At 31.7% G+C, this 72089-nt stretch overlaps 6 protein-coding genes across 8 annotated transcripts; 4 read left to right on the plus strand and 2 right to left on the minus strand.

Moving 5' to 3' along the window:
* Positions 1-4268: 4268 nt before the first annotated feature.
* Positions 4269-6459, minus strand: LOC109788729 (outer envelope pore protein 24, chloroplastic). The gene is made up of 3 exons (XM_083063739.1): positions 6201-6459; positions 5772-6131; positions 4269-4622 (listed from the first exon to the last, which is right to left on the minus strand). The coding sequence occupies exons 1-3, from the start codon at positions 6399-6401 to the stop codon at positions 4542-4544; spliced, it is 642 nt and encodes a 213-aa protein (XP_082919865.1). The 5' UTR covers positions 6402-6459; the 3' UTR covers positions 4269-4541.
* Positions 6460-25613: 19154 nt separating this feature from the next.
* Positions 25614-30818, plus strand: LOC109805997 (putative ribonuclease H protein At1g65750). Its single transcript, XM_020368323.2, has 2 exons — positions 25614-25967; positions 30753-30818. The coding sequence occupies exons 1-2, from the start codon at positions 25614-25616 to the stop codon at positions 30816-30818; spliced, it is 420 nt and encodes a 139-aa protein (XP_020223912.2).
* A 700-nt stretch (positions 30819-31518) lies between these two features.
* Positions 31519-33729, plus strand: LOC109795540 (uncharacterized). The gene is made up of 3 exons (XM_020355075.3): positions 31519-31988; positions 32079-32417; positions 32965-33729. The coding sequence occupies exons 1-3, from the start codon at positions 31698-31700 to the stop codon at positions 33466-33468; spliced, it is 1134 nt and encodes a 377-aa protein (XP_020210664.1). The 5' UTR covers positions 31519-31697; the 3' UTR covers positions 33469-33729.
* Positions 33730-36961: 3232 nt separating this feature from the next.
* Positions 36962-37888, plus strand: LOC145951976 (uncharacterized). The gene is made up of 4 exons (XM_083064185.1): positions 36962-37047; positions 37182-37234; positions 37344-37526; positions 37689-37888. Exons 1-4 carry the CDS (start codon positions 36962-36964, stop codon positions 37886-37888), a joined length of 522 nt encoding a protein of 173 aa, XP_082920311.1.
* A 12908-nt stretch (positions 37889-50796) lies between these two features.
* LOC109794701 (uncharacterized) lies at positions 50797-51781 on the plus strand. Of its 2 annotated transcripts, none has more exons than XM_020354145.2 (3): positions 50797-51032; positions 51131-51385; positions 51467-51781. In XM_020354145.2, exons 1-3 carry the CDS (start codon positions 50850-50852, stop codon positions 51500-51502), a joined length of 474 nt encoding a protein of 157 aa, XP_020209734.1. In that variant the 5' UTR covers positions 50797-50849; the 3' UTR covers positions 51503-51781. The 2 variants fall into 2 exon arrangements, with proteins under 2 accessions (XP_020209734.1, XP_020209741.1); XM_020354152.2 differs by having other exon boundaries at positions 50799-51032; positions 51131-51354.
* A 383-nt stretch (positions 51782-52164) lies between these two features.
* Positions 52165-60593, minus strand: LOC109795477 (GYF domain-containing protein). 2 transcript variants are annotated; one of them, XM_020354997.3, is made up of 9 exons: positions 60403-60593; positions 59465-59553; positions 58415-59317; positions 58198-58327; positions 57001-57792; positions 54086-56825; positions 53148-53341; positions 52973-53032; positions 52165-52759 (listed from the first exon to the last, which is right to left on the minus strand). In XM_020354997.3, exons 1-9 carry the CDS (start codon positions 60473-60475, stop codon positions 52386-52388), a joined length of 5355 nt encoding a protein of 1784 aa, XP_020210586.1. In that variant the 5' UTR covers positions 60476-60593; the 3' UTR covers positions 52165-52385. The 2 variants fall into 2 exon arrangements, with proteins under 2 accessions (XP_020210586.1, XP_020210585.1); XM_020354996.3 differs by having other exon boundaries at positions 53148-53344.
* Between the last annotated feature and the right edge of the window lie 11496 nt (positions 60594-72089).

Raw genomic sequence — 72089 nt, forward strand, 5'->3', positions numbered from 1 at the left:
ACGAAATTCTACTCCTCCTACCTACCTCCTTTTTCATTGTAAGTTTCTTACATCTTAGCCACCTTATGTCTCTATCTATTCTTTGATCCATGCCCCACCAAAATGAATTTAGCATCCATTCTAGCTCCTCCACCAATGTTTGAGGTAGCAAAAGCGCATTCATGCAGTACGAATAAATGGTTTTTCTTAGTTATATTGTTAACCAATCATAAGTCATTGTTTGTATTATTATATAACTTTTAAGATAATTATTATGAAAATCAATAAATTTATTGTATATGTAAATTGTGATTAAATGATAATGACATTTATATGGTTCTTGTTCTTTTGAAAGTGTTAAGAGTATTTTGATGTTGTTCAAATAATGTGAGACTTGTTCTTTTGAAATATCATGCATATAAAATTAAAGTTCATAATACTTAAAACAAAACATAAATAAAAAGTCAATGAGACGAAGTGTTTAAAGTTTTAAATCATCTAAAATTAAAGCTTAAAGTAATTAAAGTAGTAAGTAACTAAAAAACTAGACGTTGAAATTCAATCTTTATCCTGCTGACCACTTATGGTGTACTAGTACACAAAGTGATGGTTTTTTCTTTGTTCATCAACATTTAGTTGGGCCCGCTAACCATCAAAGAACAAAACCATACAAGTAAAAAAAATAACAGAATAACAAAAATTGTTGCCGCAAACAATAAAGAAGAGAGAGAGAGGAAAAGAAAGAAAAAAATAATAAAAGATGGGAACAGGAAAGAAAAAAGAAAAAAGAAACTCGTTAAGTGGTGGTATTTTAATTTTTTGTAAATCGCTCAGCGGTTTTGTGCCTGCTCTAGGTGAAACGCTACGCTGAGGTTACTGTAAACGACCGCTATTGACAACATAGAATGCTATTAGTTCACTTTTCACACGCTAGAATCCATTGTGCTCACCAAAAAATGCAATTGCATGATTTGTCATACTGGTGAACAATCCAACTCAGAATGATGGCCAATGATTCAAATTAATGTGATTATTGATGTCTTATTTGTCATTAAATTAAATTGGCTTGTTAAGTCTAACTTTCTTTTTTTTTTTTAATGTATTCCAGTAATTGGCCTTAGTTCATGAATCATAAATATTGGCACCTTCATGATTGGGTGGAGCAATTGTGATTATTTTTTCAAGTAATTTTTTTTAGTGCATGTCGTATTTCAAGAACAAAAATGAACGATTACTATTTTTCACCATTTTATTTACTTTTGCTGAAATCTTCTGCAAGTGTTCTGTTGCAAAAGAGAATTATAGATAGAATTAGAAAGTGATATTTAGACCCTTTATATAGGTGATTGAGTCTTATCGATGATTGGAGTATCTTCTTGGGTAGTTATCATTAAGCAAGAATATGTTATAACAGCTAGCTAGATAAGTAACAAAATATGATAAGGTAGTTATGTGATAACCGCTGTGTAGATAAGCAGTTGGTATAGTGTAAATCCGAGATATTAAGAAGAGGTTTTATAATATCGGGGGTGCTTGATAACTGCCCTATGAGCCTGAACCTGAGCCTGAGCCTGAGCCTGGCTGGTTCCGCCTAGGGTGGGCCAAAAGTTAGAGACCCGATCCATACCCATATTAATCGAATGGAAAAACAGACTATTGGGTGATTTCAGACGCTTGATTTGGATTGAATGAGTATAAGAAAAGTGGCTTATACAGTTATCACAAATGGTTGCAGTTTCAGATTTTATTTTCCACAGAATATCAAACCGAATCAAACCTTTGAAAATAATAAACTTGTTTACTACAAACCATAAAGAAACCATGTGAGTGTTGCTATAATTAAATGTTGAGTGTATTAGGTTTTGGACTCTCTTCCTATATGAAAAATAGGTTTAAATTGTATAAATTCAATATCTCTCTTAACTAAGTGAGGAGATGTCAGATTAGGATAGAGAGAGTAATTCAATTTAAAAGAAGAAAACAACAAAATACAAAGCGAAGAGAAGAGAGAAAGTTACAAGTCGCATATCCACCGGATAATGTTTGTTGAATTGTAACTAGAAATTCGTTCACTATTAGATCAAAATGATTTTTGGACAATAGGTTCTTACGATATGGAGTTTCATATTCAACGGTTGAATTATCGAAAGGAAAGTTAAAATGGGAGAAAAATGTCTTGTAATAACAACTCTGTTTTGGAGTTTTTTTTCGTCTTCTTATTTCTCAATTATAAGCGGTTGTACTTAGTTTTGCTTTGACTAATTGTAAGTACTCTTTAATGTGTTTTTTGAAAACTCTCTTGTACCTTTTGTTATACGTTTGAAATACCTATTCTTGTTCTATTTTATTAGTGTTAGATTCTTACAAGCAGGAAATTTAATTTCTGTTGCGTTATTATTCTTTTCAAAATTTTTGTTATTGTGTCGGATTTTCTCCCATCAGAGTGTTGTGTGAGATTGGTGTGCTATGTGTCATAGGCTCTTGTCACACCAATTTCACAATGATGCTGTATTATTTTTTAAAACAATAAAAAGCTTTTGGCATCCAACTGTCAAAATAAATCTAAGATTTTATATATTATAATATTAGTTACGATATACACTTACAAAAATGATGCATAGATGGACAAGTTATTCAATTGTTGCAAGTTACATATGTCGAAGAGATGCCACAACACAGGAGGAATGTTTTTTGTGAGCGATTCACAATTAGAGAAGGAGAAAGAACATGATTGAAAAAAGTAATCATAATGCACCTTATCCGCTACAACCCACCTAAGTATTCATCACACCCGTTATATTGGAACCTGACAAAGCTGAGAGTTTAAATGGTTGGAATCAATTCAACATATTTTTGTCACGGTTTATACCGGATTAAAAATTTTAAGACCGAATCCAACCATACACACTTGATGATCACCCCTAGACCGAATCCAAACATACCCACACAATGATCACCCCTACTTTCGCCCATTGACCCCCTGTGGGCTACTTAAACAACCAACTCGGCTGAATACTATTTGAAATTGGACCTACAAACGAAATATATCCAAAGACTAAGCATTACATAGTTAAATAATGAAGCTAATTAATTCAAGATATTCGGGATTTGGGGCATTTGATGATATTGGTATTTTATGTCATTATGTTGGCATAGAACGTGAGTTTATGAATTAAGCGGTTCAAACTTTTATCATACTCATTGAAACATGCTCTATTTACGTAAGTTCAAATGAAGACAATCATTCATATGTAGTATCTTTTAATGCAAGTCTTTTCTTCCTTCCAACTCTAGTATGATATAGGAGCAGTTTTATAGAACTTTAACTATATTGATTTTTCTGGTATGATTTGAAAAGTTTTTGACAAATTCAGTTAAAATTTTTAATTGGTTTCTTTCCATGCTGGTGTTAACGCAGAGACTTTTAGGGGTCATTCACGACTAGTGTAGCAACTTAGCTATTTAAGCTATTTAGTCTTCTACGAGTAGAAGACTAAGACGTTGGAATCTTAGATCTTCTCTATCAAAGAAGTGGTTAATGTTGGTTATTTTGGTCTATTTTTCACCTTATTCAGCCAGATAGATATGGAAACAACTTGTTGCCATTTCTTGGTTGATCTTTTGCTCCTCACCCACCCTGCCCTCAGGACGATAACACTACAGTGTCTCTCATGTCAAGCATAGACCACATGAGAACAAGCACCACCCTCGAACCTCTCTTGTCAAGCATAGACCACATGAGAACAAGCACCACCCTCGAACGCAGAGGCCATAGAGCAAGAGAAGCTTGTCAATTCATCCATGTGCAGGTGTAAATGAATAGTAGAACATGAATATACAGTGCTTGGAAGTGTAACAAGCCATAATATCAACAAAAATCTCCCCCACAGAACTCCAACCAGGCCCCATGCCCGTGACATGGCTTAAATAAATAAATAAAAAGTTTTAACTTATGGTTTGAATTCCAGAATCGTTTTAGACACAGCCCAGTTATGATTTTACCAAATATGTTTTCGGCAATAAACCTGCCAAACATGTTACCAGTGATGCAACTCACTCTGCAGTTTTGGGTGCACAAACTATAGCGCAATATGCTACTAAATTTATTTATATTTTGTTCCAAGAAAAGCCTTTGTCAAATGCTAGCATACAGTTTGAATATGCAAAATTATGTGATCCAAATATGCTGTCTATTGCTAACTTAAAATGAAACAATACAGCTCCAGATAGAACAAGATATCCTTCAACCATTCTCAGCCATGGAAAAAGGAGAGATCGAACAGAAAAGCTATATAAAATAACTTTTATGAGAATATAGGGGGCCATTCTATAGGCAAGCGCGATTACAGTTTTTTTTTAATGTGAGGTAAATTCAAGAATAGTTTAAAAATCAAATGGGATGTTGTTGGTGGACAACGAATGCCAGAGTTGCTCATAACATTATCCAAACACTTTCAAGTATATAATATTCAAAGGCAAAATATGCCCAATGGTGACAGAAAAAACCTTCAAAACTTGACAGTAAACCTATCAAGTAATTGAAACAATGTATTGGAATGAAGCTACATCTCAAAATTCCATGAGGTCTCAGCAACAACTTTGGGAGCTTTCAATTCTTCAGCCAAGTTAACAGATGCTACGATCTGAAAGACAAAGCTTAAAGTTAGACAATCTGAACAAAAAGATGTTACTCAGGAATAACTTAATATATTGGGGTGCGGGGAGTCAACCAATTTGATTAAATTAATGAAGGAAAAAACTATAGCAGAATCCTCAAAACTCAAAAGTAAAACCTCCATTGATTAAGTTTCTAATAGAAGAACAGACAAGGCATCTAGAAGTCATTATGCACAGTTCTAACTTCTGACATATATCCAAGTCTGTAAAATATATTTTGAAGATACAGAGAGAAAGAAATGCCACAGCACTGACCAGTAACCTGTAGTACGCCCAACATATAACTAATTTAAGTTAACGAATGTAAGAAATGAAGGTACAAAGGAAAAATCAAGACTACCGATGACAATTGACAACTTTGTGGTAAGGTCAAATGAGAATGAAGATAGATATCAGTACCCATTGCAACCCCTCTTTAACAAATTCTTATCCAATTATATTATATATCATATGAGCTTACATAAATAATCTAATACAGCCTTTACTTTGATATAATTATGATTATATCTTCAAGCAGCAATTTGCACAACACATATGCAAAATTTCCAGCTTATGCTGAAACAGATTATACATTACACAGCACATGCAAATTCATCATTCAAAATCAGTTCAAGCAACACACAAGAACATGAAGGGAAAAAAACTATTATGCATCACGCTCATCGCCTAATCCATATCTCGGACTCTTGTTTTTCCACGATGTCTCAACCATGCCGGAATCTCAAGGATTCAGGCCTCAACATCAATACACTTCAGGCGAGTGAGCAGTCAACCACTTGGGACATGACACCATTCCATTTCAAAATGAGAAATGTTAGCGACACTCATTCTAACACTCCATAATTGATTGAAAATCACAACTTGTAGTGGATCTTACCACTAAATCAGGAGAGACTCATTAAATAAGACATTTGTGATTTCTAAAGAGAGAGTGTCGCTAGCATTCCTCTATCAGAACTGGCATCCACATTCATTTTGGACAAATCAAAAACCAATCAATGAACTCTACCAGAGAGAGACAGGCTAAACTCAAAACATCAAAATTGTGAAACAAAAAACCACAAGTCAACCCAGCAACACAACATTGAAATCCATTGTGAATCAATTGATTTCACCTTGAAGCCAGCAGGGTGTTTGGACATCCGCGACCACTCAAGGCCCAAAACCCTGGTGGATGTCTGGTAAGTGGCCCTCAACGTGTCATCACCATAGACCCTCTGGGAAACCGCAAAGTCCCACGTGTTCTTAGCCACGTCATAGGTGGGTTCAAACGTGGTCAACCCCTTGTGAACATAAGTGTACTTCAACTTGCAGTTTCCCGAGTCAAGAGCATAATTGGCCGAAAACTTGTTCGCAGGATCGTACACAAAGGTTCCATCCAAAACGGTGCGGTTGTCACTGAAGTTGTGGGCGTAAGTCAAATTCAACGGCCTCTCCCTAACCCTAACCGTGTTCATGAACTGAAAACGAAAGTCCTGCAAAAAAAAAAAAAGATTTTTAGGATTAATCTGAGTAAGTAACCAAGTGGGTATTTGGGAAGGTACCTTTTTGGGGACGTTGTAGTCGACGATGAAGGAACCGGGCTTCTCGACGGCGAGAGACAAACCGGTGAGGCTGGGGCCGTTAATGAAGGTGGCTTCCGTTACGGAGGCTCTGAACTTGACGTCGCCGGCGTTGACGGCGGCGGTGGCAAGTGCACCGCCGTTTTTGTCGAGGTCGTACTTGCCCTTGAGAGTAGCCTTCATTGCAATTGCCGAAAGACAAAACAAGTTACAAGTGTAGAGTGGTGCCAAAGGTCTTTAAAATGAGGAATATTAATATATCATCAAATAAATCCTCACGCTATTGCACCAAGCCACCAACCAAACCAACACCCACACATTTTTTTTTTTTATTCTTATATGGGCCCTTCTGCTATTAACAATTGGCCCGTTTTCAGTTTTCTATTTTTTCTACGTTAATACATCTTTAATATATTCTTTTTATAAATATTTTTATATTTTTTAATTTCTTGACTTTGCCAACTTTTTTTTCCAAGCCCTCATATCCCTTTCACATCCACCTCCTTACTACATTTTTTAATATTTCAAAACTACCAAAATTTTATAATTGTAATTTTTTTCTAAAGTTTGGAATTTTATGATTTTCAAGCATCTAATTTTTGTAATATTTATTTTAGTGTTCTGAGAAATTTTTTTGAAAGAATATTTTCATGATTATAGAAAAATGGTTTTTGAAACACTAAAAAAACGTACTTTTTAAATTTTTTTTCGGAAGTATGAGAAAAAAAAATCTAAGATCAATGAAATAACTTAAAAATATAGTATTAATTGTATACTTTATAAGCATACGTATTCACAAAAAATTTACTGTAATATTTCCTTTTTAAGTGTCAAATTATCTGTTATGTATAAGTCATGTTAAATAAATTAAAAATATATAATAAAACAAAATAGTGAACAATTAAGATAAAGTGAAAAAATTAGGATTCAAATAATGATTAACCTGAAAGTGGAAAAATAAAATTTAAAAAATACAAAGATGATTTATATAAAAAAAGTGCAAAATGAGGTATTTGTCTTGATTGATTTTCTTTTTAAAGATAAAAAAGATTACAAAGATAATTGCAATGAGAAAATTAATAAAAAAAATATTTTAATTATTTTTTTTAAAACAAGTATAAAAAATAAAACAAAGGAAAGGGTATTTATATAAAAGAGGTGATATAAGAGCTTTTTTAATTTGTATTTCCATCTAGATTTTTGTATTCTTTTTTATAAAATTTATAAAATTACTCCTTTTGAAAATTTGTGAATCATTATGAAGATTAGTTTTGTTTTAAAAAAAACTGTTTGGTATAGAATATCCACCAAATTTGTGGATGACTAATATTTGTCAAAAAAAAAAAACTTAGTTAATCAATCACGTTTATTTTATCTATAATTTTTGAAGTTTATACTTTATTTAAGTAGATCAAGTATGATATTATTTAAAATAATGACTTATTGGTATAAAATTTAGTTTATGTTAAAAAAAATTATTTTTCTATGTTAAAATTGTGTTATTCACATTAATTTTATTTATTATTCTCTCAAAGTCCTTATTATAGGATTCAAATAAATTGTAACGACCCGGCTGGTCACTACACACGGCACAGCACACTAGAAATATCGCACAGAAAAGAACAAGTGTATATATATAGAGTCTAAAATATACATATACATGATCCAATCTGAACAGAGTTAAAGTGTACAAAAATACAACCAAGTGCTACTACCCCAAGTAGCTCAACAACAAAATAATCACAAAAGAGATCAGCTCCACCAGTCCGGTGAAGACTCACCACTAGTCACCCACCTATCCCTGCTCTGCTCCCATACATAGTATGATCATTGCAGTCCAAACATTATGAAAACAATAAAGGGTAAGCTAGTGTAAATAAAATCAACATACATATATGCTTAATATGATGATAGAAAACAACTACGGCTATCAGCATACCAGCACTGCTTATACCACTCACAGCATACAACATTCTCAGCACCGCATTGCGGCAATATCAGCACTGCTTAACAACAATAACAGCACCACAATAGTGGCTATAACGGCACCTCTTAGCGGCAACAACAGTACCGACTTAGCGGTTATAACAGCACCACATATGTGGCTAATAACAGCACCAACTTAGCGGCTATAACATCATACAGTTCAGCTCAGCACAGCACAGCACAGTACATCACAGCACAACACAGCAATTCAACACACTTATTACTCACAACTCAGCCTAACATTCCATAGTACCACAAGACTATAACTCAACTTTTTAATTCATCGATCATAGCCCAACTCAGCACAACATTATACCTCTAATACAGCTAAACATTATTTTCTCAGCCTTATCACCTAGTCAGCACAGCATATTCATCAAGTTCGGCCTAGTTCAGCATATAACAACATTGATTATCAACCTCAGCAAAATTCAACAGCTAACAACATGTATAACCATATCTCCTTGCGCGCCCGGCGCACTCGAGGTCACGCCCAGCGCGGCTCAACCCGAGAGCACCAGGGGCCAGCGCGCCTAGCGTAAGAATACTCGCGCCCAGCGAGACTCAACCCGAGAGTCCAAGACTCTCACGCGCCTGGCGCAATTCCAATTGCGCCCAGCGCCTGCCAGGCAGAGACTCTAAGGAGTCTCATGCACTCAGCGTGGCCTAACCCGCGCCTAGCGTGGGGAAGGCAGAGACCTACCAAGGTCTCGCGCCCGGCGCAAATTGCATTGCACCCAGCGCTCTCTTGGCAGAGACTCCCAAGGAGCCTCCGCGCCCAGCGAGCCCAAACGCGCGCCTAGTGCGACACCAGAGTACCCAAAACATGTCACCCTTGATATCGCGCCCAGCGCAGCTCAAGTCACGCTCGGCGTGGGCCAACCAGAGACTCCAATTTGCAAGCTCGCCCGACGCACACAGCTTTGCGCCCAGCGGACTTGCCTAAACAGAGTCCCCTGGTGGTCACGCGCCCGGCGCGAAGAACAGCGCCCAGCGCGAATTCAGCAGCAACTCTTCCCAAGTTCAAAATTTGTCCAAATCCTGCAAAACTTAACAGCAAATCCACATGCAATCCAGCCAAAAGTTCTCATTCTCATCAAATGTCAATAAAAACGCCTCATTTTCAACATGCAAACACAATTCATTAAAAACCCCAAAATTTCTTCAAACCCCGAAATCCCCTAAAAACCCCATTTTCACCAAATCAGCCAAGAACCATCACTCATCCGCAATCACAATGAGTTCCTAGACTCATTTCAGCCAAAAACGCAACAAAACTAACTTCCCTTACCTCAGTTCGAAGATCCGAGTTTCCGGGAAGGAGACAAGCTAGAACGAGGAAGAACGGAGAAGAGCTTGAACACATGGCGAAAGCTTGAGTTGACACGGAGGAGAAGAAGAAGTCTGAACCCCTACTCAGCAGCAGCACCTATGGTTTCCAAGGGCAAGAGTGAGGAGAGTGAGGAAGGAAAATGAGAGAGTAGAAGGTGGTTCAGCCAAGTGAGTGAGAGTAAAAATGGTTAAGGGTAAAATGGGAATGCAAAATGGGTAGGGTCTCACATAAATAATTATCTAAAATTAACAAAAACTATTTTTTTAGTTAACATTAATAAATATATCTTATGTTTCTTTTCTTTTTTGTTCAACACTATTCTTAAATTAATAAATTAATGGATCATTAGAGTTAGTCTAGTGGTTGAGAGGAATGCATTACTTAGAAACAAAAGGTAAGTTTGGTTCTCGTCGCATCTTTCTAATCTTTCTTATAAATAAAAAATAATAAATTAATGAGAAATTTAATATATATATTTCTAAAGATTTTTTCTTTCAACAACAAAAATGAGATAATTTGTATTTTAAAAGAAATAAATTAAATAAATCTCACTTACTTTTTGAACGCAATAATACACTTAATAAGAGTATTTTATAGAAATAATAATAATTTTTTATACTAATAAATTGGATCTTATAAAAATATTAAACTAATTTAAAATTTTGGTCCTAAAATGAAAGACCGAAGGGAGTACATAATTTTAATAATTATTTTTTAAATTTTAATTTTAAGCAGTAATAATTAATATTTCTGTCCAAAAAAAAACTTAACAAATAATATTATATTATGATTTATGTTCAAATTTATTTTTTTTAAGAATTAATTACTATAAAAATCAATTTCATAAACAGTAATAATTAAAAATAATGCTTTTAAAAGTATATAATTAAATTTAAAATAATTAATAATGCTTTATTTAATTATAATTGAAAGTAAAAATAGAAGATACAAAGTTGCTTGTTGGATTCAATGAAATTTGATGAGCCTTAATTTCTTGACATTAATGGTATTTATTACCCTCTCTGCTTTTTATTATAAAAACAAAAAACAAAAAAACACACACATTATTTATTCTCAAATTTAAATTACTTTTTTCTAAAATATTTTTTTTTTAATATATGACCTTTTGATTGCATTACTTTTTTTTTTACATTTATAACAAAAATAAATTATAAAGAATATCAGAGAAGTAATAAAAGTTAATGCAAATAATTAAATTTTTAATACACATAAAATTAATTATTTTTGTTTATAGTAAAAAAATAGATGGGGCATTATATAATTTTGATAATTAATTTTTGTATCAATAGAAAAATAAAAAAAGAAAAAAGCATAATTACATCCTTAAAAAGAAAACATTATAGGCATCATTTGGTAGGAGATGTCTCATCTAAAGTGGCTAAAAGTGTATAATCACTTGGAGTTAACAAAAGTTGCTCCTTCCTAAACTAACCCGTCGCTCATTGTTCTAAACACATGAACAAAAGAAATGTTCTAAGTTAAGATTTGAAAACATTGAATCTTTCATCACTATTCCAAGAGAATGTAAATAAATATCATCCGAAGATAAAAGATGAAGAGATGTTTAAAATTTGTTTCACAAAAAATACGAATGAAATTGCTCATTAAACTAATCAATTAATGTTCACCCCTGATAATTAATGAAAACTTAAATTACTCATATTAATATTATTTATTATATAATTTTGATAATAAAATTATCATATTAATAATTTCAATATTATATTGTACACTATCAATAAATATTGTTACTTTATACCCAAAATGAATTTTGTACTCACTCTAAAGTATTCTAAAATGAATGATATTCTTAGATACTAGTATTAATTATTTTTTTCCTACTTTATCTTTTTTCTAAATTATTCAACAACTACGATTAAAAATAATTTCCTAAGTAAACGCATAAAATTGACCTAATAATATTTAATAAAAAATTAAATTACCTATATTACTACTTATGCTGATTTTTTTAAATGAGTTACTTTAAAATATATTTTATAAACTAATAATTAAAATTAGTGATATTATGTATGTGAAGTTAAATTTAAAACGATTCATAATATTTTAATTTTAACTAATAATATAAGAATTAGGACGGGTATAGGAAATACATTAGTATTGATCCAAAATTAAACTCTACATTAGTAATTGTTTCAACCTAATCAAATTTGATTGACTTAATCATATTTGATGAAAAATTAAACGCTACTATGCAAGTTTGAGAATTAAATATTAATGTATGTGCCCAATTAACAATGTCACATGATTTAATTTAATATCTTTAGAATAATTAACAACTATTTCTGTCCAATACATTTCACATTATTTATACTTACATTTTTCCGGTTTTTTCTTAAAAAAAATATCTACATATTCTTTAAGACACTATCTTCAATTTCAATGTGATTATACATGTGCTCTCAAATTTAATTTTTATTTATATTAAAATAATACTTGATCAGCGAAAATCAAACAGATTGATTTTTAATTATTAATTTTAAAACATTACGTGCAAAGTCAGTCCCAAAAGTAATTTAGAAGTGCAACTGCCTAGGGTCTTGCATATGAAGGGATCCTTTTTTTTATTTCTCATATTTCAAGCAAAAATTTGAAAATATTTCTTATTTTATTTTTGTATACACCTTTAAAAATTAGGATTGCACGATCATACTTTAACAATCATTTTATTTATTTATTTATTTTTATTTATGAGAAAGAATTTTCATTCAATTTTGTATTAAATAATAACACCGAAAAATATTTTAAAAAATTGAAATAAAAAAATTGCACTCAATAAGATATTAGATTCGGTCTCTAAATTTGATGTATCAAAAAATATGAAAATTGCACTTAATAAAATATGTACTTGAGTTTATACTTAAGAAACTATTTTAAAAATAAAAAAATTGTACTATATAATAGAGGTGCTAGACAGGCTGGGCTAGCTTAACCTACACCAGTCAAATATTATTTTAAATTAGGTTAACCTGACCTATATTCTTTTTAGGTTGCCATTTCTTGGCTCAACTTGACCCATGTAGGTCATCGGGTAAAATTGGCTTAATTAAAAAAATTACATTTAAAAATAAAATATTTTTACAATGAAAAATATTATAACATAATTAATTGATATTATATATTATCATAAAACACCAAGTTATTTTTGTGCAGTCATAAAACATCCTATCACTACAACCTTTTCATATAATTTCATACCTTTTCATAATAATTGCATACCTTAAAGGTATTAGGCTTAATTTTCTTAAACTATTCAGTATGCTCATCTTGATCATTAATAACCTTACTCATGCTATTATTACCAAATAATAGTAATAGAAAGATTAGTAGCAACAATAGACTCTTTCTTTATGTGTTACATGGAGTTTCCAAGGTATCTAAAACATCCTCCATGCTATCAAAAATGTCATCAACATTCATGACCTCAATATTTAAAATAAACAAGTTTACTCATTCAATTTATAGTTTCCAGTTCCCAAATGGAATATAAAGCAACAATAAGCAAACTTAATTCTTAGTTCAAATCACAAGTAACAACAATAATCAATAAAACAGTAACAAGCTAAAATTCAGTTCACAATTTTTAGTTCGCACAACACAGGTCTTAAAAAATAAAATAACATACTTTTTATTTGGTAAGAGTTGTATACTGCCCAACTTGATCAAGTCAAGTTGACCTTCACTTGCTTGCCCACACTAGGCCTAGAAAGTAGTGTCACCCAACGAGGAGCTTTAGAAAGCTTAGCTCACCTAACTAAAGCCTTGCTTCATAACTTCTTATGATTTATGCTTTTACACAATATGTTATGATGGTAAATTGATATATTATGAAGTTGTGTTGTATTAGGTTTATATGATTAATGAATCGGATTGTAGAAAATTGAAATGAAGTATGTTAAGCTGTTTTAAGTTGAATTGGATAATTTTTCCATGTGTTGTATAAACTGTGTTGAATAAGTAAAGATGATGTGTTGAGTTGAGTTGTGTTGAGATGTTGTATGATGCATGTTATTAAGTTGTGTTGTTAGACTTAGGACTAGAGGAGAAGGTATTATTTTTGAAAGTTGAAATATCTTGTTGTGTGGATATATGTTGTGATCCTTTGAGAGTCGAATGTTGAAAAATCTTGATTGAGTAAGTTGTATGACACCCTCTACCCCAACATACATACACAGTAATTATAAAAAAATATAAAAAAATTTCATCAATAAAAATCAAATTTCCAACCACGTAAGGGTAAAGAGTTCACATTCATAAACTTAATCCAAATAACATGCCAGTAAAATTACAAAGAAATAAAACTGAATTTTCCAAAATAATTTAATAAGAACATTTTAAACTAATCCTATCTATGTCCCGATGTCACATGTCCTATCAGAGCAAAACCCAACATAGAAGCCTAAGCTTCATCACCAACATCCTCAGCCTCACGCTGATGATCACTTGTATATCAAACAAGAGAAACAACACAAAAGAAGGGAGTGAGAAACATCTCACTCTGGCTCACGGTGTAGGAACGCACACCGGATAGCCAAACACAAACAATACAGTTACCTCATAGATCAATTAACAACAATAGTTTATTCAATCATCCAAGTCATACAAATAGTAATTTATCATCATTTAATAATAAGGATGCACATGCATGGACACGAACTTCACATTATCATGCATGTGGCGCCAGTAAAACATCACATGGCATATTGCCGCTAGCAATACACGAAGAGTAGTCTAGGAGTACATGCCGGGTCACACCCTCTGCGCACTCTCACTAGAAGGATATACTACCAGAGTCTCGTCAGGATAGCTAAGCTGCACAAGATACATCCCATGCACACAATGGGCGAGACTGGGACTTCCAAACCGAGCTATCCCCAAGGACTAATCCCCAAAGCTTTTACACTAGGGGGCCTTCTCTGGCGGTGTATTCCATATCGTACCCTTAAAACACTTATGCAAATGATGCATGTCAATCAAGACTCTATGCATTCTCATATCACATTATCATTTCCTATGGTCATATCACATCATCGCATTTCATCATCATATTTCATTATCACATTTCATATCCCATGTCTCAATCACATTTCACTTTACATCATCATATTCACAAAGCCTCCACAGAGCACTTTAATTTATATCAAAACTCGTTTATTTATAAAATTAAATACATATTTTTACATCTCATCAAACAAGGAATATAACAGAAAAATCAGAAATCAAAACAGAAAATATTTCATATTTTGCCTATTTCTCATAGGGTTTCCCGCAGGAACCCATAGAGCACTCTAGATCATATTAAAACATATTTATTTTCAAAATTAACCACATACTTATGCATCACATCCAACAAGGAACACAACAAAGTAATCAGAAGGCAAAATAGAAAACATTCATATTTTGCTCGTTTTCTCATAGGGTTTTCCATAGGAACCCATAGAGATCTCAAGTCATACAATTAATTGCATATAAGAAAAATGATAAGCAAAACAGATACAATTGGGAGAAACCCCTCATACATGAGCATACATAAAAATACAGCAAACACAGGATTGGGGGCCAATCCCACTACCCAGCATACAATCCCACACCCAGAGCGAGGTTCCTCACTCCCCCCTTACCTGGATGAGCAGAAGACAAAGGTGTGATCTAAGGTCGTTCCTGAGTACTCTTCCTTAGAGCTCTTTGTTTCTCCTTTTTTTTTCCTAACCCTTCAGAACGCAAATGAGGTAGATAGGGTTAACGCTATCTGACTCCTTAAAATTAATCCATTGGGCTAGGTCAACCCAACCCATTTTCCTTCTCTTCTAACCCACTTCTCTTTTTCCTCAAAATAATTAAATAAAATAAATACATGTATATTATAAAATATTTTTCCTCTATAATAATAATATATTTCTGACCCAAAATATAATAATATAATTTCAATAACAAAATATCATATAAAATCAACCTTCTCTTAAAACATATAAATATTATTTAAATATGCTAATAAAAAATACTTATTTAATACGTACAAAATAATTGTCCAAAACAATAATTATTTAAAACGTACAAAATAATATTCTTCTATAATTATTAAAATAATTATGATCAAATACCATATAATAATTATTATTATTATAATAATAATAATAACTTTATTGAAAACTGGGGTGTTACAATTCTCCCCTCCTTTTAAAAATTTCGTCCTCGAAATTACCTGAAGTAAATAAAAATGGATATGTCTCCTGCATTAGACTTTCTAATGTTCCACCTTAGGCTTTTGGAATACTACACACGAGGCCACAACTTCCTCTACTCCTCTCTTCACCTTAGACCACCACGCTTCCGCTACATCACTCTCATACATCCTCCTAAGGTCCTAATCCATCTAATAGCTCCTAAGTGAATACTAAGAGTACTCTTATTGCCTTTTTCTAAGATCATCTTCCTTAATTCGGGATTATTAGACACATAGATTCTATCCTGAAACCACAAAACACCATCAACTTCCACTCGAAAAGGGCTATCTATACCCTTACCAATCCTCTCCACTTGGTTCACTAAGAAAGAATCTAACTCTTAGGCTCCTCTAATCTCATCCATTAATTCACTAGCCACCTTCGACATACTCAATTCAATGCTTCTAAGGGTAAGCTCACAAATCAAGCTTAAATCTCTAAACTCTTCAATCAAATTTAACCTTTAAATCATCAAAATGATAGATGAAAGATCATCCTACTCAAGACATCTGTCACCACATTGCCTTTACCTAGATAGCAACTGAGATTAAAATCCTAGTCCTTAAGAAATTCCAACTATCTCTTTTGGTCAAAAGATATTTAAGACTCTAACAATCACTAAATACCTCAAGCTTAGAATCATATAGGTAGTGTCTCCAAATCTTAATGTAATATCATAACCACTAACTCATAGATAAGGTAGTTCCTCTCATGAATTTTCAATTGCCTAGAAACATAAGCTACTACCTTTCCTTCTTGCATCAACAATGCATCCAAATTCATCTTATAAGTACTACTATATACCACAAAAGGCTTACTAAAATCCAATAATATTAACACTAGTCAATCTTGCCTTAAGAGTTGGAACTACTCTCATACTTACTATCCCACATAAAGAGAATATTCCTCCTAGTGAATGTAGTTAAGGGCAATGCTATCTTAGAAATTCCTTCAATAAATCTCCGATAATAATAAGCTAACCTCATAAAACTCTTATCTTCACTAACTGGCTTAGATATCTCCCCACTTAAACACAACTTCTACCTGAGACAAATCCATGTTTACCTCAACTGGAATTTACAGGAACTAGAAAACTTATCTCATACAATAAAAAAATAATAATAAAATAAAATAAAATAAGATAAAATAAAATAGTAATACTTAGATAACTTAACATACAACCGTCTTGAATATATCTCCACCCTCAACTACAATATGATCATATCACACCCTAAGATCAATCTCACTAACCACACGACATTCACCAATTGATCCCTAAGATCATCTATCCACATATCAACATACATGCATATTAAATCATATTAGAATACATACTTTAAACCTTCAAATATACCATCCATAAGCATGTACATGAACAACCCTTACCACATAGCATCATACAATCTTAAACAACCTCTCAATCCACATGAAAATACCTCAAAACATCTTAAAAAAATCAATTCTTATCCTTGCATTGCCTACTAACCCAAAAACATTATTACAGCCTACTTCTCCTTTCAACAACTATCAAAGAAAATAACACACAGAGAGTTCTACTCATCCAAATGATCTCAAACCTATCTCAAAACAAAGCTAAGAGAATAAGCTACAACTCCTATGAAGACATAAGATTCTAAAAAGATCATCTTCTTAGCTAAAAATCTCAAAAACCGCAGCAGATATACTCAGCGCTTACAGCTAGACCTTTGATCACCAAAGTAGCTATAACTAGAGTTCTAGACCTCCGTTTTACCTGATTTCAGTTCCATTGGAAAGATAACGTCCAAGGATACAACCTTTCTGAAGACCATAAAATCTAAATCTGTCAATATGGTACTCATACTGGAACAACAAGACTGCAGCGAAAATATCCTCTACACCAAACAGCAATAGTATATCAATATATCTAAGCCCACAAAAATATCTCAACCCTTCCAAACTCACACCTCAACTTCATATTCAAGCTTTCCACTACAATCCTAAACCAAAACAACTCACATATTCAGTATAAAAGGCTTAGAAAATAAAATTCACATGCTACCTAAACCATAAAAGGTCAACATGCAACCATCAAACTCTAGAAATCATCAACATTTTAATCACTCCTTAAGAATACCAAAACTCCAATTCTCAACATACATCATCCTTAGATTCAATCGCTACAACTATAGCTTTAAAAAATTCCACCAATCGTAAACTCTTAATACACTAAAAATAATCAATGTCTTACCCAAGTCTAAGGCCTCAATAGTTCCTATAATATTAGCACAATATCTCGTCTACCACTACTCGCACATATGCTTGCAACACAAGCGATATCACTCAACCACTACTTCTTCTGTAAGCAAGAAGTATCAAACAAATAAGCAATCATAAGAATGAAGAAGAGCGGTCATAATGGTATTAGCTAACACTATCATGACTATCATTCCTCTAATTACAAAATAACTTAACAAGAAGAACATCATCATCATCAAAGTACACAACAAATAAGACATAATCAGAGTACACAACAGAATCACGATAAGTACATAACTCACGGCCGATTGGATCGACCTACTCTGATACCACTTAATGTGACACCCTCTATCCCAACATACATATACAGTAATTATAAAAAATATAAAAAAATTTCATCAATAAAAATCAAATTTCCAACCACGTAAGGGTAAAGAGTTCACATTCATAAACTTAATCCAAATAACATGCCAGTAAAATTACAAAGAAATAAAACTGAATTTTCCAAAATAATTTAATAAGAACATTTTAAACTAATCCTATCTATGTCCCGATGTCACATGTCCTATCAGACCAAAACCCAACATAGAAGCCTAAGCTTCATCACCAACATCCTCAGCCTCACGCTGATGATCACTTGTATATCAAACAAGAGAAACAACACAAAAGAAGGGAGTGAGAAACATCTCACTCTGGCTCACGGTGTAGGAACGCACACCGGATAGCCAAACAAAAACAATACAGTTACCTCATAGATCAATTAACAACAATAGTTTATTCAATCATCCAAGTCATACAAATAGTAATTTATCATCATTTAATAATAAGGATGCACATGCATGGACACGAACTTCACATTATCATGCATATGTGGCGCCAATAAAACATCACATGGCATATTGCCGCTAGCAATACACGAAGAGTAGTCTAGGAGTACATGCCGGGTCACACCCTCTGCGCACTCTCACTAGAAGGATATACTATCAGAGTCTCGTCAGGATAGCTAAGCTGCACAAGATACATCCCATGCACACAATGGGCGAGACTGGGACTTCCAAACCGAGCTATCCCCAAGGACTAATCCCCAAAGCTTTTACACTAGGGGGCCTTCTCTGGCGGTGTATTCCATATCGTACCCTTAAAACACTTATGCAAATGATGCATGTCAATCAAGACTCTATGCATTCTCATATCACATTATCATTTCCTATGGTCATATCACATCATCGCATTTCATCATCATATTTCATTATCACATTTCATATCACATGTCTCAATCACATTTCACTTTACATCATCATATTCACAAAGCCTCCACAGAGCACTTTAATTTATATCAAAACTCGTTTATTTATAAAATTAAATACATATTTTTACATCTCATCAAACAAGGAATATAACAGAAAAATCAGAAATCAAAACAGAAAATATTTCATATTTTGCCTATTTCTCATAGGGTTTCCCGCAGGAACCCATAGAGCACTCTAGATCATATTAAAACATATTTATTTTCAAAATTAACCACATACTTATGCATCACATCCAACAAGGAACACAACAAAGTATTCAGAAGGCAAAATAGAAAACATTCATATTTTGCCCGTTTTCTCATAGGGTTTCCCATAGGAACCCATAGAGATCTCAAGTCATACAATTAATTGCATATAAGAAAAATAATAAGCAAAACAGATACAATTGGGAGAAACCCCTCATACATGAGCATACATAAAAATACAGCAAACACAGGATTGGGGGCCAATCCCACTACCCAGCATACAATCCCACACCCAGAGCGAGGTTCCTCACTCCCTCCTTACCTGGATGAGCAGAAGACAAAGTTGTGATCTAAGGTCGTTCCTGAGTACTCTTCCTTAGAGCTCTTTGTTTCTCCTTTTTTTTCCTAACCCTTCAGAACGCAAATGAGGTAGATAGGGTTAACGCTACCTGACTCCTTAAAATTAATTCATTGGGCTGGGTCAACCCAACCCATTTTCCTTCTCTTCTAACCCACTTCTCTTTTTCCTCAAAATAATTAAATAAAATAAATACATGTATATTATAAAATATTTTTCCTCTATAATAATAATATATTTCTGACCAAATACCATATAATAATTATTATTATTATAATAATAATAATAACTTTATTGAAAACTGGGGTGTTACAAGTTGTCTCTTAATGTGAAGTGTTGATTCTCCTTTAGGTCCTTAGTTTATACAATATGGGGGCAAGGTTGAGTCATATTGTTTATGAAGTGACTAATTGAGTAAAGTATGAAATCAAAGGTAAAATCCCTAACTAATTGCTAGAAAGGTGCTCAATATTTGGAAGGTAGTTGATGAGTTAATTCTATATAGGTTTAATTGATGCATAATAATGTCATCATAGACTCATACCCAAGTTGTTCTATTCTTGACAGTAGTATCAAACTTTCATAGTTTAAGTGACGAAATCAGAGAAATCATTGTTGCATTGACAATGGAATAATATCCAAATTGTGTTGTATGACATAAAAATGAAAGGTTTTTTTGTATTATTGATTCAGTATGGTCAAATTACTTAGACTACTCACTTGTGTTGTAAGAGCTCTCTTAGTTGAAATGTGTGACGATGCATTAAGATGTTGTGTTGTTAAGATATTGTGTTGTTAAGTTGTATGTAGAGTTGTAAAATTGTTAATTCATATTAATGATTACTTGTGTTGTTCTATGTTGTTAAGAAGAGCATATTGTTATTGTTGTGTTGATTGTTGTGAAGATGTTATATAGTTAGATGATGGCTTCTATATTTTTTTTTTCTTTGTATGCAAGATTACCTTTGCTTTTCCATGTTCTTGGACTCTAATGATCATATTATTATGTGAGCAAGTCAAGATTAGGTTGTAGAGCGAGCATGATGTTGGGCCATGTAGGAGATGATGTGTTTTGATACAAATAGTTATTGTGTTGTAATTCCACTAAGGGATTTTATGTTTTAAGATGTTATAAGAAGAGACTATTTTAAGTTTTTTTACTTTTATAGATAAATTATTGCATGAATAGCCAGGTATTTCTTGCATGAGAATCTTAGGTTAAATGATGTTTATGTTTTTCATTCCTTGATAGCTATGTTATAATAAATGTAATGACCTGTCCGGTTGTTATAGAGTCATCATGGTGACTCCATGAGCACAGACACGAGCGTGACTGGTCTCCATCTTCTTCAACAAACAAAACACAAATGACAAGTCATGAGGTCAAGCTATCAAGAGCGCAACAAGAACAACGAAACTTTCACAATGACTATCCCTAACTCTAACCTTGTAACCACAATTCTTTAAGTAAATACAAAAGAGTGAAAGATTATTGCTATTATTATAATTTATTTTATTATTTTATAATACATTACAAAATTATAGGTTGACAATAGTTTAGATTATTTCACCTATTAGTTTAATGGGTATGGCTGACATATGCTCATTTGACCTATTGAGCTTAACAGGCCAAACCAAAATGACCGAATTCTATTAGGCTATCCTTTTTAAGTTCCAACTTGACCTTATTTGTGAGTTGGACTCAAATTAACAACTCTACTACATACTATTACTATATTCCCTTCCTTCTCTAAAGTTATATTATGCACTTAATATAATAAGATGTATAATCTTTTTTAATAAAATTATGTGTCTATTTTTTTTAGAAAATATATTTTTATATTTTAATACTTATATTTGAGAGGTTCTAATTCATTGTTTTGTCTAAAGCCCATTAAATATTAAGACCGATCTTCATACGTGAACTATGTTCATAAAAATAAAAATAAAAAAATTATAAGTGATATACAATTAAATATTTTTATAAATCTTACTTTTAATTACGGACATACATTATAAAATATGCAATTTTTTTATCAATATAAATAATACAAATTTTAAAAAATATATAATGTAAACAAACCCATAGATGGTATTGTATAACATCTATATTAGTATATTATAATCTTTATTTATAAAATTCTTTTAACTAAATTACACCGTTTTAAAAAATTAGTTAATTTTGTTTTTATTTGATGTCTTTTAGTTAATTTAGTTAAGAGCATTAAATTTGTCACTAATTTAAATTAGGTTAAAATAATTTTTTAGTTTGTATAGTTTTATTTACTTTAACTTTTAGTACTTATAGTTAAAAATAAATATTTTTAGTCTTTATATTTATCTTTTTCAATCATTTTTAGTTTCTATAGTTTTAAGATAGAGTTTTTTAGTTCTTATACTTGAAGTTTTTAATCCTTTTAATCCTTATTGTTAATTTTTTTTTGTGTGTGTGATGTTGTCTGCTTTGTATTGACGTAGAGATCTTTAATTTTGTGAGGGTAAGAATAGGTGTCTCAATAATGGATGTTGCAAATGAGGATAAAAAAGAGATACGAAACGTCGACAGATACCATATACACATAGTTAAATTAAAACATATGTCACAACAACATGAACAAGACGTTACCAAAAAAAAATAACAATAGAAACTAAAAGGATTAAAAAATTGTAAGTATACAGACTAAAGATCTATCTTAAACAAATAAAAGACATCTTGAAACTATAAAAATTAAAAAAAATTTTAAAAAAAAAAGATAAATATAAAGACTAAAAGATAAAATAAGCAACTGTGGAAAAGAAAAAGAAAAAGAAAAAAAAATATATATATATATATATATATATATATATATATATTTATTTATTTAACCTTTAAACCACCTTTCCAAAAAAACTATTCTTAATATCTCTTAAATTAACCTTTTCTCTTTTCACATAACTATTTTTTATCTAATTAATTAATATTTGAAAAGAAAATCATGTCAAACTAGATGAAATAGATATTTATGTATATTTATTTTTTATAATCTTAATGAGAGAGAGCAAAATTTATCCTACTAATTTAAAAAAAATATTATTTTTACCTATAAGAATCGTTAATAAAATAAAAATATTTTTAAAAAATATAATTAATACAACTAATAATTAGAATATGATTTTATAAAATGGGAAAAATAGTAAAAAAAAGTTTATATATAAAAACGGATCAGTAATTTTTTTTTCACAAGAAGTCTACATTAATTTTATGATATATATTGTTAAATTATAAGATTATATATAAAAAAATAATTAATATTAAAATTTATTAAGCAAAATGAATCACTTCATGTCTTCATATATTATTTTTAAAGTATATATAGAAATAATATGAGTTATATGGGTGGTCTGTAATTGAAAAATGAGTGATTTGGAATAGTTCACTACACTAAAATTAGTTTTTGTGACAATTAATTTATTATTTAGTAGTCATATAAATGACCATTATTTTTTTTATCAGTATTTAAATAATGACTAATGTATCTAGGGTTGTTAATACTATTACCGGCATTTATATAAAATGCCGGTAAAGGCCTACTAAATTTTTGAGAAAACTTATTTTTTTTAGTGACAATTCTAGTAACCATTTTAAAGGCTATTAAAAGTTATTTTTTTCAATTGTCTCCTTTCCATCCATTTAGTGACTTTTATCTCTTGCTAGTAAAACTTTAAATAATTTATTCCTATAATTTTCTTTTCTAAATTTATAACTTATATACTTTTTTATCTATAGTCGATGTGAGATTTGTAAGATGAGGTTGTCTTCTATTTATATATTTTTTAATTGTCTTATCTCTTAAGATATATAAGATTTATAAGGTGAAAGTTGTTCTCTAATTGTATAGCACTATTGAACTTGGTAATAGTGAGTGATTTGATAGCAATTTAGAATAGTGAATTAGGAGTCTAACTCAATCCTATAAAATCAACTTATAAGGTGATAATTATTACTCACTTATATGCTATTTAGTTATCTTATCTCTAATTGATGTGGAACTTAAATTTTTTCTATAAATAATTGTCACTAATAGTAATCTTTAATGTAATATAAATAATTTTTAGTGACTATTATATATTAGCCATTAATATTTTTATTATATAATTAAATAACGACAATTAAATTATTATCATTAAATAATTATCGTTAATAACAAATTTTGTTGTAGTGATTAAAAAAATATGTATATGAAAATAAGGTGTAAGAAAATAGTGTATCGTCTTTCTCTGCTACATATAAATGAGTTTTTTTTTGTGTGTGCACAATTTTTTTTTATACTATTTTACCCCAAAACTAATGAACCCGTATTTTATTTCCATGGTAACAACGTATGCTTGCCGTATATATAAAACTTTGAAAGCTATTCGCATTTCACAATTCGCATGTAACTTGTTGGACCAACATAGAATTATTGACTTTTAATAATCAAAGAAGAGTGAAATACACAAACTAACAAAGCCAATGAAATTAATAAGTTCCCACGCATCTTGTTAGTTCATTTTACTATATTATTTGCATTGAATGAATTAATAATTGTTCAGAATCAAATATAATTTATGTGCCAGTCCAAATAATGGGAAGTCATAAACCAAAAATAAAAAAGCGTCGTGAGCTAGGCCCACACCATAACCGTGACTGGTCAAAGAGAAAATAAACAAAGAAGGGCTGTTTGGTATAAGAAAATATTTGTCATTTTTACTTTTTAAAATATCTTTTATTTTCAAATTTTAGTAGATTTTAAAATATGTTTATTAAGAAAAACTTAAGTTGTATCTATCATAAATCATTATTTTATCTGTGTATCAAACTTAATAATACTGCATGTAAGAGGGTGTCTTGAAAAAAAATATTCAAGTTTCATATTAATTAGAGATAAAATAAATAAAATATTTATAATTGGGGAACACTCTTCATCTTACAAACCAAATTTGTAGGATTGTGTTAAATCCAATCCTATATTTTAAGAATGTTTGTTTTGAGAATTTATTTGTTGTTTCAAAAAACTAAAAATTAATTTCTTTTTGCTTCCTCCAATCTCTATTATCGTCATTGACATGTAAAGGCAACAACATAGGTAACTACATATTAATTTTTTTTTATAAATAGCAAATAAAATAACAAAAGAAAAATGAAAAAATAACTAACAAAAATACAAGTATTGAAAGAAAAATACCATAGCATCAACAAGAGCAAATACCAAATGATATTGGTTTGGAAGTGATGGTAGTGAACTGGGTGTCATCCGAGAACGTCAGGGATGTTTGGACTTGGGAGACAGAATTGGCAGGTTTGTATTCAGTCAAAAGTACATATACATCGCTATTTCAACGACAAACTGTTCAACTTGATGAAACAGATTGGGTTTGGATTTGGCAGACATGTTTGCCAACTTCAATTCAATTCTTTTTATGGCAAATTTGCTATGAAGCGCTGCCAACTAAGGAGGCTTTGGTTCATCGAAGTATCATCGACAACAATAATTGTCTAGTGTGTAATGTTCACCATGAAACTCTTATGCATTGTTTGTTGGATTGCCCATGAGCTGGTGCGCTTCGGAGTACTCTTGGTTTGCGTAAACCCCACCTACCTGCAGGTTCAGAAACGCTTAAGGATTGGCTGAAGCATTTGGTGGAGGAGCAAGGAAATATCATTCTGGTGTTACTCTGGGTTATCTAGCAATCAAGAAATAATATGGTCTTTAATGGAAAGTTGGATAAGGTGGCTGATTTAACGGTTTGGGTTATCTCATGGTGCTCAGCTTTTATGAGAGCTTATGCAGGTGAACCTACCTCAGGGAGTCTATGGCAGAGGAGTATTCGTTTGGTGAGACGGACGGCGAAGGAAGGAGATTGGGTTACAATAAATGTTGATGGTAGTGCGTTAACAAACCCAGGGGCAGTAGGTGTGGGAGGCCTAGTCCGTCATAATACAAGTAGGTTCATGGTTGGATTCTTTGGTAGTATAGGAGTTAGTAATAATATCCATGCTGAACTTGTGGCCATGTGGAAAGGACTTGCACTCTGTTGGGAGCATGGTTATTCCCATGTATATTGTCAGTCCAATTGTTTATATGTGGTTTAGTTGCTTCAATAAGATAATTCACATTACCATAGGTATTCCGTTCTACTGGATAAGATTAAAGAGTTAATATCAAGATATCGGACCTATCAAGTCATACACACTACAAGAAAATGACGATTTTGCGACGGTTATATGGCCTACATTGCGACGGTTAAAACTGCCGCAAAGACAACATTACGACGGTTTGGGAACCGTCACAGAATTGTCCGTCACCAGGCAATTTTGCGACGGTTATCAGTACTGTTGCACAAACCATCGCAAAATTGGAGTTGCGACCCCTGAAACACCCGACGCACTAAATGCCTCTATATTAACATTGCGACCCTTTCATCAACTATCGCACCAACTGCCTCTAAATTAATATTACGACCCTTTTTTTACCCGTCGAAATTTTTTTTTTTTAATTTTAATAAATTTATTAATGTAACAATCCTCATATTTGGCCTCTCAAGGGTTCTATTTCACGATATTTCACTGTTTAGCGTGTTTTATCCTTACTTGTGCAATTTCTGGGAAACTTCCCAGAAGGTCACTCATCCCTGTACTACTCCAGGTCAAGCACGCTTAACTGTGAAGTTCTGATGAGTAAGCTACCGAAATGTATATATATGTTGTCAATATAACTTGTACAAATTAATTCATTTAAGTCATTCTCAAATATACAATCTCATATTTGTACTATAATAATAATATATAATAATTTTATATTACGAATAATAATAATAATAATATATTTAGTTATTCTTTATTTATATGTACTTACTTTTATAATTAACATCTACTTATTTCTATTTAAAATTATAATTTAAATTATTTAATTTTATAATTTATAATGATAATATAATTTATAAAATTATAAATATTTATTTATTACATACTTATAAATTAAATTTTAATATTTTAAATAAATTATTAATTAATTTAATATATTTATTTACCTTAAATCGAACATATAAAATTCAAAAAAATGTATTTATCCTTGTTTTATTTTCTAATTATCAACTATTAATAAAATATTAACTTAAAATCTTATCTAATTATATATAATATTCTCATATCAAATTTAAAACCAGATATTAGTTATACAAAAATATTAAGATCATATAATAAATTGTCAATAAGATTTTAGTTAAATAATTTAAAATAATTAATGTTTCAATTATATTGTTAATTAGCAAATAATTTATTCCAAAACTAATTAAATTTTTTATATTAATTATTAGTAAAATTTAATAACTTTTAAATTAACAATTAATTGGATCGATGAAATTCAACACACACCATGAGTTATTGAGCGGAATAACTTTATCAAGAGTTATTTGTAAGTTATCTTAAATCAAACATATAAAATTCAAAAAAATGTATTTATCCTTGTTTTATTTTTTAATTATCAACCATTAATAAAATACTAACTTAAAATCTTATCTAATTATATCATAATATTTTCATATCAAATTTAAAACCAGTTCTTACATTTTCGACAAATATAAATTTTTCTGAAATATTCCATCAATAATATAGCTTTTCCTACAAAAATTTTCTCATCGAAAATATAAATTTTTTGACAGATTTAATTTTGTTTTATAAGAAATCATCTTCGATTAATATAACATTTTGTGTATATGATTTAAGAGTAAAAGATTTTTAATTTAACGGTTGAATTTACAAAATTCACATTTAATATAAAGTTATTGAGCGGTGAGTATTACACCGCTCAATAACTTTATATTAAATGTGAATTTGGTAAATCCAACTGTTAGATTGAAAGTTCATATCTCTCATAGATTATATATACAAAACTTTATATTAATCCAAGATGATTTGATACTTCATTTTTATAAAACAAAATTGATGTAATATATTCATTTTAAAATACACTAAAATATAAACACTTTGATTACCTTCCGGTTGTTGTTCAATTTTAACAAAATTTGATATACACTTATAAAGTGATATGAACTTTCAATTTAACGGTTGGATTTACAAAATTCACATTTAATATAAAGTTATTGAGCGACATAATACTTAGTAAAAGTTACACCGGTATAATTATAACCCCCTATATTATATATATATATATATATATATATATATATATAGGAACGGATGCACGTTTGGAATAGTGGGGCACTTGCCCCCACTACTATTTGACATATACATAATTTTTTATCTACAAAAATAATATATTTTAAAAAATAAAAATTATATTCTAATAAAATAAAAATATAGATTCAGAAAAAAATGTTTATTTATTTGATATCTGTCAAATTTTTTAAAGAAATTAATTCTCATGTGATAAATTTTTTTTCTTAATAATGAATTAATTTTTTAAAAAAGTTTAACTATAATATATATATGTATATATATATATATGCTTAATATTCACATATATAATGTAATATATTAAAATAAATATTTTTTGATAAAATAAAATTTGTACCATGCATGTTTATCTTTTGTGTTTTTTATTTATTGTATACGTTGATTGAAAAAATCAAAATAGTAAAATTGTATATATTGATTAAAAAAATCAAAATAAGAAAAATCATAAGATTTATGCTCTATTTAGAATTGTTATTATAAGATATATTTTAAAATAAATTATCATCTAAAAATATATATTAGATATTAAAAACATATTTATATCATAAATAAATTAAATTAGATTTTTATAAAATTTAACATATTTTTTATTTTTATTTTTAATAGTGTTAAAAAGATGGACATTTAAAATAAAATTTATAAAATTTAACATTGTAAATTATTCAATAATATGTGATCCGATAACTCAAAAATTAAGTTATAAAATGATAATTATATTTATTTATATACTCTAACACATCTTACATACAAGATAAATTTATAAGTTTGTTGAAAGATAAATTTATATTCTAGTCACGATTTTGAAATTATATAAAGAAAAAAAATTGTGTACCTCATGTTAAAGGAAGTATATATATAAAATTGTTAATAAAATATAAGTTCATTAAGATAATATACATAATACTTCAAACCGTCGCAATGCTGAAAAGTTTGCGACGGTTTATAACTAACTGTCGCAATGTTAAAAAATTTTGCGACGATTTATGATTAACTGTCACAATGTTAAACAAATTTTGCGATGGTTTACGATAAACCGTCGCAATGTTGAACAATTTTGCGACGATTTTGAAAACTGTCGTATGAAGGGTCACAATATCAAAGCGACGATGGTTTCTAGATAACAGTCGCAATTTGTCCGTCGCGATTTATCATTTTCCTTGTAGTGACATATTCTACAAAAGGAAACTTTTGTGCAGATTTTTTTGGCTAAAAAAGATGCATTATCATCTGAAGATTTGGTGATCTTGGAAAAAGCCCCTTTGGACATGGAGGAATTACTCATGAAAGATGTTGCAGGAACATGTGTGCCTCGTAAATAGTTTGGCTAGAACTAACTAGTCATGATGATTATGTTTTTTGTTTACTAGTTTTTCTGATTTTGGTTTCTTTTTCCTTTAACTCTTATGAAATAAAAAAAAAAAAAAAAAAAAAAAAAAAAAAAACAAGAGCAAAACTTTGACAAAAGTTGCTTAAAAGTTAGAAAAATTCTTTGTTAACCACTATACATAACAAAAAAATTCTCACAAACATTTATTTATCTAATGGTGTAATTTTTTTATTGATTCAAACTATATTGATGATGATATCAAGGTTCAAACTTAAGACTTTGGATATACTATCAAAAAATTGTATTTATATATCTGATAGTGATAGTGTGATTTACAAAACTTTTCTTTGCCAACTACACCTTGACAAAAAATATTATTTATCTGATAGTGTGATTTAAAAAAATATTTTAAGATAATTATAATTATAAAATTTAAATTTTATTTTCTTCGAGGAATAGTCTCCACATACTATTAGTTTATAAAAAAATATATTTAAGTTTTAGTTTAAATTATTTGTGATCCCAAAAATGAAAGCACTTTGAATTAATCACTTCATAGGAATTAATTAGGAAAAATAATAATCAAGAAATACCCGCAAACAAGTACTACAATACCAGTAAAATGTACAAAATCAAGACGAGTCGAACATAGTAAAACAAACATATTAAAAAGAAACTTTTATCATACTCTAATTATCTTCCAATCGAGTTAATGTAGTCTAAGACAAAGTCTTACTATGTTGATGTTGATAGTATAGTCATACTTTACTTTTATTATCCATGGATGTTGAGAGCACAAACTTATTTGAACTTTTGAAGTGTGCAATGTACTATTCTAAAGGATTTATTCATAGACTCCCACACAAGTTCCCATGATACAACAAGAACTTTCTATTATTAGACTAATGATACAGAACTGGCAAGTTCTTGACCCTGAAAAGAGAGAATAAAGAAGAGAGCAGTATTCAGTACATTTGACTTTTACTGATTCGCAATATTTATAAAAGGAGATATTGACCACTGTGACTATAATTATTACGAGAATTAAAACTAATAAATTTTTAAAATATTTGATAATTAAAATTACAACAATCAGTTATTATATCTCACTAAAATCGATATTAATTAGATTTTGAAACCTATAATTAATAAAATAACTATTTTGAATTTAAAATTAAAATAATGTCATGAATTAATTAACTTTTTGAAATATTTCAAAATATACAACAAATTTTGTACTTGTTATTGTTTTTTGTAAGCTCGTTCTTGATTATTTCTATGTAGTTGAAATGAGATGATCATATTTGTTATGGGAGCAGAGTAGGATTAGGCGGGAGGATGAACCAGTTTTGGAAGTCATGCTAGAAGATGACAATGTTACTTGAACTATCCTGGTGTAACTATCTTTTTGTAATTGTTTGACCGACAACTTAAGATCATGTTTTTTTGTCGTCCAAGATTATTGTATGTACATATATGTTTAACTTATAGTTGTAGTTCCACTGAAAGGCTTACATTTATGTTTTTAGTTGATGAAGTTTATACATACATACAAACATACATGCACATACATATATTATTACATGTATATAGGGATTGTTTGCATGTAACCTTAGGTAATTATATTTATGTTTTCAAATGTTTTAGTTGTTGAGCTGTAAAGTATAAAAACTTATTAGATCATTAGAGGGTATGCATTGACTCAATCTAAATTTATATACATGTGGTACCATTTAAATCACAAGCATCACCCAAAGGCTCATGGAATAACTTAGAAATACATGTCGATGACAAACACAGAACCAAAGAAACCTAACACTCAACACTTTCACTAAGAAAAAGATACACATAATAATAACACTTTAATAAATATTATTTATACATATAATAATTATACATAAAATAATTAGAAACACATTTATTTTATTTTTACATTATTTATAAAATTATTAAAATTAGTCTAATTTTGAACAGTGATACTTGTCAAATCAATCTACAAATCAAAATTACAGGATTTGTAACATATCTATTATATATACTATTAAATACATGAATTTGGTGAATGAATATGCTCTAATGCAATGGAGAACATTTCGGGGAGAGGAGGTTATTAAAGGTTAAGCATGAAGTTGGTTTGGATGGAGTAAAATTGGTGGTTATATAAAAATAATAAGCGGTTGGGGTGAAAAAGGAAAAGGGATAAAGAGTTGTGTACATGTTTGACGTTTGCAATTGAGGTGCATGCATGGTTTGGCACGCCATTGATGAGGAAACTGTGTCCGAATTTCGAGAAGGTGGATGGGTTGGAGACGGTGCTGGAGGTGCCCATTCCGGAGGACATGTGGACGAGCATCGGCAGCAGCGGCTCCAACCGCTGGCAGAACCTCCGCGCCCTCATGAGAGCTCAGCACAAGTCCTTACCCTCTCAATCCCATCTCTCCGCTTCCACCAACAACGAATTCCTCGCTTTGCTCAAGCTCGTTGGCTGCCCCTTCATCCCTCTCCAGGTCCAATCCGATCACACCTTAACTCGCCCCTTCCAAGGTTCTTCCATCGTAAGTTTCCTCTTCTTTTTTCCTATATATATATATATATATACATCAATTCATCTACTTTTATTATATACATATTGGATCCATGTGCAGGAAGCTTCCAGTGCCAAATATATAGTGCAGCAGTACATAGCTGCGATTGGAGGAGTGGGCGCAATGGATTCCTTGAAAAGCATGTATGCGGTGGGACAAGTCAGAATGTCTGGCTCCGAGATGCGTCAAGGGGGTGAAACCGTTAAACCAATAGGCAGGGCTGAAGTAGGGGGTTTTGTCTTGTGGCAAAAGAACCCAAATTTGTGGCACTTTGAATTGGTTGTCTCTGGTTTCAAGGTTAGTGCAGGGAGTGATGGCAAGGTCGCATGGAACCAATCTTCTTCTCAACTTAGTCATGCCAACCAAGGCCCCCCTAGACCCCTTCGCCGCTTCTTTCAGGTACAACAACATCACATAAATATGTCATTACTACCTCACTCATTGCCCTACACCACTTTTTTACTTATCAGCTAACATTTTAAATTGTGCTTACGGTTTTGTTCTGGGGACAAATGTGACAATATTTGCAATCATAGAGTCCAAAAATCTTAATTGGTAGAATATGTAGTACCAGACAATTTGATCTTAATATAACAATAAATAAACTTAGTCCTCAAGAATGGTCAATAAATATTTCATAACGGCAATGATCGACTTTGAGCATCTATTTCAGAAACTTAATGTTTTATATGCCTGTTAATCAATAATTGAGTCATTGTTCTGTTGATGTGCGAGTACAAGTTTTGATTTATAGGCCATAGCCATGCCTATCAAAGGGGTTTGATCAAGGATTTTTTTTATATCCATACAAAAGAGTAACAATTGCTTGACTGTATATATCTTACGCCAATTCTGCTAATTAAATATGGTTAAAGGGGTAAAGGGGTTTGATCAAGGATTGTTTTTTACTCTGTTTATTTGTTCATTTTGTGGTTGTTATTATCAGGGGCTGGATCCAAGGTGTACAGCTAACTTGTTCATAGACGCTGTATGTGTAGGAGAGAAAACCATCAACAATGAAGATTGTTTTTTACTCAAGTTAGACACAGCACATGACATCCTCGAAGCCCAAAACACTTCCCACACTGAAATTATAAGACACACGGTGTGGGGATACTTTAGCCAGCGCACAGGGCTACTTATCAAATTCGAGGATACCAAGTTGGTAAGAATGAAACCTGCCAAGGGAAACGATTCTGTTTTCTGGGAAACTAGCATGGAATCTGTGATTGAGGACTATAGGTATGTGAATGGCATTAACATAGCGCATGGTGGCAAAACAGTGGCCATCTTATATAGGTATGGTATGGCGCATAATCACCAGCGGAGAATTGAGGAAACATGGAGGATCGAAGAGATTGATTTTAACATTTGTGGCTTGTCCATGGATTGCTTTTTGCCTCCCTCTGATCTCAAGAGGGAACAGCATGGTCTAGAGCAAGTAGGGTAGTTGGAATGAGTTAGGATCTTCCTTTCTTTGTTGTTGTACCTATTACATAGACAAGCATATAGCTGAATGTGTAGAGCAAGTAGTGCAAGAAAATTTGTTGGTGTACCTATTGCATAGACTAGCGTAGAAGAATGCAAAAAGTCTGTAGTTTAGTTAAATTTAGGGACACAATCAGTACATAAAAATTTGAATTCCCTCACATTTTTCACCTAAAAAGTTTGGCCACAGACAACGGGGCATGGCTCCAAGTACTTTTTTCAATTGTTTCATTGAAATCATGGATCAGTTTAAGTGGGATTTACTCGTTGGTGTGGTTTTTTACTCAAACGGTGAAAGTCATCGTTTCTCTTGATCCTTTTGTGCTAATAACATGGGTAGGGAGTTAATGACTCACTTATATTAACTTGGGGCATTTAAAAATAGTTTTGTGACTCAGTTATTATTATTTTTTTAACTACCAGAAAGCTTCCATAAACGCGTATTATCTTGTAAATGAATTAAAATCAAATGCCACATAATTAAATTTAAATTTTTACTAGAGCTTAATTATGATTAAGGACTAATTATAATTATTTCCATGAATTTCTTGACTGTTTTCTCACTTTCACAAAATAATCTTATTCTGCCTGTTTATATTTCACCTATTTGCTCAATTTTTGATAGCTCAACTGTTTGCTAAATTTTTTATTAAGAAAATACAAGTGTAACACCAATAGATTTTGTCCTTTAACGAAGAGAACACAGGATAAATGATAAGCAAGTCGTATAGCCATAATAATTAACAATTATGTACTTACTAAGAATGCATAAAAAAACATTTAAAAACAATGCAGTATTTAATATATTCAGAAAAAATAACTTAAGGGTATTTTTAATACATTTTATAATTGAAATTTAAATAAACATTTAAAAAGACTTTAGTATTTTTCAATAATAATAATTTAAAGATTGCATTTACACTTTGTTTTTCTGTTAAAAAAAATATATGTAAAATAATAATAATAAACTTAAATTTGCTTTTGGTTCTGTTTTCAATGGATTTTGTTAATGGATTCTTTATGTTTGAACTAGGAATTTAACTTAAATATATTTAATAAATTATGATTTATGAGTAAAATTTTATCATTATTATAAAAGTAAGAAAAATATGTATATCGTGGTTTTTAAATTTAAAAAATGTTAAATACTAAAAACCTAAATCAGCTAATGATACTAGTGAAAAAAACACTTTTAAGATTGATTATTTTTTACTTTTAAAATTGGTTCCTTGATCAATCTTAGAGGAACTGATCTTAAAAGTTGAACTTTTTAGGATTGGTTGTTAGCCAATCTTAAAACTTGGACTTTTAAGATAGGTCATGTCAATAGTCGATCTTAAAAGTTGGACTTTTAAGACCAATCACTCCAATAGTCGATCTTAAAAATTAGACTTTTAAGATCGGTCTTGCTAATAGTCGATCTTAAAATTTAAACTTTTAAGATCGGTCATGCTAATAGATGATCTTAAAAACTAGACTTTTAAGATCGACTATTACCATGATCGATCTTAAAAGTTATGATTTATTTTTAAAATGATTAGCTTGTTTTGAGAAGGTTCCTAAACAAAATTTGCAAATTAATATCAGGCAGTTGATGATATATTTTCAATGTTCCGCAATACATACAAAATACAAGAGAACTTTTTTTTGAAACATATCCAATACATAAATGTATACATAATAAGTACATAATAAGTATTTTATAAAGTATAAGTCTTAACTAGTCAGTGTTTCAATGAAAGATGTAGCTCATTGCTCCCAAATGATGTTTATGTCTTCTGGTGACAATGGTGATCGATCTATAACTATCTGTTAAGAAAAATTTAGTACAGTTAGAAGTATTCATAAAACATGACAGAATGAAAATTTAAGATAAAAAATTTCAAAGTTGTAAAACTTACTTCAGTCCACACAAATACTATTTGTGAATTAACAATTGTATGCCATCGCATACTATTAAAATCAGTTAAAACGTGATCGATCTTAAAAGTTGTAACCTTATTTACAAAAATGTCACAACATCACTTTTAAGATTGGTTCTCTAATAACCGATCTTAAAACCCCGATCTTGAAACTAATTTTTGTTCTAGTGTGAGTTTGTTGGGATAATCAATCCATTTCTAAACGGGTCAAACTAAAGCAAACTATACAATTGTTGATCTAGCTTTTTCAAGTTCAACCCACTAAAAGTGGCAGGTAAATGAGTTGACTCAACAATAAGCCCAATTCATTTAATCATACCTACACCTAAGAGCATCTCCAATGGCAAATGCTTGGAGAATTTCTTAACCCAAGTGACAGATCCTTCAAGAAACTTACCATTGGAGGAGTCCTTGGTGGCATGAAAGTAGCTTAAAATTTTTTTTGGATTGCTTGTATAAGCAACAGTTGCTTAAATATAATAGTATTAATTTTTAATTGAAAAAAAAAAAAGGGAAAGGGAAGAGAAGAAAAGGGGAGAAGGCAAGAGGAGAAGAAGAAAAAGAAGAAGAATTCAATTGTTAGAGTTGATTAGTCATTAAATCAATACTGGGAAAGAATAAAAGAAGCATACAACAACGATGACGAGCACGACCGATTCACAACCAGAATTATCACTCGGTTAAAGTCTCAATTGAGCAAAATTCACCCTATAGTTCAAAAGTTCATTGGTTGCTACAAACAAGCAATAACTCAAAGAAAAAGCGGATGGAGAAAGAAGGACATTATGGCTTTTGCACATAGAATTTTCACGGAAGATCCAAAAGGTAAAAAATTTGAATTTGAGCATGCTTAGATGTTATTGATGGATGAACCAAAATGGCATTCAAAACTTATGGATAACTCTTCAAAAAGGAGCAAGGTATCTACGTCAAGTACATACTCATTGTTGTCTAACCCGAAGACACCCGTTGAAGTTGAAGAATGTGAGGTAACTTCGCAAGTGTGTTGATCAATAGGACAAAAAACAGTAAAGAGGAATATAAAAGGAAAAGGACATGCAACTACTTCGCTAATGTTGATCTAGCTGGAATACAAAGTCAATTGAAAGTTAGCAATGACAACCATTCAAAACTTCTTGACTTAAACGAGGCACAAGAAAGGTGTTTGCAAGACCAAAAAAGGCATTTGGAGTATAAAATCATAATGAAGGACACAACTGGCATGTCTGAATAGCAACTTCGGTGTCATGAAAAGTATTGTGTTTGTCTTAAGCAAAAACATGGATTTTAAAAATTGTATTAGTTATTTTATTTTACTTGTTTTGTTTGTGTAATGTAGTTGTTGGAAACTAGTCGTTAGAAACTAGCTGTTGTAAAAGTAGTCATTGTAAAAGTAGTTATTGGAAACTAACGGTTGAAAACTAGCTGTTATGAATCATGTTATATATTTGTGTAATGCTTTCTCATTCTCACATCTTCTCTTAAACTTACATAATATTGTTCACTCGTTTAAATACTTCAGTTATCCATAGAATGGACTTCGATGGCGACTTGGACACACTATTGGATCAAGTCTTAAATGAATCACTTGAAAAGAACACTGAGGAAGAAGGGATAAGGTTGATCCTTGAATCAATAGGAGCCAACAACACTCTTCATCGTTCACATAGAAGAATGGCGGTACATTGTAATCGGGAGGAAGGTCATGATCGATTGTTCAATGACTATTTCTTCAACAATCCGGTGTATACAGAGACTCAGTTCTGAAGAAGGTTTCATATACGAAGGCATGTGTTCTTGAGAATCGTAATAACCATAACCAATCACAATGAGTACTTTCGAATAACACTAGATGCAACATGTAGAAGAGGCCTATCACCATTGAAAAAGTGCACTAATGTTCTTCCTATTTTAGCTTATGGCTCACCTACTAATAGTGTCGATGAAAATATTCGCATTGGTGAAAGCACTATTGTGGAATGCTTGCAAGGATTTGTATCAGCTATTTGTGCAATATTCGGGGATGAGTACCTAAAGAAGCCTAATAATGAAGACATAGAACGAATTATACAAATGGGATCAGCACGTGGCTTTCTAGGTATGTTAGGCTCAATTGAATGTATGCACTAGGGATGGAATAATTGTCCTGTTGCGTGGAAAGGTCAATTTTGTCAAGGTGATCATGCAAATCCAATAATCATTCTTGAAGCAGTTGTATCACAAGATTTGTGGATTTGGCATGCTTTTTTTGGTACTATAGAGTCAAACAATGACATTATTATGTTAAATGCATCTAATGCGTTTAACAAAGTTATGTTGGGTTGTGCACCTATGGTAAATTTCAGCATTAGCGGAACCCAATATGATATGGGATACTATCTGACGAATGACATTTATCCAGAATTTGCCATATTTGTGAAGACCATTTCAATGCCACAAGGGGAGAAGCAAACAAAATGACAAGAGTCAACCAAAAAGGATGTAGAACGTGCATTTAGGGTGCTTCAATCACGATTCACAATTATTCATGGAGAATATAATTTATGCATGTATCATATTGCATAATATGATCGTCGAGGATGAACGACACACTTATCAAGATCGTATTGATTATGATGTTGTTGGAAATGAAATATCGATATTGGATGTATCTTCAGGTGCCCATCCCAGTTTCATAAATACATACTTTGAGAGGAGAGCAACGATTTAAAACAAAGACAAACACCAACAACTTCAAATGGATTTGATCGAATATATTTAGCAACGATTTGGAGTAGAAAATAACAAAAATTAATTTAATGTAGAATATTAAAATTTTCATTGTCATGTCTTTTTTTCTCAACGTTATTATTTTAAATTTTTATATTAGTATGTATTTCAATTGTTATGTTTTTATTTATATGTTATGTAAATGTCATTGTTTTTAAATTAAAAAATTATTACATATATTGAATATTAATTTTTTTTTAAATTAAAAAAATTGTTATTTGATATGCAATAATTAAAAATAAATTTTTAATTTAAAGGTATCATAATTTAATAAAATTCAACATTAAAAATTTATAAAATATTGAGTTCCTTGAATTACTTAAAAAAAACTTACCGTTGGGATAAAAATAGAGTAAAGTCGCTTAACGCCAATGTGGCATAGTGAAGACCATCATATACATGAATTTATGCATCAAACAACTCTTTAAAGTTGTTCTCATTAAAGATGTTCTAATGTTCATCTCTCATTATTATTATTATTATTTTAATTATATTATTAATCTAAAGTATTTACTAGATAATTAATATCACTAAGAGAACTTAGCTTTTAATTGATTTTTTCGACCACAATTTTTTCCGTAAAAGAAATGTCACTAATTTAGGTGCCCAAGTACTTGCAAATAACCGTCATTATGTATCATTCACCGTAGATCTTCAATAGAAACCAATTGCTAGAATACTTTTTGAATTGCATCCTTTCAAGTTTCAATCATATGTTACATGCATAGTTTACCCTGAACAAATATTATAAAGGGTTGATAAATATTCATTAGCAAGTTTTGTAGTCCTTATTATATCTTTAATTTTCCATTTTATTTAGTTTATCTTTGTGTAATTGCTAATTGAAATTCACTCGTGTTATAAATTTGTCCCTTTTTTCTTGTACAAGAGTTTGTTAGAAGTGATTATCATCCCCGTTAAGTCATTTTTTTTTACATTGAGCATCTCTCTTTATTGTTATTTTTAAGTTTTTATTCCATTTAAATATAATTTCTTAAATTTATTTCCAATTTACATCTACTTATAAATTTTAAATCTTGATTCACTATCAAAATGAAAATATCTTTCTTCTTTAAATAAAAACTAAATTTCATTCATAATTTGAATACTATTTTAAAATTTTAACAATCATATCAACGAAGATAATATATATTATTTTAATAATTTATTTTTACATTTTTTCTTAGTTTTGAAAGTCTAGCATCTTTAGTTTATTTAAATTTAAAAAAAAAACTTATTAATAATAAAACATTATTTATTTACATTAATAAATTTTAATCAAAATTATATTTTTAATTCCTCTATCTTTTTCCTTTACAATTTTATTTTTCTTGATTTTTATTGTAATGAATTTTAATTTAAAATAAAAACATTTAATCTCTTAATTTTAAAAAGTCAAAATGTTGTTTTATTGTAACTTTGACATTTCTTGAAGTTTGACTTTTATTATTAGCTTGTGGCCAATTACTATTCAAGAAATGTGAAATCTAGAAAAGAAATTTAAAAAATAAAATAAAGATGTGAATGAGATTTAAAAATAAAAAAATAAACATTTCTTGTTAAAATAAATAAAAATAAAAACATTATGCCACTTTAAATAGTGACATGTAATAAATCAATATTAAAATTAATAATAAAAGAATAAAGTGATGACAAGATTAAAATTTATATTTTTTAAAATAAGAATTAATTGCTTCCATTTAAAGATAATGGAACTAAAATTACATGTTGACGACAAAAATAAGAGGATGGAAGTAGAATTTATCTTAAATTTTATTAAACTTCAAAATATTTGATGGAAATCATTTTAGTTATGCTATAACGAATTAGGCTTCTTCACGTTCGTCCAAAATCATGGACATCACACATTTAACAGCCTAATTTTTACTGGGTCAAGAGCCCAATTAAGGTGGTTTAGTAGTCTGGAACAGGTCGTTCTAAAATTGGAACGGGCCGTTCCAAATTTACTAAACAGACCTACTTTTGGTAGCCCGAAACGGGCCATTTCGGATTTGAAACGGGCCGTTCCAAACTATTAAATTTGCCTATGATTCTTAGTTGGGAACGGGTCATTCCCAACTGGAACGAGCCATTCCGGATTTCAGAAATGGCCTTTGAACCTTATTGAGAACGGGTCGTTCTGGTTTCAGAACGGGCCGTTCCAAAATATGACCGTTGAGAGTTTTAATGCAAACCCCAAAATGGGCCGTTCTGGTTTGAGAACAGGTCGTGCTGGATATGAATTTTACACATGACATGAGATTTCAGAACGGGCCGTTCCGGATTTGAAACGTGTCGTTCCAGCGAAGCCTGTTGCCTATAAATTGAGCTTTCTGTCACTCCCAAAAGGCACACCTCTCATTTTCTGATTTCTTTTCTTCTGCTCTCTTCTTTCCCTCTACTTTCTGCTTCAAACCGAGGGGAATCCAACGGAGGAAATCAACCAGATCCTTAGTTTCAACTACTGTTTATCCAGGTACGAGGGAAAAGGGGATTATTTATATGTAGAGTTACATGAAGGAATTGGGTAGAGGAAGAGTCCCTTAGGATTATGAATAATTTTATAATTATTTCTTTTTGGAGAAATATTGGTCTTATGTGATTCTGTATATATTTAGGACTACAAATATATGATTTATATGTAAAAATGATACTCTGAGAGAGAGAACGAAATTATAGAAAAGTGCCTGCAAGTTAGGTTTTTGAAAAAAATTAGATTATTTCTGTTTGAGGAATTAATGATTCTATTAGACTGTATATGTATTGAGGAATAGAAATATGCTAATAATTTGTACAAATGATGATCTAGGAGAGAGAACGAAATTGAAAAAAAGTGCATGTGAGTTAGGTTTTGGAAAAATTGGAGGTTTTATTGTTTGGGTTAAGATTATATTAAATTGGCGATTTAATATGGTTTTATATTAAATTATAAAAATTATTATTACATGATTTGGTAAAATTGATGATCTAGATAAAGATGAGGATTCATGGTGAATTACTTGAAGGGTATGTGAACCACTATTTTGTGCGGATTGTGTATGTATTGTGGAATTGAGATGTGGATGTGGATGTGAATGTGATTGTGGTTCTTCACACTTGTGATCAGGGGTGGCACGACCTTAGACAAGAGAAACTACAAGCGTGACCCTGACATAGTATGGGATGGGTGATTCCTCATGCTTATGTCGGGGGTGGCACGACCTCGAGCAAGAGATGCTGTAGGCGTGACCTTGGCATAGTATAGGAGTGTGATTTCTCATGCTTATGTCGGGGGTGGCACGACCTTGGGCAAGAGATGTTACAGGCGTGACCTTGGCATAGGGTGGGATGTGTGAGGCAATTAATGTTTATGTCGGGGGTGGCACGACCTCGAGCAAGAGATGCTACAGGCGTGACCTTGACATAGGGTTAATTGTAAGATTTGTGTAGATTGTAATGAATTTGTTTGATTATGAATTGTAATGAGAAGATAATGAATGATTGATAGAATGATGATATATATATAGAAATGCTTGTAAATACATTTCAAGTTATGATGAAATAATGTTGTAGATTTCCTTGTGTACTTTATATATAAATGTTTTCTTTTCTTACTGTACAATTTGTGGATGTTTTAGGTGAGGAAGATCCGGCTTTGAGTGACATCTAGAATGTCAACCGTTGAGTTGTGGGTGTGCTCTGATATTGTGACATCGGGGCAGAGAATTCTAGGATAAATTTTTATATGTATTTAGAGTTATACCTTCTATTTTAAAAGCAATTTGTAAATTCTCATATTTTACCTTCTAAATTTTATTTTTAATTATTTTGGTTATTTTTGAAGGTTTTATGTAAACCTTTTTATCAATATTGAATATTTTATTCTTTAATTTATTTACAAAATTTATTTATATATGTGTTGGGGTAGTAAGAATGTCACAACACACATATTTTTGTATATTTCATGACATAATTCAAATTTTTAATAATGTATTCGTCCGGAGGAGGTTGGGGATTGGTCAGTTTGAACATACGACACAAAATAATGGATAACGGATCGATGTCGGTCAATATAAATACGATACAATAATGAAATATGTCTTTTATTTATATTTTTTATTAATGACAATTCTTATAAAATTAAATAAAATGATTATGTCGGTCAGTATAAAATAAAAACAGAACATATTACTATGATTAACTTAGTAATTAAGAGAAGGATATTGAGTAAAAGAGAAAAAAAAATCCAAAATTCAAGTAAAATAAGATATAAATCAAGTAGTATATGTATAATTAGTTAAGAGTAAAATAATTTTAAAAAAGTGAATATGATTATAAAATAAGTAAATAATTAATATTGATAAATAAATAATTATTTTCTTCATAAATATTTTTTCTATTTTAACTTTAAGAGATGTGTTAGTAAAAAAAATAAAATATAATAAAAGAATATAAATATTTAAAAAAATGAAAATAAAAAACATATATTTATATATATTATTAATAATAATTATGACCAAATTAAATCATATCATCATAAATAATAAATTTGTAATGTATAATTATATAACTAAAAACTTATTATCAATATCATCAATACTAATTAAATTGAAATAATTCATAATCCTAAATTCTAAATTTTAGTATAAAATATGATTGAATATTATTTTACTCTTATAATTCCATATAGATAGACACGGTAAAGAGAAGGTTATTTTTCGTAATTACAAAATAAAAACAATTCTACGACTTATTGATAGTTTTTATTATTTTTTTAATAAACATAATCTACACAACATTTTTAAGTTAATAAATAAATATTAATTGATGTTCGCGAAATATGGTTTTTGTTGTTGAAATATTATTATTTTAATATAAATAGAATAATAAGTTTTAGTTGGTCCTTATTTTTGCATTTTTTGTATTGTTTAATGGAATCAACCTTTTTGTTAATAGTATTATTATTTTATCTAAGTGTGGAATAAAGCTTTTTTCTCAAAAGTCATGCTGACCCATTTGACAGCGTATACTTGACGCGGCTTTCCGCGTGACTAGCTTTGGAACACGCCACCGCCAAAGTGCCGAAACCATTGCAACCATCCATTATTAACTAAGGTATGGGTAATATAATTGATTCTTATGTCTCTTAGTAAATTTATATAGACCTAAATAGAGCATGATCAAAATATAATTTTTTATACCATCTATAATTATTAATTTTTTATTAATTATTTTAATAAAATGTATCTAAATTATTTTTAATTAATTCACGATGTAAATTATTACATTAAGAATTAATCAAAATTAAACCCTTATTTTAAAAGTTAGATCTAAAGTAATTTTAATTTATTTATAACATAAATTTCTATACTAACTATATAAAAATTAAACTCCAATATATATTAATTTTATAAACATATAGAGTATTTCACTATCGAGTATGTGAATCAATTAAGATGTAATTTTCAGAATTTAACCTTTGTATTATTTAACTTTCATTTGAAAAATTTCTTAAAATATTAAATAATAACTATATATCAATTATATTATTAAAAAAAATTATATTAAAATTAATTATTAATATCTTTTATGAGATAATTATTGTTACAAAAAGTTAAGATAATTATTATCATTACCATTCATCATTAGTGTTATTATCGTCGTCACCACCACCTATGTTGTACTACCACTTTCATCTATTATTGTCATCTGTAAGACTCGCAATTCTTCTTCCTCCTTCCCCTCAACACTCTCTTTTCTCCTCATTCCCTATTCTCTCATTTCAACTTTCTGAGTTTCCTTGTGGTATTGAAGGTGTTGTGTAGAAGTGTGGGTAGCTAGTTGAAAGCGTGGACCTTCTCCTTCTTCTTCTTCCTCTCCCCGAAGCTCGGATTCTACTTCTCTAAGGTAAGGGAAGCTAGATTGTATGTTGTTTGATTGTAAGTGAGTTTAGGAACTCAAATGATGCTTGAATTCGGAGGATTCATGGCTGGATTGAAGAGTTTCTCATTTTTGGGGTTTTAGGGAAAAATGGGGTTTTTGATGATTTTGATGCCTTGAGAAGTTGCATGATGAATCTGAGGTTGTTTCTTAGTTGTGTGAAGCCTATGCATTTCATTTCATGGATTGCATGTGGTTGAAGTTGCTAATTTTTAGGTTTTGAAGGAATTTTCAAGGTTTTTGGAGGTTTCTGGTTGAACATGCACCGGGCGCAGTTCTTGGCGCCAAGAGTGCATTCACTAGGGACCACCATTGTTAAATCAAGCCGAGCGTGAGGCTAGTTGCGCCAGACGCGATTTGAAGTGGGAAGTCTCTGGATGGATCACGCCGGGCGCGAAGGGAACCACGCCAGGCGCGCTATCAGACATGGGCCTTGTGTTTTTGGTTACTAATATGGAGTCGGGCGTGATCTGAGCACGCCGGGCATGGAGACTCATTGGGAGTCTCTGTCTGGGGTTGCGTCGGGCGTAAGATAAGTGCGTTGGGCGCGGAGACCTCTATAGGTCTCTGTTAAGACTCTTATGAGTCTCTGTTTGATTTTGCATCGGGGGTGATCTGAATGCGCCGGGTGTGAGTATGTTGGTCTTTAAGTCTACATGAAAGTTGTAGCATTGGATGTTAGCTTTCCAATGGCGCTAGAATCACCCAAAAAGGAGGTCTAGAACTCCAGATATGACTGTTTTAGTAAAGAGGGGTCAAGCTGCCAACATCGATTATATCTATTGTGGTTTTTAGAATTTTTAACAAGGTAGCTGAAGGAATTAGGACTTGGTGTCTTCATGAGAGTTGTAGGAAATCTTCTTATCTTTCATATGAGATAAGGATGAGAATGGTTGGAGTAGTATAACTCCTGATACACTGCTTTATGTGAAGGTTTCCATTTTAGAAGAAGTGATTTGGTTAAGTTGAAAGTTATTTTAGGTTCTTAGGTTGATTGGTGTTGTTTGGGTGGGTAAGTTGGCATGAAAGATGGGTTGTAAACATGTAGTATTAATTGTGTTATGTGATGAAAATGTTGTGTGTTGATAATATGTGATTAAATATTGATTAATGATGTTGTTGATTATGCTTTTGTGATGAAGATGGGATGTAAATGAGATGCTTGTTGTAGTTGAGTTGTGAAGTTGTGTACTTATGTATAGGTGCTAAATGAGTTGTTGTGCTAAATAGAAATGTGTTGAATATGTGATACGTTGTTAAAGTTACTAAGTTGTCAGAGGAAAGTTGTATGTTGCTATAAAGTTGTATGTTGTACTATGTGTTGAAAGATATTATTTTATGATGATTGAGTTGAGCCGTTAAGCTATTGAGTTGATCATGATGTTTAAGTTGTTGAGCTGAGTTGTGTTGTTGAGTTGATCATGTTGTTTAAGTTATTGAGCTGAGTTGTGTTGTTCAATTGATCATGTTGTTTAAGTTGTTGAGCTGAGTTGTGTTGTTGAGTTGTAAGTTGATTCAGTTGTGATGATAAGTTGTTGATCACTAGGACTAGAGGAGATGTTTTCGAAGTTGCTCATCCCATTGTGTGGATTGAGATAGTTGTGGTGCTCTGAAAGCCTAATTTGTTGAAAACCCTCCTTGGGAAGTTGTCCCTTGGAGTGGACGTTGTGTTATTCTCCTCTAGGACTTAGTTGGTCTCGTGTGTGGGCAAGGTCAAGGCACACATGTACAAAGTGACCACGGTATAGGGGCAAGGTCGAGCTATACCGATTACAAAGCGACCACGGTATAGGGGTCAAGTCGAGTTATACCGATTACAAGCGGTCAATTTGAGTAAAGTACGAAGTCGGAAACTTAGTTCCTAACCGAGTATCGGAGGTTGTAGTATTTGGAGGATAGTCGGTAGGTTAATCCCATAGATGGATTAGTTGAGCTAGCTAATGTCGTGGTAGGCCTAAACCTAATTGTTCTATCCTGACATAGTACTATACTTCCTTGTTTAAGTGACAAAGTCTGAGAAATTGTTATTGTGTTGTGGATTGGCATCCAAATTTGTTATTTACCTAGCAACCCCAAAAAGGTTCTTTGTTGTCGGTTCGGTAGGACCTAGCCACTTAAACTGCTCACCCATGTTATAGGAGATCTCCAAGTTGAAATGCGTGACGATGCATAAGCTGTTGATGTGTTTAACTGATGTTGATATGAGTTGTATATTTGTTGTGTTGTGAAGTTGTGATTGAGTTGTGTGTTGTTATTTGTTGTATGTTGACACTATTGAGGATGATGATAGTGTTGTTATGTTGTAAGTTGCTTTTAAACATGTGTTGTTGAGAGGTGTGCAATATGTGATACCCTTACTACCCCAACACATATATTGTAATAATATAGATAAACTAAGGAAATCAAATTTTCAACATAGGTAAAAGGGTTCACATAAAACCTTTAGAAACATTCTTCAATATCCAAAATATTCTGAAAATGAAACTTGGAAAATAAAACATAAGAGGTTACAAAATGTTTTCAAAATAATAGGTTCAACTCCATATACAAATACAATTCATGTCCTAGAAATTCTCTGCCCCGATGTCACAATATCAGAGCATACCCATAAATTAATTGTTGACACTTTAGATGTCACTCATAGCTGGATCTTCCTCACCTAAAACATCCACAAATTGTACGGTGAGAAAAGAAAGCATCTATATATAAAGCACATAAGGAAAATGCAACATATCATCTCATTATGACTCTATACTTAAAATATTCATAAACATTTCAACATATCATAACTCGATCAATCATACATTATCATCACGTCATAATTCGCAATCACACCAATCATCACAAATCTTGCACTTCACACTGTGCCAAGGTCATGTTACCCATTTAACAATCCAAGGTCATGCTCACCCCCTATATAACACTGTGTCAAGGTCACGATTCCCCTGTAGCATATCTAGCCCAAGGTCGTGCTCATCCCCGACATGTTATTCAAGGTCACGATACCCACGTAACAATCCAAGGCCGTGCTCACCCCTGATATAACACTGTGTCGAGGTCACGTTACCCCTAACCCATGGTCGTGCTCACCCCCGACATGTTAACCAAGGTCACGATACCCATGTAACAATCCCGGGCCGTGCTCACCCCTGGTCATAGGTGTGAAGAACCACAATCACATCACAATCCACACAATTCTTACAACTAACACTATGTCAAGGCCACGCCACAACTAACATAAGTGATACGTGTTAATTGTCTCACTCATCCCACATCATGCCAGGGTCACGCCCTCCCTGTAGCATCACTTACCCAGGGGTCGTGCTATCCCTAGTCATTGATGTGAGGAACCTCAATCATAATCATATTCACATTCAGCACATCTCATCTTATAGCTCAATAACATATCACATACACACCACGGATAAGTCCAACAAAATAAGGGTTTCATACACCTCAAGCAATTCACATAAAAATCATCAATTCTTATCAATTGATATAACAATAATATTCATAAATTAATATAATACTCAACAGAATTACCAATTTAATATAATTTCAACATAAACAGTAAAATTCCCAATTGTTCCAAAACCTAGCTCACAGACACTTTTCTACAATTTCGCTCTCCCTCCTAGATCATCATTCTTACAAATTATTAGCACATTTATAATCCTCAACACATACCGAATCTAATGAGATCATCAATTCCCCAAACGGAAATCATCCAATTTTCACAACCTAACTTACAGGAACTTTTCTATAGTTTTGTTCTCTCTCCCAGAGCATCATTTTTACCAATTAATCATATATCCATATTCCTAAATACATACAAAATCAAATAAGACCAATAATCATTCAAACAGAAATAATTATAAAATTACTCATAATCCTAAGGATTCTTCCTCTACCCAATTCCCTCATGTAACTCTACATATAAATAATTCTCTTTTCCCCCGTACCTGGATAAACAGCAGTTGAACTAAAACAGGGATCTCTTTGTCTCCTCCTTTAAGTGCCCCTTGGTCTTCAGAGAGAAGAAGAGGGAAAGAAGAGAGAACAGAAGATAATAGGAAGAGAGAATGAGAGATGTGTGAAAATGACAGGTGAGGGGCGCTATTTATAGGATTCCAGGCTCACCTACCGGAACGGCCCGTTCCAAAAGTGGAACGCCCGTTCTATGTTGTTGTCTTCTATGTTGGATGTGAAGATGATTATATTGTTGGTGTGTTGCATATTTAATTATTATAATTTGTTTATTGTCTCTAGCTTACCCTTGCATGTTTCCATGTGGTTTGAACTGCGATGATCATACGATGTATGTGAGCAAGGTAGGGATAGGCTGGGAGATAGCTGCTAGAGCACAAGAGGTGTCTAGAGTTGGATATTTTTTTTTGTAGGCTACCTTATTATATTATTTTAGTATATATTACAGTAGCGTGTAATGTTGTTCCGTAGTGTGACAGTCATGGCGGGTCGTTACATCATCATTATTATCGTTATCATCATTGTCTTTACTTCCATTATTACCACTATTATCACTTTTGTCAGACCATCAATACATATTTGTGTGCATGATTCATTTTAAAGAGAAAATCATTCAATATGTTAACTTCAATTTTTTTACTCACCATTCAATTGGTTTTTGTTTAAAATTTACATTTGATCCGATTTAATAAATCAACAAGTTAAATTGAACCAATTTTCATTTTTTTTCTAACTTTATTTTTTTCTTTATAAAAGTATTAATTAAACTGGTATAACTCTTCGTACATAAATAAATAAGTATAGATTAATATATTTTTACTCAAATAGTTACTAAAAAAATATTTTTATTATCTTTTATAAATAAATAAATATAAAGTATGTGATAATTTTACCAATATATGATAAATAAAAACAAAACATTAATAACAACATAATGTACATATATAGAAAAGGGTTATAAAAACACCGATATAATTTTTACTAAGTATTACACCGCTTAATAACTTTATATTAAATGTGAATTTTGTAAATCCGTTAGATTGAAAGTTCATATCACTTTATATGTGTATATCAAATTTTATTAAAATTGAACAACAACTTGAAGGTAAACAAAATATTCATATTTTAATATATTTTGAAATAAATATATTACATCAATTTTGTTTTATAAGAATGAAGTAACAAATTATATTGGATTAATATAAAATTTTGTATATATGATCTAAGAGTAAAGAACTTTCAATCTGATGATTGAATTTACAAAATTCGCATTTAATATAAAGTTATTGAACGATATAATATTTAATAAAAATTACATCGGTATATTATAACCCTCCTCATATATATATATATATATATATATATATATATATATATATATATATATATATATATATATATATATATTAGAAAGAGAGACTAACTAAAAAATATTAATCACATTTCTTGACCAAAAATAATTATCCATAAAGTCAATAAATATTACATATTATAATATAATTACAAAAAAAAATATTTAATTCAATCTAATAAAAATAATTTTTTTATATTTTTGTCTCTTTTATATTTCTTAATGAATTAGATCATATCTCTAATATTATACATGACCAAATTGGAAAACAAAACTGACTAGAGAGTTAGATTAAAAAAATAATGAGTGTCATTTATAAAGTTAGAAAATGCATTTAAAACTTAAAAATATATATAAGTAGTATGCCAAGTTCTTCAATAAATATTAATTACTAAAAAAACAGTAAATACTTCACAAATAAAAAATATTCCTAAAAAATCATACTATAATTACACTTATAAATTATTTGGTTAAAAGAAAGTGAAAGGGAGAGGGAAATTTTTTTAACTTATTTAATTTGATTTAATTTCTAAGAGGAAAGAGTACGGGAATGAAGGGAGAGGAAACTCCTCCTCATATTAGTTTAACTCTTCTTTAATATCGAGAGAATTTGGATCGGAGTAGAAGTGGTTTAAAACATTTGAGTGAAATATCTAAAATATATCTACTTATGTTTTAGAATTAAAATTAAAAAGACTAATAAAAAAAGAGACATTTTTCATTTCTTTATTTAAATAAAAAAGAGAGAGAAAAAAAAATTAAGGTAAAAGGGATGGATAATTATATTACACAAACTAAATATTTATTATATATTACTAAAATTTATAATAAATTACATATATAAATAAATTAAATAATAAAAATATTTAAAAATAATAATATAAAAATTATTACATGCAGATCAAGTGATTATGTATAATTAGAAAAAACAATTAAAATAATTTTAAACAAAATTGGTCACAATGTACTTAAAAAAATATAATTAATTACAAAATAAGATGATAACTATTATTGATAAAGTGAACAATAATTAATTTTCTTAACCATATTTTTTTTCTATTTTACCTTAAAAAATATTATGATAGAAAAAAATTAATATATAATAAAAAAGTATAAATATTTTTAAAAGATGTAGAAATCATATAAACATTAAAAATTTAAGGATAAAACGATTTATAAAATGTATACATAAAAAATAAATACGAATTTTATTAATAATATACTATAGAGTATAGATAGGAAAATAAAATAAATTTTAAATCTTTTTTTTCCCTTATACAAAACAAGAAGAAGAAGAAAAAAACTATTCCCTCCCTCATTATAATTGAGTAGAGAGGGCCACATCCATCATTTATATTTGTGGAGAGTTAACTAGGTGAGTTACGGAGTGGTTGTATGATTGAAGATAAGATGAAAGGCGAAGAAAGAGTCCAAAACGCAAAGAGAAAATGGGTCTTAGCTGCTATTATTCTGCTCGCTCTCTGCTCCATCTTCACTGCTTCTCTCACTCTCAAATGCTCACCCGCTAACCTCACCCCTCACTCCGATTCCACCACTCTCCACGACTTCGATGTGCTGGTGTGTCAAAACTCAAAACTCTATTTTTAATGAATTCTATTCAAATATTTAGTGAAAAGTGATTATTCATGTTTTGGGGAATTGTGATTGTGAAATAGGAAGTGGAAGAGAGGGAGAAAGTGGTGAGACGCATGTGGGATGTGTACACTCAAACCAAGACTGCCTTACCTCGTTTCTGGTCTCATGCTTTTCATGCGGCTTACCACCACTTGCTCACTCATGATCCCACCGTCCGAGATGCTGCTGTTACCGAAATTGCCAAGATGTCCCTACGCTCTCTCAATTTGCACCTTGCTCCACCAATCTCAAATCACAATCCTCAGTACTTCTTTCTTTCTAAAATCAGATCCAGGGTCTCAATAAATACCCTTCAATTAATTTAATGTTATCTACTGTTATTGGCTTCGTAACACTCGTGTTTTCATCATCATCAGGTTATGGAGAACACATCAAGGGATCAACAAAAATGAAGCAACCAGAGAGTAGCCAATAACAGCAATCCTTACTAGTGCTGTTCAACATTCAACCACTGGGACTCGTGTAAGAACAGTACACATCAAAACACTGCCTTTCCCGTCTTCACTCTTCAGTAATGTGTTGAGTAATGCGTGAATAACTATTTTGTAGTGGTAAATAAATTGTATTTTATTATGCATTTAAGCTAGCAATGTCATTGAATGTACCAAAGCCAAAATTGGCTTAGTGGATCTGTTATAACGAATGCTACAAAAAAAGGTCTTCAAGAGAAATTATCGCATCTGTTCTGAGATACAATGGTGCTCATTACCCTTACTAACATGAATCAAATAACCAAAAATGAAATTAAACTAGACAAGAAATCCACTGATTCCATTTTCAGTACAAACTCGATAGCTGACAAAACCCGGTTGATTTAGCGAAATTTTCAAAATGCCACGTCAACAATGATACTTTTCATCTAATTTTATATTTCCAACCTAACATTAAATATGAAAAAGCAACTATGCCCGATTGCTCGAGGACTAGATCCATTCAACCCTAAAAAATTTTAATCAAAACCTATTTCAGCTGTTAATATAACAAGTAAAATTACAAGAGCAAGAGATGGAAATTAATAAAATTGAAATCATTCACATTCGCGACACGAAAAGAGTATGATGAAAAACGAATTAAATTACGGTAAGATTGGCAGATTATACCATTGTCAACGAGATCAAACGTCAAAACAACTACATTAGACAACAAAATTGGTTAAGCAGATCCAATAAATGCTGCTAGTGTTTCTGTATAAAAGAACATAAAACACCTAAAACGGGGGAAAACCATTTACAAAGTCCGACCAAAATGTATTTACATCTACCAAGACAACCTTCATTAATCTTCTACAGACTGGATCTCACCCATCATGATCCGGTTACTCACAACGTTAAATCCCAAAACTGAAGGGCTGACCTTTTTCCCCTTTTTACCTTTCTTCTTTCCACCTCCTTTAGAGGATCCTTCAGTGTAGTCTGCATCCTGCATGTCCGCATTAGCAGAAGCTGTGCCTGCCGCACCATGTCCACCAACTTTCTTATCATTCCTACTCTGAAAAGCTATGTCCAAAACATCTGATGGTAACAACTCCTTGTAATTGAGGAATTTATCAATGAATTCATGATCTGGATCATATGATCCAAGGTTTTCTATAAGAAGCATCTCAGCTTCTGATCTGGATTGCTTCAAGCAAAATTCAAGGAAACTTGTATCTGCAATCCCCCCAACCCCCAGAAAAAAGGAGTTAAAAGACATTTGATTTTGATTAAAGAATAAAATACTTTCAACCAAAAACGCAAGATTCTAGCAAAATAACTATGATGGCAGATATATATCATATATGCAGAGGTGTCATTTTAACTGTTCAATTCAAAACCAATATCTAGTTTAACCCTTCCAACCAAAAGTCTGAACGATGTACATACCATTTGTCCCAATAAGCCTAACACACTCATTCTCACACCAATCTCTGAAGTCCGTAGCCTCTGAAAATTTAACAAATTATTCGTCAGTATTTTACAGGATCGTCAAAACATCCAGACAGTAGATTATATTAGACAGGTAGAACAAAGAAATAATACAATATATCAATTTTTTTACCAGAATGCCTTGTCATGGCATCTTTTTTCAATTTCAGCACTGATTGAGAAGAGGCAGGCGATGATGCTATAGATCGTTCAGTTGGTTTGCCACTCGCTGATTTTTGCCGTGTCAATAATCCGGGAGAATTACCTTTCATGGGTACATTTTTCGAACTCCAGCCACCTTGGCTCACAAGCTGAGGGAAATCTGACCTGCTTAAAAGGAAAAACAATAAATCAGAAACAACTGTTCACCAAAACAGTATGCTTTTAGACACAACAAATGATCAAAGTAGTCTAAGAAAAACAGGGACACTCCATTCTCCAATCCCACAAGGTAAGAAGACCAAGAAAGCATGAGGACAGATTCACAAAAAATATGAAAAGCCCAAACAAACAAGTTTAAGACAAGTAATTAATTCACATGCATATTATACCAGCAGGAAAACAAGTTCTTGTTTAGAAAAATCCTGAATAACAGTGGTTTAGCCAATAAATACTACTGTTCTCTACCTGACTATTGGATGTCATATAGAACAGAAGTTGAATGACAATACATGCATAAATAACATGCCAAAACAAAGAATTTCCTGAAAGAGGAATGTTACAAGCACACGTTTTCAAAACCATTACCAGGTGAGTTTTCATTTGGGTCCACTAATAGGAGTGGAGCTACACTATATAGTGGGACTCACAATGCAAATCCTCCAACAATGGTATTGAAAGTGAATGATCTTCACATTCTTCCAAAAATAATATTTAAGAAATGTTTAGTTACAACTACAATGCTTCAACAAACTTGTCAAAACAAAAATTTGTGCTAGAACTAGGTTATTTTTCCTTCAAAGAAGGCTCATAAACAAAAATTCAGAAAAAAAGTTTTAGTACAGAAGTTTTAGAGTAAAATAGTCAAAATCAAATGAGCATATCTAAACACACAAGAGATAGAAATCATACTGCTTAGTATCTTGCTTAGATTGCTCTATTGGACCCCAAAACAAGTCATCGTCCCCTTTGTATTTTGATTGTGAAGCTTGGGAATTTATCTGAATTGGAGAGGCGGCTTTAGAAGGAGAGGATGCTGAAATTGACCATGAAGAAGCACTACTTCTTGTAGACTGGGTACTGGTAGGCTGAGATTTCTGAGCGGGAGGCATTGGGCTCACAGGAATCGCAGAAGTTCTTCTCTGCTGCTCCTTCAGAATATCCCTTAATGAAGTTGGTTTTGGAACCCTACCAGAATCAGTGGACCAGGCTGGAGAAGGAGTTGGATTTGGTGGTTCACGCTCTCCTTTCCAAAGAACAAAATCTCCAAGAGAAGGTCCTACAGGGATAGCAGGCAATTCTTCTTTCTCCTGTTGTGCCAAACGGGAGTTTTTACCCTTCTCAATGGGGCTAGAGGCAATAGGAATCTCAGAAGACGCAATGGGCAATGAAGCTTTAGTTCCCGAACCCTTTGATTTTCCAGACTTTTTTCGGCTTCTTTTAGTATCTTTTGCCTCGATAAAATTGCCATCATCCAGTGGTTCTGAATGCACAGCTACAACATGTGAGGGCAATATACTATCTGGAACCTCAGCATCTATTTCATTAGATTTCTTTAGAACTTCTTCTGCTAACAGATCATGTAGTGGACTTTTCTTGCTCTTGGGATTTTGAGAAGTTTCAGATTTAACAGGATATTCTGTATTGCCTGCTTCTCGGTGACTTTCACTAGATGCATTCACAGAGTCTGGATTGGCCACAACCCCAGCCCAGGGTGTTACCAGACTCATCGAATTGACAGAAGCAGAAATATCAGATACAAGCATTTCTGTCTTGGCCTTTCTCTGTTCTTCTTGTTGAATTTCTAAGAAAGACTTTGGTTTGACACCTGGAGCAGGTTTCCAAGCTCGTCCTGCAGATACTTCAGTTTTCTGTGTCGAAGCAGAACTAACTGCCTTGGCCACCTCACCCACATCAACTGTTTCAGAGATGATTTCAGTAACAACAGCAGGCAAGCCACTAGCTTGTTGGTGATCACCTGCCTCTAGGATAGCACCTCCAACCTGAGTTCCCTTAACTCTTGTCTGTTGAATATTTGTTTCATATACTGATTCGCCCCTGTTGACTTCCCCCAACTCATTTAAATTTGGTATTTCAGCTTCTGACTGCTTCGATGGCTGCAAAATCACAGTTTTAAGCACTCCCTTAGATTGATCTGAAGACTGAGATTTGGTTGATTTTTGCTTCTTAGATTTCTTCTCAGAAGCCTTTTTGGGTTCATGAGCTTCAACATTTCGTACATCTCCCACAGATAGCTCGGATATCGAGCTGTCTCTTCCAGCATGCTGCTCTTGATGCACATTATCTGATTTGATTTTCACCTCCATACCATGATCACTTGCTGGTGGTAACTCAACTCCAATAGATCCAGCTGAAGACAAGGCAACAGCAGGTGCAACAACCTCTATATGTCCAGAATCCTCACCTGACTTAGAAGTTGAGGTCATGACATCACCAACAGGCCTAAAATTGCTGGGTGGTACCTGCTCCACTGACTTAGCAGTGTAGTCAGAAACAGAGAGAGGTTTCAGCACAATGTGTTGTTCCTCTTTGGATCTGTTCTGATCAAGCAATGAAGAACTCTCAACAACAGTTGATGTGGGGAGCATTTCCTTCTGATACTGTTCATTCACTTGTTCAGTAAGATTAGGGCCCCAACTTTCTGGACGACCAGTTTCACCAAATAATTGGTGTGGCAGATGTATAGAAGCTTCACTGCTTACGTTAGAACTCGTGTCTTGACTAACTTTCAGAGGTAAATTCAAAGAATTAGAACTATGCTCATTATGCATACCAGGAATTGGTGCCTGAGAGCTCATGGGATAGATCTCTTGTTTTGATTGAATTTGAGAAGGATCCACACGCAAATTCCCCATGGTTAATCCACCTTGCAACTGTCCATAAGATGAATTGCTAAAAAGCTGGCTAGTCTGTTGATCTTGCAACACTTGAGAAAGCAGTTGTTGCTGTTGTCGCAGTAGCTGCTGCTGCTCCTCCTGCTTCTGTTGCTGTTTCAGCAACAGGAGTTTATCAATCTGTGCTTGAGCAGCTGCTTGAGAATGCAGTTGCAACAAATATTGCTGTTGCAACATATTTAAAATTTGTGGATCTTGTGTTAATCCTGAAGAAAGAAGCTTCTCCGCTGTCAAAGCGTTAGATGGATTATCAGCAGCTTGAGCCAGTAAATTGCTTAAAGACAATTGGTTTTGTGTTGGTAGCCTTTGTTGTTGAATTCCAAACGGCATTTGAGGAAAATTCTGATCATGAAGTAAGTCAATTTTATTCTGTAGGGGATCCAATGCACCTTGTAAGGGATAATTTGGCCATCCAGGAGCACCATTATTTAAGCCTGCAGATGCCCTTTCGGACAATCCTTGGATGATTGACATTAACTCAGAATTTTGGGACTGAGGTTGACGGGAGTTATCACTCACAGACGACAACAGTTTTGAATGCAATGATGCATCTGGGACACCATCCGATTTTGGAGCAAAGGAAGTTGGTTCATGCCCTGGCCAATATGGGTAAGGATTGGGTAAGGACCTCTGTCGTTCAAGAGCCATCCTCTTAGCAAGCAAGTAAAGATTATTTCCACTATCAACTCCTGATTGGCCCATACTACCAGGATTATTTCCAACAAACCCTTGTAAACCTGAAATGAATACATCAAAATCAATGCCAAACCTAAAACATAACAAAGACCAGTACAGTATAGGAAAATGAAAAGAGGGAGGGGGGAGGGTGTCAATAACGATGCATAAAAAGGCATTCATATCTAAATTATCAACAAAAAAAGGAGGAAATTACTAATAATAAAAGGTAGGAACCTTCTGAAAATGTCAGGCTGTCAAGGGGAGGACTGTTCTTGTTACCAGACATGAGTGACTCCAGAAACCTATTTTCAGCTTCGGTATCAGAATTCTGTCTAAGCCTAGAATCATTTCTCAATATGTCAACCTCATTCAAACCAGCAAGAGTATTCCCAAATGTACTGGGAATTGGCCGGCCAGGAATATCTGTAAAGTCATTCGGTTTTGGTGCAGAAAACCCAGGTGGTGGTCGGGCTTTAGCCCGTAAATGGGGCATGACATCACCAAGAGACAACCATGGTGAGTCAGCCGCTGAATTTTCCAGACGAACAGGTAAATCTATACCAAAATATCCAGCCTCAAACCATCCAATAATATCAATTCCTTTAAATGGACCTTGGATTAAACCCTTAGGATCTTTATAGAAAAGGGATAATTCCTCTGGGGCAATCTGTGGAACTCTCCTGGCTTCAAGTTCACTGTCCAAAATGCCAGATAACTGCCTCTTAATAAGAGGATCCTCACTAGCTTGCCACTTTCCAACTTCTTTGGAGTCAGATAAATAACCCAAATTATTTCCCCACTGGTTATGAGGATCTTTTGGTTGGTGTGAGCTTAGATCTGTTTTTCTTAATCTAACTTCACTAGTTACGTCTCTATTATCATGAAACGGGGTGGTAGCATGTTCCACCAACGGCATTGTTCGCCATGGAGCACCAGGATGAGCAGAACTATTTCCTTCGAAGGATGAATCTCTGTTACTGGACACCTCATCAGGTATTTTGTAAGAACCTCCATCTTCACCTCTATCTGTTCACAAAATATATTTCAGATAAGCAGGGTAACGACACACTTAAGTTAAAAGAGGAAAGCAAATAATATTTGATATTTAACGTAATTTACACAAGAGAAATGGAATAAAAAAATTAGGGGGGTTGATCACTTGGGGTTTCATTTAATTTTGCCATTAGCCATATCTTCACTTTTAACCTGTTGGAGGATGCCCTAATATCATGTATTTCTCATATTAATTTGGGAGCCATAACTTCGTGTTTTTATTTTATATTAAGAAGCTTCAGAACAACTCATACAACCAAATTTTGAAGAGTCAATACCTTATAGTCTCTATAATTATCAAAAGACAGTTTAAAAAATATATATAGTTCCAAAAGTTATCCAGCACCCAAACCTATTTAGTATATATCCTAAATGTACCTTGGAAAGGTGCACTTCCAGGCTTCATTCGCCTTGTATGAGTAAAATCTGTTGAGCTCCTTCCATCTTTTGGCACCTGAGGTGCACTGCTGCTAATTATCTCCCCTTTGTCAATACCCTTAAAGACAGTCTGTTCAAACAGAAAAGCAATACACTAAACCACTAGAAAAGACGATTGCGTTAAGTAATTAAAAAACAAAACAAAGACACAAATTACCAGTTCCTCAGAATTAGGGGCCAAAAGAGCTAGAGGCTCCAACGGTTCATCCTGAGTAAGATTAGGTACCTGCACAAAATCATCAACTAGTTTTCTATTTGTACCCATACCAGTCACTCTGTACACATCAAGCAATTTTGTCCTATTATATCTAAAGGGGCAAGGTTCTTCATGCCCACTTTCGACTTTGTCCAATGCAGTTCCAGGGTATGTGTTGCTCAAAGAGCTACCAAAAGAACCAGCCCGACCATGTCCAAGACTAGACACTGGGGGTGTATTCTCCCCACGGCCACGCCCATAGGAAAATGTAGAGACTGGCTTGTTTGGCGTTGTATGGGAAGGGTCTACCCTTCCACGGCTTTGTGAGTAGTTAGGCCTCCATGGCCGATAATGATCTCCCTCCTTCTCATCCTTTCCATGATTCGAAATGTGGGACAAACCTTTCTCCAAATGTATATCACCATCTTTTCCGGAGTCACTCCATTTTTCCCGAACGCCTTCTGGCTCCTTGTCATCAGGACCCCAGCGTGTGTTCCACTTACTCTCACGCCGCTGATCAAAGTTAGTTTCTCGGTTTCCTGAATCATTCCATCTATGATTATCAGGAGTACCACGGCGTGGTTCCACAAAGTTCCTTGCAGGCATATTATCTGTCCATCGATCCACTCTGCGAGAATCGCCTAGGTCTTTGTCCCCATCCCTCCAACGATCCTTCCGTACGGAAGACTTAGTGTCTCTCTCCTCATCACGCCAGCGGTCACGACGTCCACTTTCTGAGTCAAACATGGATGGCCTAAAGACATCCTTTTTCTTGTGAGCATCATGCACATCCTCTCCATTTCCAGATGTCTTGACAGTCTCTGCACGATGGCCATAAGGTGGATTTGTGACCATGTGGTTCTCCTGAGACATGAAAAAAGGAAAATGCACAAAACTTAAGAAATTAAATATTATTTCTGGAATGTCATGGTGCAGCTAAGTCCAATTTGCAGAAAAGTTCTATAACATTATAAGCATGCAAAAAAAAATGCAGAAGTAGTTAGCACAAACCACAGATCCTGTTCCAGCTTTACTCTCCCCAGGCTTTGGCAGAAGCCACTGTGGTGAGAGCGGAATGGGAATGTCAGATCCTTGGACATCTGCATAAAAGGGATAGAAACTTAACTTATCGAAAAGAGATTGAAGATTTTAACCAATCTCAAATAATTCCCCAAAGTCATCAATGTTAGTTCCAAAATAGAAAGTAAACAGATGGCATGTAAAACACAGAAGAAAAACTAATAATATTTGCATTTACTTAGACTTCAAAACAAAAAAACAAACTCACTCGTGCTAAAATAGGAGCAAAACATCAGACAGTATATCAAGCAACACAACATCACGTGAAAGTACCCCAAATTTGAAATCATTTTTACTCATGTATAAAAAACGAGAGGTAGAAGGGGATTAACTCAAAAATATCATTTTTTTTCAGGTTTTAGCCGAAACCAATACCCCTCGAAACAAAACCTGAATAGCATATTCTAATAAGTATCTTCAAAAAAAAAAAGTCTAATTTCAAAACACGGCTAGGCTTACTTATGCATAAAACCCCCACAACGGCACAACCGAAAAATAAAAAATCAAAAGCAAACTAACTTCAAAGATAGTGCAGAAATGAGCAGAATGCGGTACGCAAACCCCTCAGTACAAATGACTTCCCGAATGTCACTTATGTTCATAAACCAATCAAACCGTTCCGTTACCCAAAACAAAGCATAACAAAACCCTAAACCCGACCACGGAAACAAAGTGCATTTCCGCTGTTCACAGAGGAAAGAAAAAACAACAGACTCAGAGAAGCTAGGGTTTAGAGAAGCAAGTGATAAACCATAACTGAAGAGAATCTAAAAAAATATTGAAACACGAAGGAGAAAAAAAAAATCAGAGTTAAGAGAAACGAAAATCGTGAGATTTAAATTTAAATTAGAAATGGAGAGGCAGAAAACCTTTGGAGATCTGCAATGGCGGTGCGACGGAGAGGTGGTGGCGAGTGTCGGAGGCGGCGCGGTGCTCAGCCATGGATGATGAACGAGAGTAGTGACGAAACGAAGTGAGAGCAGTGAGAGAGAGCGAAAGCGAAAATGAAAACCCTTCTTTGCGACGAAAACCAAACGGGAAGGCCAAGGGGGGAATATAGGTTAACCCTTTCAACACACTTCATAATGTGTTAGTGCGCACGTTAAGAGCGGGCCACCCTCTGGGTGCACGTTAGTACCAACCCCTGCGATTCTCGGGAAGGAAATCCCCACGCGCCACGAAGCCCTCCGTTTCGGACACGTTCTCAGTTTTTGAGCCTTGAGGAGCGTGTCTTGCACTCGCTCTGCGCAACGAGAGTTAAGAAGCCTTTTCGTTTCCCTCGTATTTTTTGGATTAGCCCACAACCCAGTTTATACGAAACGACTCACTCTTCTGTCGTTTTCTTCGCAGTGCTGCGCTGCTATTAGAAATGAAAATAGGTCTAATTTATATTTTATAATTAAAATTTTAAAATTTAACATTATCTATTAATTTATTTAAAATTTTATTTTACATTAATAATATTAAATAAGTTAATGAATTTAATTTCAAATAACTGAACAAACTTATTTTTGAATATGTTCATTTATTATTATTATTAAATTTAATTTTAAAATAAAATAAAAACTAAAGTAAAAGAAACAACTTATGTATATGATGCACATTAAAATACATTCATACACATATTATGATGAAAGAAAAATATTTTATCCAAAAAAAAGCTTTTTAATAATTTTTTATATCTTATTCAAAATATATTTAAATAATCAAATATAAAGATAAAAGAAAAAAGAAATGTGAATGTTAAAATTTTTATTTGCAATTTCATACACACATGCAATTAAGTTTGATTAAAATGTCTTGATAATTTAATTTTTATAATAAATTTATTTATTTAATTATATTATTAAAATATAGTATGTATATTATTTTTTAATTATATCTTATAGATAAATTGGTTGTTTATGAGGTTTAACAAATTTTTTATAAATTTAAAATTAATTTTTTAAAATAAATAATTTTTTAAAAATTTTAAATCTGATTTTTTATCAAATAAGTCAAATTAACCGGATTTTAAAAGAAAAAATTATAAACCTATGAATATGATTAATATCTTATCTATTCTCATTTTTTGGGATGAATTTTTATCTTTTTTAAAATAATCTGAGTTTGTGAATAGATATTTTCGCTAATAACTAACTGGGATCGTGTATTTTTTTTTTTTTCAGATAATTTAATTTTGTGAATAGATATTTTTGCGACTGGACTTGGAGCATAGCACAAGCGAGGTAGGGTAAAATCTTGATGTTTGTTTTCCCGTTTTTCTTATTTCTTTTGCTCTTGCTTTTTCAATTTTTTGTGTCTCTCCTTCATTCCTAATTTTCTTAATTCATCATATTCTGATTTTGTATTTTTTCCTTTATCATGCACTATTTCTCAGGAAGAATTTTTTTTTAACTTAGATATAAATAATTTTATTTAATTTTTTTAATCTAAAAATACTTTTAAGAAAATAATGATAACATTATATACAATAAATATGATTAAGAATATTTTAGAAAATATGTAATATATTTTATATGAAATCAAAAATATATATATATATTAACTAATTTTTTAATTCATATAAAATTAATATTTTTTCTCCAATATATAAATTTAGAAGGAATAGCCAATTAACCATGCGACAAAGTGTATGTTTACAAAATTTTATGATTAATTGATTCAACCACGTCATGTTTAAGATTATCAGGTATGTGATTTAAATATATTTGATTGTCTGAAATTAGCTTAGTCTGAATTATTTTTATTCAAAAGCTACATTATTAATAAAACTTATTTCTTTTTTTTATGAACACATTTAAATAGGACATTTTATCATTTTTATCATAATTAACCAGCACTTTCATCTTAAGATTCTTAACTTTTTCTTTGGTTAAAACCCTATTTTGGTCCCTTATAATCTTTTTTTGTTTCAATTTAGTCTCTCATTAATTTTTGGTCTCAATTTGGTCCCAAATTAATTAATTGGTTTCAATTTAGTCCTAAATTAATTAATTGGTTTCAATGTGGGACTTTCCGTCCAAATTGCTTTAACGGTGTTAACTTTTGGCCACGTGGACGCCACGTAGATGCATACGTGGCATCCACGTGAATGAGAATTTTTTTGAAAACACCTGGACCCAGAACGGCCCGTTCTGAAACCGGAACGGGCCGTTCTGGTTGCAAAATTAACACACCACTAGTGAAGCAGAACGGGCCGTTCTGAAATCAGAACGGCCGTTCTTCTTTCAAAACGGGCCGTTATGAAATCAGAACGGACCGTTCTGGTTTCAGAATGGCCCGTTCCAGAACTGTGAATAAAATATTCTTTACTTAATTGTGTTTTTCATATTATAATTATGCAATTTTGATCTCTAAGGTTTTAATTGAGTAATTTCAGTCCTTAAAAGATTATAATTGTGTAATTTTAGTCTTACAATTTTTAATTGAACAATTTTAATCTCTCAAATATCATAATTGTGGAATTTTAGTCTTTCTCATTAAAAATTTAATAATTTTAAAATTTTAATATATATATAATATTTTAAAACTATATAATTGTTTGTTTATTTAAATTAACGTATATTTTTTTTAATGTATCAAATGATATATATTTACTATTACTAAATAAATAAAATTTATATATTATTAGTATTTTAATATTACTGATAAATTAATATCAATAATATTTTTACCCTTTTTATAAATAAACTAATAATTTGATAAATATAACTTAATATATATTAATATACTTTTACAAAAATATAAATATATAAGATCATATATATATTTCTAATTAATATACTTATATTTTTGTAAAAGTATATTAATATATAACAAGTTATATTTATCAAATTATTAGTTTATCTATAAATATATTAATAATATTATTGATATAATATCGAAAATTATAATATACGTTAATTTGAATAGATAAATAATTATTTAATTTTAAAACATTATATATATATATTAAAATTATTAATTTTTAATGGGAGAAACAAAAATCATACTATTATGATATTTGAGGGACTAAAATTGTTCAATTAAAAATTGAAGGACCAAAATCGCGCAATTGCAATTCTTTAAGGACTAAAATTATGCAATTAAAATCTTGGAGATCACAAAACTGCACAATTGTAATACTTTGAGGGATAAAAAATGCAATTAAACCAATATTCTTAATTAATTTTATTAAAAAATATAATAATTAATAAGATAAAAGGAATATCACTTTATAATTTTTTGCAACTTATTTAAGATTAAAGGAATAAAATGATAAAAATTAATAAGATAAACATAATAAAATAAAATATATAAAAAATATTAATATATTTATTTTATTGAATATAATAACATAATTAAAATATAATTAATAATAATATTTTATAAAATTATTAATATTTTATATATAAAAAAATAAAATAAAACCAGAACGTGAGACACCCTCTACCCCAACATATATATATATATAATAATAAAAAGAAATATCTTATTGGATAAAAAAAATATTTAAAATTGAAACGACAATTCCAATAATCATGTGAGTAGAGAATTCACATTCATGTCCTTAATCCAAATAGCAAATAAAATTACAAAGAATAAAAATTGAATTTTCCAAAATATATACTTTAATAAATCATAAACAATGTCATATTCTAATTCTATCTATGTCCCGATGTCACATGTCCTATCAGAGCAAAATCCCACATAGAAGCCTCAGCTCCATCGTCCACATCCTCAGCCTCATGCTGTTGATGGTCTCATGTATATCAAACAAGGGAAACAACACAAAAGAAAGGAGTGAGAAACATCTCACTCTGGCTTACGGTGTAGGAACGCACACTGGATAGCCAAACACAAACAATACAATTACCTCATAGATCAATCAACAACAATAGCTTATCCAATCATCCAAGTCATACAAATAGTAATTTATCATCATTTAATAATAAGAATGCACATGCATGGACACGAACTACATATTATCATGCATGTGGCGCCAGTAAAACATCACATGGCATATTGACGCTAGCAATACACGAAGAGTAGTCTAGGAGTACATGTCGGGTCACACCCTCTGCGCACTCTCACTAGAAGGATATATTACCAAAGTCTCGTCGGGATAGCTAAGCTGCGCAAGATACATCCCATGCACACAATGGGCGAGACTGGGACTTCCAAACCGAGCTATCCCCAAGGACTAATCCCCAAAGCTTTTACACTAGGGGGCCTTCTCTGGCGGTGTATTCCATATCGTACCCTTAAAACACTTATGCAAATGATGCATGTCAATCAAGACTCTATGCATTCTCATATCACATTATCATTTCCCATGGTCATATCACATCATCGCATTTCGTCATCATATTTCATTATCACATTTCATATGCCATGTCTCAATCACATTTCACTTTACATCATCATATTCACAAAGCCTCCATAGAGCATTTTAATTTATATCAAAACTCGTTTATTTATAAAATTAAATACATATTTTTACATCTCATCAAACAAGGAATATAAAAGAAAAATCAGAAATCAAAACAGAAAATATTTCATATTTTACCTATTTCTCATAGGGTTTCCCAAAGGAACCCATAGAGCACTCTAGATCATATTAAAACATATTTATTTTCAAAATTAACCACATACTCATGCATCACATCCAACAAGGAACACAACAAAGTAATCAGAAGGCAAAATAGAAAACATTCATATTTTGTCCGTTTTCTCATAGGGTTTCCCATAGGAACCCATAGAGATCTCAAGTCATACAATTAATTGCATATAAGAAAAATAATAAGAAAAACAGATACAATTGGGAGAAACCCCTCATACATGAGCATACATAAAAATACAGCAAACACAGGATTGGGGGCCAATCCCACTACCCAGTATACAATCCCACACCCAGAGCGAGGTTTCTCACTCCCCCCTTAGAGTTCTTTGTTTCTCTTTTTTTTTCCTAATCCTTCAGAACGCAAATGAGGTAGATAGGGTTAACGCTACCTGACTCCTTAAAATTAATCCATTGGGCTGGGTCAACCCAACCCATTTTCCTTCTCTTCTAACCCACTTCTCTTTTTCCTCATAATAATTAAATAAAATAAATACATGTATATTATAAAATATTTTTCCTCTATAATAATAATATATTTCTGACCCAAAATATAATAATATAATTTCAATAACAAAATATCATATAAAATCAACCTTCTCTTAAAACATATAAATATTTATTTAAATATGCTAATAAAAAATACTTATTTAATACGTACAAAATAATTGTCCAAAACAATAATTATTTAAAACATACAAAATAATATTCTTCTATAATTATTAAAATAATTATGACCAAATACCATATAATAATAATTATTATTATTATAATAATAATAATTTTATTGAAAACTGGGGTGTTACAGAACGGCCCGTTCTGAAACTGGAACGGGCCGTTCAGGTGCATTTTGGGTGTGTTAATTTTGCACTTGGAACGGGTCGTTCCGGATGCAAAATTAACACACCAAAAGTGCACCCAGAACGGCCCGTTCCGGTTTCAGAACGGGCCGTTCTGGGTCTAGGTGTTTTCAAAAAAAATTCTCATCCACGTGGATGCCACGTATGCATCTATGTGGCGTCCACGTGGCCAAAAGTTAACACCGTTAAAGCAATTTGGACGGAAAGTCCCACATTGAAACCAATTAATTAATTTAGGACTAAATTGAAACCAATTAATTAATTTGGGACCAAATTGAGACCAAAAATTAATGAGGGACTAAATTGAAACAAAAAAAGATTATAAGAGACCAAAATAGGGTTTTAACCCTTTTTCTTTCTCTCATATTTTTTAATTTTTATTTAAATAAAATACATACAAAATGTCTCATTCCCACAAGTTAAAATAAAGGAATCCTGAAAAAGGTAAAATAAAGATATAGAAATGTTCTTCTATTGGATTTTTCACTTTATCACACAGGTCAGCAAAATTATAGATTTCACTAAAAAAAAATCAGCTATAAATAGAAATGATAATCAATAGAAATGATAATTGAATGTGTAAATTCGGTTGATCACTACACTTAATATAATGTTGGGAATAAAAAAAATTCCTTTTTTACACAATAATAATGAGAAATATATTAAAATAATATCATTAAAAAAATTTAAAATGTTACAAATTTATTTAACATGGTTTGACTCCTACATTACAAAAAAAAAAATTATGCACAATAATGAACGCATTCAAATAACATCATAAAATAAATAAAAATGATACAAATTTATTTAACATAGTTTGATCCCTCACACCTACGTCTACAAGATGTTCATTATTTATCATATTATAAATATATTTAAAAATTCTCTCTTCAAGTTTTGTAAGTGAAACTTGAAAATCCTTTCTCACAAGTTTTATGAATAAAACTTTAAAATCTCTCCCTCACAAGTTTTATAGGTAAAACTTGAAAATCTCCTTTATAAATTTTTTGACAAAACTTAAAAACTCTTCTTCACAAGTTTTGTAACGAAACTTAAAAACTCTCATTCACAAATTTTCTAGCAAAACTTATAAAACCCTTTCTATAAATTGAATGATTCTTCTTATCTTAAAAATATCTATTATTAACATTATATCGTAATCTTAAAAGAGGAAATAAATATAATATATTTTAGGCTAAAACCCTATTTTGGTCCCTTATATTAATTATTTGTTTCAATTTAGTCCCACTTTTATTTTTGGTTTCAATTTGGTCCCAAACTAATTAATTGGTTTCAATTTAGTCCCAAATTAATTAATTGGTTTCAATGTGGGACTTTCATCCAAATTATTTAAACGGAGTTAACTTTTGGTCACGTGGATGCCACTTAGATACATACGTGGATGCCACGTGGATGACAATTTTTTTGAAAACACCTGGACCCAGAACGGCCCGTTCTGAAACCGGAACGGGCCGTTCTGGTTGCACTTTTGGTGCGTTAATTTTACAACCGAACGGCCCGTTCCAGGTACGAAATTAACACACCAAAAGTGCAACCAGAATGACCCGTTCCGGTTTCAGAACGGGTCGTTCCAGTTTCATCCTTTTTTTATATTTTTAGAAATATATATCTGATCTTATATATTTATATTTTTGTAAAAGTATATTAATATATATTAAGTTATATTTTTCAAATTATTAGTTTATTTATAAATATAGTAAAAATATTATTGATATTAATTTATCAATAATATTAAAATACTAATAATATATAAATTTTATTTATTTAGTAATAATAAATATATATCATTTGATACATTAAAAAAAATTATAATATACGTTAATTTAAATAAGCAAACAATTATATAGTTTTAAACACTACAAAAAAATGTGTGATTTGTGGCGGTTAAAAACCGCCACAAATTGCATTATCGGCGTCATCAACAACCGCCGGATCTACGGTCGCAAAAAACCGTTTGCGGCGGATATTTTGTAAACGCTGGTTTTGAGCGCCAGAAAATTCAATCTCTTTGTGGCGGTTTCAAACCGCCACAAAATTCATTTTTGTTTGACTTTTTTGACATTTTTTGGCGGTTAAAACCGCCACAAATATTCAGTTTTGTTTGACTTATTTATCATTTTTTGGCGGTTTAAAACCCCCACAAAATTCATTTTAATTTTGCCAATTCAGAGTTTCTGACTTGTTTGTCATCTGCAAAATTTAAGATATATTCCCCAGCAACACAGCAAATAGTTAATATAGATGGGAGAAAGACACCATGCTTCTGTTTCTAAGAATAAGAAATGTTACATTCTGCTAACCAACCATTGAGTGGGTTTAGAAGGTTCTAGATGATACCATTATAATCCAAGCTCTAGATTCTATCCTTTTAAGTGCTAGCCGCAACTAACAACATGTATATTTTTTACAGAATCTATTATTACCTCATATAAAAAATGCATGCAAGATCTGAGCATTAAAATTAAACTCTTACATTAGATGAAAAAAATTGATATTTCACACGGTAAACTTGTACAAGAACAACAGTTCAGGACTGGTGCAGGAGTCAACCTAGAAGCTAGAACCAGATATGAGCTTTGCATTCATCTAGTGAAATGACTGTTCAAGATATATATCTTTTTGGGGGTCAAGATTTAAGATATAGATTTAAACATACAAGTTTTTACCTCTTAAATCTATATATGGTGTATTTTTCATTGTCTCCCAATAGATCCTGAAGATTATCACTTCGTGATGTACTGCTAGCACTAGAACTTAGTACTCCAGAAACAGTGTAAGTGAACTCTTTGATTGCTTTTTGCTCAGATAGTATGACTTCTTGAAGTTTATCTGAGAGAGACTTAGCCTACACCAAGATCAATAACTTATGTAAAATCAAGAGCAACTCTATAGCAATGCATAGAACTCTGTTGTCACTTCCTTTTTGTTTTTATAAGAAAAAATCTATAACAAAATGGGATGTGAAAGTAGCACAGAGATGGATGATAAATAAAGACAGACAGCAAGCGTATTGACTCCAGATAAAGTAGAAAGTGGAAACACATCCAAAATGATTAGAATAGACCAATATTCAGCCATCAGTTGGTCACCAATTCTCCCCCCAGTCAACTACAAAGAATTCAATATCAGCCTATTTACTCAAAAAGTAACCAATAATTACAAACATAAAAGAACTGTTTGTGCAAAAACTAGAGAACGCAGCTTCAAAGACAACAAAAGGGTAGATCCAAGTTGGGATTTGAAAAGCTTACCTAAAGTTTTTCACACATGTAACTGAAGGCGGCAAGATAAAGTAAAAGTAAAATACATAACACTTACATGAGTACCATCACGACCAGCCAATGGCGAGTCATTACACCAAAAGTCATGGAAATTGTTGGAGGGTCCCATTCAATTGTGGGCAAAGCAGACATAACCTGGGACATTAAAAGATTTACTACAATCACCAATTACATGCTAAAAAGTAAAAAGGTTCTCAAAATACAAGAATATTTTTCATAAAAATTAAGTACAAGTAAATTTTATAAACAAACAAATCAATTTATGCCAATATTATATTTATCTACATATTGGCTTAAAAGAATTAAAAAAAATGCAAAGGCCACATCAAATGAATGATGGCCAATTTCAAGAAGTTAAACGGCAATAAAAAATAAGGAACCAAGCCAAATATATTATATACATATATGAAGAAAAAAATAAATACCTCCACAGTAGCCACTGTATGGCCAATTGACGGACTTGACAGGCCAGCAACGGATATTATATCACCAGCTCCAGCACAATCAATTAAAACCATGTTTGTACCTTTCTTCTTCATAAGCTAAAATTAACTAGTTATAACTTGAACACCATGCCGTTTCTAAATTAATTTGAATTGATTGTAAAGCTTTCTGTAAACATCCTAAAGCATTATAAACATACTGAGTAGGTGACTATTGCTTTTGGCTTATATTACATGCTGATTTGTATGAATAAAAGTTGAAGTTAACTCTCCATTTGATCAAAGCAGGATGGAAAAGGTGGAAACGGTAAAATCTCCAATGTTAACTATGATTTTGATGCTAAACTGAATAATCTTGTTCAGAAAAATGTAGTTGCTATATTCAATGGTTGGAAGGCATGAACAGAAACATCAGAAATTTGTTTACCTTTACCTAAATCTATTGTAGGAGAATGATTATTTTCCATTAAACTTCATGTGCCTTAAGCAATCTCGTTTTTGATGTTTGCATCAATGCAAATAAGAAAAAAAATACATTCCAGAATCTTGTGCTTGAAATCTTACTCTTTAAAGTTCCAATGAATAGGAAATCAACTTTTCAGAGGAACAAATTCAATCCTCTGATTCTCTTGCAGAGATTCAATGAATAGGAAATCAACTTTTCAGAGGAACAAATTCAATCCTCTGATTCTCTTGCAGAGATTCATGTGCCTTAATTGGAGAGCTAAAAGTGAAAGTAAGGAACCCTGAGATTCAGAAATCGAAAATCATTTCAAGTCCATAAAACATAAAAGTGGTTTCGAGAGCGTACCCTTGCTTGCACTGATGAGGAAAAAGCCATCGAGCGTAACAGAGCTATAGAAGAGATCAACGACGGGGCGAGAGTGGCCGTGGCACACGAGGGGAACTGCTACCTTTTTCTTCTCCATTCTCCAAAACTATTATTGTGATAGCTGAAGCTTAGTTAAATCAAAATGATAATTATTATTATTATAAAGAAAATTGATGTGATTTTTTGTTACGGAAGTGTGAAACCCTAAATCTATGGTCACTATAAGTGTATTGATCGATTATATGGGAGTATATTGATGTTATTGTATCTGCGTGATAGTGAATAGAGAATTTCACACCAGAGACTGAAGTGAAGATGGTGTGCGAAATTAGGATCGAAAGGAAAAGAATGTTATATTATTAAACTGGTGAAGAAGGAGAAGAGGGTGTGCGGAACTGGGATCGAAAGAAAAATATTGAAACTATTTCGAATTAAAAAATGAAAATAAAAAATTGATGGCACATTTGTATTTTTTCTTTTCCTTAACATGAAAATAATAAAATAAAAAAATGGTTGTCACGTGTAACAATATTTAATGATTGTGGCGGTTTTAAACCGCTGAAAATATCATTCTTTTGTGGCGGTTAAAATAACCGCCATAAATATAATATTTTGTGGCCCCTGCTAATTACATTATTTTTTGTAGTGAAAACATTATATATATATATATATATTAAAATTTTAAAATTATTAAATTTTTAATGAGAAAAACTAAAATTGCACAATTATGATATTTGAGAAATTAAAATTGTTCAATTAAAAATTGTGAGACTAAAATTATACAACTGTAATCTTTTAAGGACTGAAATTACTCAATTAAAACCTTAGGGATTAAAATTGCATAATTATAATACTTGAGCGATCAAAAACACAATTAAGTCTTTTGGAACCAGAACGGCCCATTCTGCTGCACTGGTGGTGTGTTAATTTTTGCATCTGGAACGGCCCGTTTCAGTTGCACAATTAACACACCAAAAGTGAAACCAGAACAGCCCATTTTGGTTTCAGAACCGGCCGTTCTGGGTCCAGGTGTTTTCAAAAAAATTGGCATCCACGTATGCATATACGTGGCCAAAGTTAACTCCGTTTAAATAATTTGGACAAAAGTCCCACATTGAAACCAATTAATTAATTTGGGACTAAATTGGAACTAATTAATTAGTTTAGGACCAAATTGAGACCAAAAATAAAATTGGGACTAAATTGAAACAAACAATTAATATAAGGGACCAAAATAGGGTTTTTGCCTATATTTTAATTCTAAACAATATCTTAATAAAATCAATATCTTTAAAAATCTAAACAATATCTTATTGATTTGATTTGTTGTCATGAATGCTTGTCACAATCATTTTTAATCACACTTTTACTCAACAGTATTTCTTGTCCCTGTTTATTAGGTATTTGAATTGTCATATGTCAATATTTAATACTCAAGTGATATGTCACCAAGTTCCATGGATCATGAGCTTTGGTCTTTCATGCATACGTCTACAGGGATGTTCATTATTTATCAT

The sequence above is a fragment of the Cajanus cajan genome, chromosome 9 (genome assembly GCF_000230855.2).
Source record: "Cajanus cajan strain Asha chromosome 9, NIPB_CcT2T_4, whole genome shotgun sequence".
NCBI classification, from domain to species: domain Eukaryota; kingdom Viridiplantae; phylum Streptophyta; class Magnoliopsida; order Fabales; family Fabaceae; genus Cajanus; species Cajanus cajan.

What these genes read in the sequence shown, in the direction of transcription:
- LOC109788729 (XM_083063739.1), bottom strand. Translation starts at nt 6,401, where the DNA reads ATGAAGGCTACTCTCAAGGGCAAGTACGACCTCGACAAAAACGGCGGT. An exon ending in ACTACAACGTCCCCAAAAAG is followed by an intron (nt 6,132 to 6,200) that starts GTACCTTCCCAA and finishes TTTTTTTTGCAG; the next exon opens with GACTTTCGTTTTCAGTTCAT. An exon ending in AACACCCTGCTGGCTTCAAG is followed by an intron (nt 4,623 to 5,771) that starts GTGAAATCAATT and finishes TTTGTCTTTCAG; the next exon opens with ATCGTAGCATCTGTTAACTT.
- LOC109805997 (XM_020368323.2), top strand. Translation starts at nt 25,614, where the DNA reads ATGGTCTTTAATGGAAAGTTGGATAAGGTGGCTGATTTAACGGTTTGG. An exon ending in GGGAGCATGGTTATTCCCAT is followed by an intron (nt 25,968 to 30,752) that starts GTATATTGTCAG and finishes TTATGGGAGCAG; the next exon opens with AGTAGGATTAGGCGGGAGGA.
- LOC109795540 (XM_020355075.3), top strand. Translation starts at nt 31,698, where the DNA reads ATGAGGAAACTGTGTCCGAATTTCGAGAAGGTGGATGGGTTGGAGACG. An exon ending in CCTTCCAAGGTTCTTCCATC is followed by an intron (nt 31,989 to 32,078) that starts GTAAGTTTCCTC and finishes ATCCATGTGCAG; the next exon opens with GAAGCTTCCAGTGCCAAATA. An exon ending in CCCTTCGCCGCTTCTTTCAG is followed by an intron (nt 32,418 to 32,964) that starts GTACAACAACAT and finishes TGTTATTATCAG; the next exon opens with GGGCTGGATCCAAGGTGTAC.
- LOC145951976 (XM_083064185.1), top strand. Translation starts at nt 36,962, where the DNA reads ATGGACTTCGATGGCGACTTGGACACACTATTGGATCAAGTCTTAAAT. An exon ending in ACTGAGGAAGAAGGGATAAG is followed by an intron (nt 37,048 to 37,181) that starts GTTGATCCTTGA and finishes CGGTGTATACAG; the next exon opens with AGACTCAGTTCTGAAGAAGG. An exon ending in GGCATGTGTTCTTGAGAATC is followed by an intron (nt 37,235 to 37,343) that starts GTAATAACCATA and finishes TTCCTATTTTAG; the next exon opens with CTTATGGCTCACCTACTAAT.
- LOC109794701 (XM_020354145.2), top strand. Translation starts at nt 50,850, where the DNA reads ATGATTGAAGATAAGATGAAAGGCGAAGAAAGAGTCCAAAACGCAAAG. An exon ending in TCCACGACTTCGATGTGCTG is followed by an intron (nt 51,033 to 51,130) that starts GTGTGTCAAAAC and finishes ATTGTGAAATAG; the next exon opens with GAAGTGGAAGAGAGGGAGAA. An exon ending in TTTCTAAAATCAGATCCAGG is followed by an intron (nt 51,386 to 51,466) that starts GTCTCAATAAAT and finishes CATCATCATCAG; the next exon opens with GTTATGGAGAACACATCAAG.
- LOC109795477 (XM_020354996.3), bottom strand. Translation starts at nt 60,475, where the DNA reads ATGGCTGAGCACCGCGCCGCCTCCGACACTCGCCACCACCTCTCCGTC. An exon ending in GCCATTGCAGATCTCCAAAG is followed by an intron (nt 59,554 to 60,402) that starts GTTTTCTGCCTC and finishes CCTTTTATGCAG; the next exon opens with ATGTCCAAGGATCTGACATT. An exon ending in TAGGCTTATTGGGACAAATG is followed by an intron (nt 52,760 to 52,972) that starts GTATGTACATCG and finishes GGGGGATTGCAG; the next exon opens with ATACAAGTTTCCTTGAATTT.